The sequence below is a fragment of the Sabethes cyaneus genome, chromosome 2 (assembly GCF_943734655.1).
Source record: "Sabethes cyaneus chromosome 2, idSabCyanKW18_F2, whole genome shotgun sequence".
NCBI lineage: Eukaryota > Metazoa > Arthropoda > Insecta > Diptera > Culicidae > Sabethes > Sabethes cyaneus.
Genome location: NC_071354.1, coordinates 695,916 through 763,177, shown reverse-complemented (window position 1 = coordinate 763,177; position 67,262 = coordinate 695,916). Strand labels below are relative to the sequence as shown.

Sequence of the window (67,262 nt, the reverse complement as noted above, 5' to 3'; positions counted from 1 at the left end):
TTGAATTGAACTAAATGAATGTTTAAGTAACTTCATAATTAGAAAAAATCTGCTCTTTTTCCGTGTAGATACAGTTTCTTCTTATTTCACATCTACATTTTTATCGCTGATTGGAAATAAGCTCAGCCGAAAGCTTTTGCTCGAATATTCATTGGTTTGTTTGTATTTTGTTTTGTTCGCAATTCCAGATAGCATGTTTTTTGAACCTGCTATGTAATTGTTTATCATACTAGCTAATATAGCATAGATTATGTTTAGATATATCTCGAAATGTTGTAAATCATTTAAGCAACAATTCAAATTTTATTTTTATTTGAGTGATAACATCTTTTCGTTGAACAGCAGCGGTAACAAATAAACAATGTGGATTATTTGGTGGATTTACCGGTCTGTAATAATTGTTAAAAAGCTATTCCGTGAAGGCGCCAATTTAGCTAGTTTCTCCATGTGTTTGCTCCCACGCTACTCGATAGATTGGTACGGGGAGAAATAATTTGTGGAGAAACACGAGGAGAACTCAGTTCAGTCGCTTCGTTATGGCGGTAGTCAGTCGAACAGTGGGTAACACTGTAACAGTCGCGAAAGTCATCTCGGTGAGTGAACCGCTGAACGGAGACGGTCTCCAGTTGGATCCAGTTGTACAATTATTGGTTGATTTTATCAGTTCGACGTGTGCAATGCCTTTTAATGACGGTAGCGTAGGTTGGAAAGCTAGCAAAGCGCCGCTAGTTTATGTAATTTCTCAAGTGGCAAGTGCTTGCGCGTTCTACTGCGGATAGTGGATTGGAGGAGTCAATGAAGAACATATAATGTAGACATCCTGGACTAAAGTACTACGTTGAAGAGAAGGCAGTATGAAAATTATACTTTTCTAACGGATCTCTGCTTGATAAACCCGAAGTTGTGCATTTAATGATCAAATTAAGCTAAAATTACTTATAATTAAGTAATGGACATATTTTTTAGACATGTGTGTTCTGTATCGATTTATAGCTTTCGTGTATTGATTTAATCGTGTGCCGCCACTGTTGCGGACTGTGCGGACGTATCACGTCTCATAAATTTACCTCTTTTCTACTTCTTAACTTCAACGTTTTGTTTGTATTCATACTATACAGGAACCAGAATGAAATAAGCTCAATTTCTATATTATATTTATTTCGTCCTAAGCTGCCTAATTCACTCGCGATTTCAAAGCAATCAAGCGAATTGAATCTTCAACTCGAATCTCATATATAATGTTGAATGCAGAGGATGTTGGTATCAATTTGTGTGTAAACAACGTCAACGACATCAAATGATTTTCTACTCAAGCCAATAATAAATTTTCCAAATCTGTTAAATGGCTGATACAGGAGTGCAAACGTTTAGCCAAATACGTAAAGTGAGGAGCAAAATCTGAAAGAAGATAAAACCGTGAACGAAGTAATAGTGTAGTGTAAATTATTTACTTCTTGCAACAAACATTTGAAGCAAAACTAGTTTTCGTTGTACTCCCACCGCAATCCTCGTACTTGCTGAGCTCTTGGCAGTTTGTACTGACGATCAAGCACATAGGATTTCGCGCAAGTGGCAGTAAGTACAGCCGAAAGAAGAGCTTCTACCAACAGAGTAGCTGAGAGAGAAGGTGCAATTTTCTGGTTTTTGTGTAGTGGCTGCTTGTGGTTACCTCCTACCATCCCCTGACATTGCTATATTGATGATGGCGATTTAGCAAACGCAGTGCATATGAATACTCACGGATAGATCGAAAAGAGTAAGTGAAATGTAATGAAGACTAACATTAAAACATAACAGTGAGAGGGAAGGTGAAATAAGATGAACGTTATGCAGAAAACGTACGATGCTTTAAATCAGTTGAGTTACACAAGTTCATGCAAAATTTAAAAATAATGTAGGTAGAGATCGACTTACACCAAGTATAGTTAATCATCAAAATAGTCCGATTCGAATCATAATGTTCTCACTTTAGGATTACAAATATGTATGTATATTTTGCTTGTCTGATTATTTCCATTGATTTCAGGGGGACGGTGCCAGAAGCCTATATCAACATTTCATGATATAAATCTATTCAAAAATATTTTCAAATCTTTCATTTCGCAAATCGCTCTTTACTGTTAAACATCTTGAGTTTAACGCTCCTGATGTCATTCTAACAAACGGCATGATTCGTATGAAACTGGAAACAGGCAGAAGCTCTGAATCCAAGGCAAAACGAAGAAAAACATTAGTCTTAAAACAGGTTTTTGATGAGCAGACGGTCACTATGAAATGTTTGTTTTTGCTTCACAGTTTGTTCAAACATGTTCAATTTGCCCTGTGGCTTTTGCTGCGGTACTTAAAGCCATAATTCGAAAAGTCATCTAAGTAAATGCTGGAGTTGTTGGCTAGATGACGTCATTTATCCCGGATTTAATGAGTTTTTAGAAATAGTGTTCCTAAAATGATCGTTGGGATATTTCCGTTTATTTAAAAAATTAAAGGAAGTTGCGTGTTGTTATGAAAATGGTTGGTAAAATAATATTCGTAAATTTTTTTACATCTGAACTGATGAAATATTAGCGATACTTTGTTATAACAAAAGTTTAGACATTTTTCGAAAAACATGAAGTTGATTCGAGGCCTAATGTCTCATAATGAATATACGTTGTGTTCGTTTTGAGCTTCCGCAAAATCGGAAAAAATCGATATGAGCTACATTCCCTCGCTTAATTCGCACCTCTGAAAACATACAGAAGCATTATTTTTCAAGTGACAGCAGTAAGCAATTGTTTCTTTCTTAAACTACAGTGTAACTCATGCAACTTTTTAGAGGTTTAAGGCAATTATAAAAACCTAGCTTACGAAAAAACCCTTGATATTCGTGGAAATTAAATAAAAAGAACACTTATCCAATTTAATTCTACTATGTATATTTTATTCTTGACAGATACGTATTTCGCCTACGACTTGCAGGCTTCCTCAGTGTCTGTTTTCGAACTAAATTAGCCAAGCAATTTTACGGTTTTTATACACTCAATCGCAAAAATGAGCGTACACACATGACGAAATTATTTTTATTATCTTTTTGTGGTGCAATAATATTTATAAATTATTTTTTTTGCTGCTATCTAATATGTTACACTTTTATCTAGATTTGGATATAAATTAAGCTTCCAACAAGTTTTCAGTTAGTTTGTAAATCTAAAAACACTTTAAAATGCACTCGTTTCAGTATCGCAAAATTGAGCGTACACTTTTACGTTTACCAACATAACACCAAGATCATAACAAAATAATGTAGTATTTTTTATCAGTGCCAAATGTCAATTACCAGCAGTTAATTGGAGAGTGATTGTTTACGTTTTTATCGAAGTTGGAATTTTACTTAATCAAAATGTGGAATAAAAAGAAGGAAACGGATATAGCTACCAGAACATTAATAGTTAGTATGCCTTGTCGTGGAAAATCTCTACGGGAAATAGCAGCTGCCGTTGGGCGACCACATTCTACAGTATATACAGAAAATCATAAATAAGTGGAAATACGAGGGAACCTTGAAAACCCTGCCTGGTAGAGGACGCAAACGAATTTTGAATTCTGCTGATGAACGAGCAATAGTGTGAACGCTACAACGAGATCCTAGAACAAGTGCTCCGAAATTGGCTGCAGGGGTTGCTGACACCAAGGGAAGGCCCGTAAGTGCAGATACTATCCGGCGGGTGGCACACAAAAACAACTTGAGAGGTCGGGTTGCCCGTAAAAAGTCTTATCTCAAAGGTGAACTTGAGAAAACGATTGGAGTTTGCCCAAGCATATGTGAATAAGCCGCAGGAGTTTTGGAACAAGGTTATTTTCACTGATGAGACGAAAATTAACATGTTTGGTTCTGATGGAGGACAGATGGTCTGGATACCAACAGTAAAGCATGGGGGTGGCAGCGTTATGCTGTGGGGATTAATGGCTGCTGCTGGAACAGGAATCGTGGAATTTATAGACACCATAATGGATAAAATGGGCTATTTGAATATCCTGAAACGCAACATTCAACCTGCCGTGCAAAAATTGGATCTACCTCATGACTTCTACTTCCAACAGGATAACGATCCGAAGCATACCGCTGGCGTCATTCGTGAATGGCTACTGTACAATGTACCACATCAGCATAAAACACCTCCTCAATCACCCGATTTGAATCCTATCGATCATTTGTGGTAGGAAGTTAAGCACCGCTTGAAGAATACTAATTCAAGGAACAAGACTGAACTTAAAAAGACGATTAAAGAGATATGGGAGCATATTCCATCAACTGTGACCAAGAAACTAGTGGAATCTATGTCACGACGTTTGCAGGCTGTACTGGACGCAAAAGGTGGCCACACAAAGTATTAAGTGATTGGTTTCATCAGTATTCGACAATAAAAACACCTGATTTCCTAGAAAAATACGAACTGTACGCTCAATTTTGCCACACGTGAATTGGTGGTTTTGATTTATTTTTTTGAATAGTAAGTTATAATCGCTTTTGTTTTTTTTTCTTCATTACATGAGAGTAAATAGGATATATATCATAACTCACGGAAGGTGTTTCTTTTTATTTATCCTTGAAAAACCAGATATTACTGCTAAATCACGGGTGTACACTTAATTTTGCGATTGACTGCAGGAGCTTAAGGTTACGTGAGCTATGGGTGGGTATACACAATTAGTGTAGGTAAAAGGATACAATGTTTGCTTAAGACCAGAAGTTGTTTTGTCTGTGTGTGTTCTTGTATATCTGTGTTTTGGCACATATTTAAAAAGCCAGGAGTAACCGTTTCCAGGGTCTTTGTTTAGTAAAGTGGAGGAGCACTTCTTGTAAATCTCTAAACTTTCTGTTACATCCATCTTCCACGCAGAGCAGTTGTTTACTACTTTTGCGTTGTCATTGGTCAGCGGATGGTTGTCGTTGAAGATATGCTCAGCCACTTTTGATCTAAAATCTCTCGGCATCTCTTGATGCTTTGTTACCTCTGCCAAGTGTACTTTAGTACGTGTTTTCAGATTCCTTCTAGTCTGGCCGATGTAAACCTTTTTGCAATGTGGGCAACTGATTTCATAAATCACGGATTTCCTGTATTCTTCTATCGGGTTTTTAGTTGATCCCAACTTATTTTTGAGCTGGTTATTTCGGCTGGTGTAGACTAGGTCAATTCCAAATTTCCTCATTTTTTTACGGAGAGGACGTGTTATATTTTCGTCATATTCTACTGCCACTCTCCTAAGTTCTGGTGTTATTGGTGTTAGTGTTGTGTTGTGAGTGATTTTTTGTATGCGTCTTTTCTACTAAGACGCTCCAAAAACTTCAGCTTGATATTCGTATTAACTGAATAATATCGATATTATAAACGAATAAACCGGCATAGTATGCATTTTATTTCAATAACACTTATATTCGTTATGAGTCTAAAACAGTAGGGGGCTGAGTCGATATAGCGATCGATAAGTTTCGACAAACTAGCTATCCGAGCAAAGGTTTGGAGCAAATTGAAAGTAAAATTTGGTACCTTGATGTAACTGATTTTGATTACTCGGCGTGATTTGGTCGACCTAGTGGTTAAAATATTAAAATTGATTGCAAAAATTTCGCGCCATGAAATCAAATGGCTATCAAAAATATCCAACGGAATACTAATCTTGCTGTTACATAATATTATTGAGAAAGCTAAATTAGTTGTCATTTTGCTATCATATCATCATCAAATAATTTGAACTGACCATTTTACTAGAAAAATAATTTAAAAAATAATTAAATTGGGGTAAACAGATAATATCTCTTCTTGATAAAAAAAAATCCTGGCTATGGCTTTAGTTAGGAAACTGAATTGAAATGGTAAATGTAAATGGTGAATGGGGCAAGTGAGATCTATATTAAAATTCGAATAAAAACCTTAATATAACAGGAAATTTTGCATGTTATTAAACACCAACGTGTAGGCATCGAAAAAGCAACCAAAGACAATATTTCCACTAATGGTTCATCCAAAAATGCCGTAACAAAATCAGATCACTATCAAAGCACAACAGGCGACTTTATAATTAGTAGGAAACACATTTCGTGAGCAATTTCGCAGTAATGCAGTATTGTAACGCTATGTAGTTGAACACGTAGTTGTATCCAATTCTTGCGAGACGTAATTTATATTTATCCATTCTTTAATAGGTTAAAAATACGATTATGATCTGTTTGTTCTACCATGCCCAATACGATAGAGCTACTAGTGAAACTATCATAAGAAATCGTTACGTTACAAAAACCATAACGCATTATTGTTTAACATCTAGTTGCAGATTTGCTTAATTATATCTACTCTGTCTTCCCAGAGTCAATTGACATCGTTTATGAATCTTCAGAATTTGACCAAATAGTTTACTCTCTCATAAGCCATGTTAATGGAGTTTCTTTTTGGGTCCTCTTGGTTTAGTCTTTTCGGTTTTATTTTAAAGCTTCACCGATATAAATATTGTGTCTAAAAAATGTGTGTTCTGAAACACTTTTATTTACATTAAGGCCCAATCGCCCCGGGTGCTTTGAAGTACCGCCCTTATTTCGACTCATATATTTAATGCCGTTTGTCAAATTATACAACTAGTTTTCAGGTGTAACTTGTTAATACATTCATTATGTTTACCTAGTGTCAGAAAAACACGTTTTACGAAAGCCTACGACCAAACTATCATTTATAGAAAGGTGCGTCCAACTTGTTAAAAGATTAATTTTGGAGTTTTGAAAGCCAATTTTATAATTAAACTATAATTTTAATGCATACGTTGGAGTTGCATCTTCCGTTTCTAGAAAGGTTCAGTTAGAGAAAATTAGGTTGAAGAAAGTTATAAGTGCCATTTCCTCTTACCCCGTATTCCCCGGGGTATCTCGTTTTGCATTGCATATTTGCCTACTGCAGCAATGCAAGTTTTCTGGGCCAAAAATGAAAAGTGAAAGTCTTGCCACACTGTATAGATATTTCCCGAGTTTTAACTCATTTGAAATTCTGAATAGAAGAATCAATTCTCAGGTGTATTAACTATATGATAAACAAACACCTTTACGCGATATATAGTACAATCTACAAAAGGTTAATATTCGACCGATAAACGAACGAATAAATATCAGCTTCGAACTGAAAAACTCAATTGCTGAACAGCTGCCGGAAGTCATGCTTAACAGTGTCAAAGAACTTTGTTCAATTCATGTTTACCTTCAGACCCTCATGTCGAGTTACCGCAGACTAAAGACCTTTGGCAAATGTAGCTAGTGAGATGGAATAAAGAAGTTGTGAGCAGGTTACCGTCATTTGCGTTCGTATCGTGAGCAGTGGTCGAATATGATGCAGAGAAACATGCTCTAGGCATTTATGCGGAGATTGTTTGCATCAATTAAAAAACTACTTTACCTCGACGTGAAACTTAAAAATGCCTTAAATTATCTCTAAAAATTAGTAAAGTTTTTCAAACCTTAGAGATATACAAATTAATTCATCGTATTTTCCCGTATCCGTTCCATTTGCCTTTCGAAGCTGACGCACTTCGCTATGACCAAAGGTGAAGCTTATATAAACATAGGTAACACATGCAGCAGCAAAAAGATAGAACTTCAATTAACTCGAGTGGCTGGTTATTAAATAACATTGTGTATAGTACCGTGTCGCAAATGAAGAACACTACCGTCAGAGTCATCTACCGCGAGTCTCGAAGCCGATGCTGCAGTGAAGCAAGGGTTGGGTCTGCTGATGTTTGGCCTTGGCCATCGTAAAAATAATAACATTAATAGCATTGATGGCAGTGGTGATTGTGATGATGATGATGACGATGGTGAAGATGATGACGATTATTGTGATGATTGATGAGGATGATGCCGATGTCGATCTCACTTCGTGAAGTTTTATAAAAGGCGCATCTACGACATATGGTCCGGTCCCAAAGCACTCCACTAGTAAGTACCTATACAATGGATCGTAATGTTGGATGCTTGAAACGAACCGAATAAAGCGTCAGTCTGCATGAAAGCTGAGACTCTTGAATGAGAAGAGTGAAATTGCGTCATATCTTCAAAGTCATCAATACTGCTGGCATTCCCCCGCCTCGTCAATGTCGACGTGCAATGAGCCTACTCAATTAAAACCGCGACGACTAAGCAGTGATGCGTGAAAACTACGTAAATGTATATTGTAAATGTTAGCGTAGGTACCAGTACATGATGTTAAAATCGTTGATTCATTGCCATACAGGACACAAAACAAGTCTAGGTCAAGAGGGCGGGCATGTCATAGTGAGCTGGATTGTACTCAATGGCATCTGGCAATATGAAGACTAGGCCATTGAGTTGCCATTTTTGTGAACATTACTGCAAAAATTAGGACGATGTGGTTAATATCAAGGTTCATAACCGATTCGGTTGGTTAATATTGATAAATTGATATAATGTTCCCAAGTAATATTTCTATTGTATAATAGCTTATTAAACTATTATGCAGCATTAGAACAATTTGAACAATACAACGATTAATTCCATACTCGCAAATTATCAGTTTCCCATCTGTTGCGCAATAAAAAGCTTGCTATTATGCCGTTTTGTTCCACTGAATTGATAAATCAACAAATGCAGAATTTCCCTATCAATAATTTTATTTTTATCGTCGATCGATAATTTTTTTTAATATGACTCGAAAATTATAGAACCTTCAAAAATAATCTGGGTGTCACTTTTAGAAAATATACTAAATTTTCATAAAAAATACTAAAAAAATAAAACTAAATTTTTATACATCGCAAAATGTACATATTTAAGGAAGAAAGTTTTTCTAGCAAAAACTTTTTCATGTCCATACTGAAAAAGAGGTTTTTGTTTCCATTGCAAGTATAATATCAACGAGAAATTAAAAGTTTGTTGCTCGGAAGTACCGTTCTGATTCAAACGTAAAAACAGTTTCAAACTTCGAACACTTCAGAATAAGATGCTCATATGATATGATATCGTATGAATAAAATATTATGCTCATATGATAAAATATTATGCTTGTTGTATACCACCGGACAGGGGTCATTCTTACGACCATATACACCGTATACCGTATACAATAAGCAAGCACAATATTTTATCATAGCACTTTATTCTGAAGTGTTCGAAGTTTGAAACTGTTCTAAGTTTGAATCAGAACGGTATTTTCATTAATAAATAAAATTTCACTCTTAAAGGTTTAATTTCTGTAATTTATGTTTATTTTTTGTCATGTTAATTCTTTAATAGGTAAGGCTGTATGTCTGTAGACGGTCTTTGCTTTTGGAGCTCAGAGCCACCTGACGAATATGTTCCGAAAAGATATTCTATTGACATTTTAGCATCAATTTTACAACATTCTGACCATGTGTTCAGGAGTTATTATTTGTCAAAAGAAGAATTCAGTTATTTGCTAAAAAAAATATTTCGGGAATTTTAGTTAGTTTTACTTTTCAAAAAAAAAGGGCATCTAGAGTGAACTGACCTGTGATTGAAGCTGTGCCTAATTTACATGCTTTGTTTGAATTCTGTGTAGGGTAATTGATCTTGAATGGACCTATTTAGCGCTTTTTAACACCACCACTCGCACTCCTGCTCAATTTACTCGTCATTTATAAATAATATGTGGTGATGTTACTATTTGTTGGAAAGTACCACCTTTTTTCTACATTATCAGTACTTTAAAAATGTATAATTGATGAAACTTTTATTAAATATATCGTTTTTTGCCAAAGCCTTTTTTTGATCTTGAATGGACCCAACATGATCTTGAATTGGACCTATTTTTGATTTTGAAATGGACCTAAATTTGGATTGTTATAGTTTCTTCCATGTAAATGAACAAAATAATAACAAAGAATTTTTTTTTAATAGTACAACTATACTACTGTTATTTATTAATAGGACACATGGTTGAACAGCTTTTACCTTTCTTATACTCTGTTAGAAAGGTATGAAAGTCGGTTAAAAAATTTGAAATCAGTCACAGTCGCCGAGGGTCTTATTTTTATGTCAGCCCAACAATTGAACAATGTTTCAGTTACTTGATATGCGTTATGTATGTATCTGTGTGTGACATTTGTATATTGGGAATTTATTATTACCTGTTGTTCAGATATGGTTGAAACGATTTCTACGTCATAAAAAAATTATGTCGCCTATTAGTTTCAAAAATTTAAACCATTCATTAAAAATATGTAATATAACTTATATTAAACGTAGTTTATCAAGTACAGTGGGGTTCGAGTTTTTATTTAGTGACTACATATTTCGAAAGGTCAGACTTTTACTGACGTAGGACTACGTATTACTGCAAAGTATCTAAAGGTTTGCGACAGCCTCTGTCGAACATTTTGAATATAAAACCGTTGCAATCGTGAAAAATTCGTTAATTAGTGGTAATTATTCAATTTTTGACACATTTATATGCAATTTTTTCAGTTAAAGAATGGTCTAGATTTTGCCACGGTTTCGATTTTGGCAACATAGGCGACACGCATTTGTTGTCAAATTCGAAAGCATACTGTAAATGGTGCTTGCAAAAATTAGACTTGGTAATTCTACTAGGTTTAAAGGTAAGGTTAGATACTAGGTTTTAATTTTAAATGATAGTCGATGAAGAACTGTACCAGATAGAAAATAGGTGAACCTTCCTATTTTCTATTTGGTACAGTTGAATATTTTAGATCTCCGGGTCACTCAATTTCGGTGGACAAGGAGGTATTAATTTTCTCACAAGTCTGAGGGGAGAGGTGCTTAAAGAAAACTTTACATCCCCTAAGAAAAAAAATCAGAGGGTTTGTGTATAAGATGCGACCACGGATGACGTAGTACAACGTTAGTCGGGTTGCATGATTTTGAATATTTTACTAAACTGATTCTTAATCTATCTGTCAATCGATCAAAAGGTGATGTGAAGTCAACCTGCTTACTTATCGGCGGAATATAAGGTCTTTGCAAAATATTTTTTAAGTTTTTGTCACCCCAAGTTTTTGTCAAAGGGGGGGGCCTTTGGAAATTGGCTTGAAAAATCGGGGGGCTAAAAAAAATTTGTAGGCTATGAGTATAAAATCAATTGTCCGTGTGCTCTACAGCCTGAAAAACTCGAAAAATGAGTGTACTTAACACTTCTAGCACGAAACTGAAATGGAAATTCGAATTCGGAGTTTCCGAAAATCGTCCAAAAAAATTCTCTCGTTTTTGTCTTCTTTTCGTACATTTTTGCATGGAAAATAATAACGTATATATTAAAAACAAGAACAGATTTGGTTTTCACGTTTAAACTTTAAATAAAAATGCTTAAAACCCATGTTTTTGCTCGATTAAAAAATTTACTTTGTTCCCCCCTTCAGTGGCCCAACACCGGAAGGACAAAAGCTTTATAAAATATTTGTAATGGCCTAATTTTACTTCATTCTGAGCCTCATAATTATTTTAACTAAACTATTTAGAAAATTATCAAACACAATATTATTTTTTTAGGCATATCCAGTTCGAAAATGGTCCAGATATTGATCTAAATTTTATATTTTTTGCACTATATCATTATCCAGGCCTTTACCTAATTTCTAAATCCGCAAAGATGACGCACAGATGATTTTATTGCCAAACCGGATAGTTTTGTAGGATGGTTGGACATCACAAAGTTTTACGAGGGTGAGGAAGTTGGCGTTCTTAACCATCAGAAGTGGCTGTTTCTTTTTACTCAGACGAGTTTGATTTTGTGACTACAGGATCCGGTTGAATTTTATTGGCCTTAGGGTTTTCGGTCAGCGCGCTAAAGGTGTTTTGAAGCTTTGGTATATGCTTGATTAACGTGTTTAAACTATTTCTCATCTGAGTTTTGTCAAAACTTAAACTTACAGCAAAACTTTTTGCTGTATTTATATGGAAAATACAGGACGTTATTTGTCCAAAATTTTGATTCCAACCATTTTTACGATGTTGCCTGTAGATAGTTAAGCAGGGATAACCACTTTAAATAGAGTTTGGAATATTAGCTTCGTAACTCAATTCGAAGTTCCAATATTAGAGTTTCCTATACAATAAAGCTATATACAAATCTTCAGAATTGTATTCTCAAATAACTTGTTTCATTCTTCTGAGCATTACTTTTAATGATACAAGAATTGTCCCGTTTAGCATAATTTGGGTTTTTTTTTACATAAGGCGAACAAATTGGGAAAATTTTGCTCTACTTATATAGATTACTTATATAGATTATATAGATTACACTTTTGCTTCGTGCTAAAACAAATACGTAAAATCCAATTGAAAAATTTAAGTGTAACAGGTTTTGTGCTAAATGCCAATGACGCAAAAATAGCTCTTTTTTAAGGGACATAGTACCTTTTACACCATATTTTTTGCCTAATTTCAAATATTTTTTCTCGATAACGCGAAAGGCAAATTGAATCGGGTTTTCTGCACTCGAAACATTGCATTTTATACTAATATTTGCAATTTTGTTTTCATAAGGGAACCTCTTCCCCTTGCCCCTACGGCTCCTTGAAGATAGTCGTTCAAAAAACCTATGAATTGCGGTACCATGGGTTGGCGCTGGGGGCTTATCCGAATTGAAAAATTCCAAAACGACATGAAAGAACATTTAATTATCTCGTGTTTGATCCATCCTTTTTTAGAATCCGAACACATAACAAAATGGCGGACATTGATACATAAAAGTATGGTTTTTAAGCGAAAAAATTGACGTTAAACATTTCTAAAAAATACAAAAATTACAATATCAAGAAAAGGATGGGTCAAACACTAGATAATTTTGTTGGCTTTCAAACAAAAAAAGAATCATAAGAATTGCTTGAGCCGTTCTTGAGATATTTATGGTACCGACTTTCAAAACCTGGTTTCGAGAAAACGACGTTGAAGTTTTTACTCGTTGTTTAATCGCTCCAGACATGCGCGGTACAAATAGCTGTAACTTTGTCAATATTTGGAATTCATGCAAACGACTTCAAACACATATGGTCAAAATGTTAATCTTTCGAAATAATCAATAAAAAAATTTAGGTTTTAAAAAATTGAAAAGGTACTATGCCCCCTTAACAGAAGGCAGTTAGTATCTCTCTTATCTTTTGATCCATCTTATCTTTTAATCAATGATGGTTAAAATTTTTGTACAATACTGATTTTGTACAAATTAAGTTTATATTATTTTAAGCATAAAATGACATATGTTAGCTAACTAATTAGGAAGACTTTTTAGTTTCAAAACTAGAGACTACAATGTACAAACACTATGAAGCAACTACGAAAAAGGATGAGTGATACTTAGTTTTATCAATATAATTAAGTTTTTATTTAGGCTATAAATCAAGCCTACTTTCAATATCCCGTGCTTATAGATTAATTATAAACGGAGATACTATAGTGACAACAAGCAGTTTTATAGAATATACAACGACGTGTTCGTTGGTGGTAGGCAATGATAGCTACCGGCAGTGATGTCTCGGAGCGCAAAACTAGGTCCATTCTAAAATCAATACTAGGTCCATTCAAGATCAAAAAAGGGGGTTAACATTTTTAAGGAATTTGAAGATTTTACTGGTTTTACTGAACTTTTAAACACCTAAATTGAAATTACACATATTTTAGCATCATTTTAAGAGTATTGTTTTATTTCAAACCAGAAGGGTTCCGGGTAGTAACAGTTTGAAAATACTCTATGGTGACTGCCAAAACGCTGAAAAACAGCTACTTTTAAATACGCGGCAATAAAGTAGTTTTGGCTATAATTTTAATTTAATTTTAGTATATTTACGTTCAGAAATGATTAAAGATAAACATAAAAGCTAAATACAGTACAAAGACTTGATAATTATATCCTAAAATTCTTATTTAAAAATAGGTCCATTCAAGATCAGAATTCGACTAGGTCCATTTCAAAATCATTTACCCTAAATATGATTCCAAAAAATAGCTGGGTATAGCGTTGGACAAAAACCGATTTTTTTAAAGGTATTTCTTACCTGGCGCTTGTCTAAATAATTATGTTTCATAAAAGTCAAGTCTTGAGCTTCTTTTCTTTATGCAAAAATAGTCATTAGCTTGATCGCATCGTTTTTACGATGTCGCCCGAAAGCTGGTTAAAGAATGTACAGGCGTTGGGTAAAATATTTTTTTTATTATTATTATTATTTAATGTGGTTTTAACCAATTGATCAATCACCACTCAGAAAAATAGTTGATATAGCTGAAATTTTGACAAAATGTTAACGCCGATAATCTAGATTTACGAAAATGAATTTCTGTCGGTATGTTCCTTATAAACTCGGAAACTACTGAACCGATCGGTGTTTTGTTTGCAGGTGAGCGGTGGGGGGGCAAGGCAGCCCCTCGTAGAAATCATCTGTACTGATCTCTATTACTTTTCTTCAGTACGGTCCAAACGAGCGATAGCGAAAAGATTTTCCTTGACATGGTATTCCGCGAAACACTATATTCCGCGTTACGGTCAACCGAGTCTTTTCCAAAAGTTAGTCTGGAGCAATTTTGCGAAAACTAAGTATGCAAATCTGCTTATTTATATGAACTTTTCAAACCTACAAAGTTTTATTGAATTCAGAGAGTCGTGGCCCGCGTTTATTGATCTTTGATCTTTGATATACGATTCGCGGCACAATTTCCATTGGATAGCCATAAATCAGGTCATCATCGTAAAATCGTGCAAAAGTTCAATTGGCACCAAATATTATCCGACGTCTCTTTCTTTGACGCGTTTCATTCACGCCTTGGCTGACACTAAATAAGACACTAAATGGCACCAACGTGATCATATACTAAAAAACGAATAGCGTTGGCCCCTTGGTGAAAATGTAAATATGTGAAATTTATGTCTTAGGATAAAGTGGATATTAAATATGTAATTAAATGAATTATAATAAAACGCAAAAATAGTAGACAATTAAAAAAGTTTCCAGTTAACAAACTGTGGGTTATTGTAATGCTATTCTTTCTATTCCGTCTTATTTGTAAATAATATGAATACACTAGATCAGCGGTTCCCAAATGGGGGTTCGCGAACCCCCAGGGGTACGCCAAAACTTTAGTTCGCTTCAGAATAGTATAGGGAAATCCGTCAGGGGGTACGCGAACCGAAAAAAGGTTGGGAACCGCTGCACTAGATGACAAGTCGTATTGGAAATCAATTAGAATGAAGCTTGAATGAATGAATAGAATGAAAGTTTGTGTTACAATTTATTTGTAATGCTGAGATCGCCATAATTTCTGCAAAAAGATTGGTATGGAAAAGCAAGTTTCCAGTTGACACGCTATAGCATACATGGCATGTCAGCTCAGATGTTTTCTTGTACAAGTCACCCGTAGCTTTGCGATGTTATGCTAAAACATCGATTATTTTATGTGCAATAAATTAATATGCACCGTAACCAACTGCAAATAAACCATATAACCATGGCTTAGGATGAGCATTTGAAGTGCATTTACTGCAAAAATTCGTGGCTCGAATCGGGAAGGTAACCATAACTTCTTTTTCCTCTGGTGTCTGCGGCTTTCGTAAGATTTTCCATTCCAAGGAAGACAACTTTTAAATGCCACATTTACAACCCAGTCGTGAGCGCATGTCCGCCCAGCTAGTGGGGCAATGTGAGTTTTATTCTTGGAGCAGGTTTTTCAGGCTGACGAGTTGCAGCAGAATCTGTCAGAAAATCTGAACCACACACCAGCAGGTCGTGGGACAAATGGGTGTAGGGTTGCTATACCTTAAAAGTTAACTTAACAAAAATGATGAGATAACTGATGGAACAATGTATTGCAGTTGATATTCAAAGTGTCACTATTTACAGTGTTACTATTAGACGTCATAAAGTGCGAAGGTCATGTCACAGATTTTCTAGCTTAAGAGCTATGCAAAATAAACTAAACGGTGCGATTTGAATAAACAAAATTTGATAACTGCTTTACATTCATGCAATCTTATGAAAATATCAGAAAAAATAGAATTAGCAAACATTTTCATTTCATTTGTGTAAAGCTTCCAATAATGGTTTCATTCAGCTACTAGCGTAGATATCCAACGTAAACGTTCATTCTTAAATAATGGTAGTGCATCAACATAATTTCATGTTCCATTCTGTGAACGATGGGGTCAATCTTTTTACCATTAGACAAATGCTGCTCGGCATGATAGTATTGGACATTGTATAATCAGTCAGCAATCAACATCGAATAGACTGAAAGAGGGATCTTTTGTACTTTTCGGATATTATTTTAGGCTTTTGAATACTGCTAGATTGTACATTAGGCGTACACGTAGGCGAACTACGTATCTGTCGCAAATTAATAATAATAGTGGAATTTAATTTGGAAAAAGTTTTCTTTTCTTTAATTTCATATTTGATTAGAACCTAGTGGAAATACAAGAGTTAAGTTCTTGAATTACAGTTATTTAGCTCAATACAGAACTTGTTAAGTATTATAGTTTTGTTTAATTGTGATTCGGCCCAAGTATTACCATTGGATAATCGACATGCAATTATTTTTATTTAGAATTAGGCTTTGTATTTATTATTCTTAATTTTCTATTGTCGCTTCACAGTATCTTACTTTTGTATTGAATAATGACAATGACGCTTGATGACAGTAGTACCATTTTCAATGAGTCGAGAGCATTTTCATCTAGTATGTCTTTTCCGTATTCTTCCTCCAGATTTTAACCAACAAATGCCGACACGGTTTAGTGTATAAAGAAAAGGCATCTGACGCCTAAATTCGATGACGACAACGAAAGGACAGTGCACGTCACAAGATATAAGTGCCGTTTTGTCTTCGGCTGTCCGTACTCCATTACGCGGGTTAACATCTGAGCAACCGACCGGGTGATCCACACACCATCGAAATGTGCAGGAGATGTAGTTTTATTTCAAGGGTTGTCAGCAGCAATCATAAGCATCCGGTAGTGCCCGTGGTTTTCGTGTAGCAAAACGGTTGGACTACTTCCAAAGGTAAGAAACTTATAGTTAGGTTGTTAATTTTAATATGTACTAGCTGATTACCCGACCTTACACGGGGCCCCTTTGTCTCTCAGTCACGAAAACGAAAATTCTCATAATGCAAAAAACAAAAAAACCTTTTTTTCATTTAAATGTGTCTACTCTCTTTGTCAGTTTTCCTCATGTTGTCCCCAAGCCACTTGTAAATCTGACTTCTTCCCGGTAATACCTGTAAATCGACAAAAAACCGTTTTTGAACCTTCCCTTTGTTGACGGCCACCCTATCCCCCCTTTCGGATATCCAGCAACTTGTACAACTGTTATCGTTCCAATTGAAAGAGAAATGTACCCCTTTACCCATTTGAACCTTTCTTTCTCCTTGTAAGAGACCATCTCCCTTTTTTGTCAACACCCCTGCGCTGATTCTTTTATGCCAAAATACATGTGTTTGACAAACGACGTTTAATGAAAAACAGTCCAGAAGTACCGGAGCTATGACGAAACATACATTCATACTCAGGCTCTTCGTCCCTCTACTTGTCGATTCTTTCCCAGTCAGCTCTCTTCTGTCACGTAGCTAATCAGGCATTGGTTTGCTCTATGAAAATCACTATAACGGAAACTAAACAAAGGTCTTTTTTACCATATATTCCTATTCGGTGGAACTCCCTCTTTTCTTAAAGTTATTTGCACAACTGCAATCGGTTCAAATGCAAGAGAAACGCATCCCCTTTTACTTAGCCTCTTGTTAGGGCCGCCCTTTTGGCAACCTCCCAGTGCTGATTCCAGTGCCAAGTTTGATGAAGAACCATCCAGGCGTTTCGGACGTTGGGCCTCCCCCACTGTTCTGAACCTCCCCCCCTTTTGTCGACCCCTAAGTGCTGAGTCCTTTATGTCAAAGAACATATGTGCCAAGTTTAATGAAGAAGCGTCCAGGCGTTTCGGAGTTAGGGCCTCCCCCTGTTATATAGGGATTTCACGATACTAAAATTACACCGAAACGACCAACTTTATTAGTGTATGTTTATTGTGCCGTGTTCACCCCCCCCCCCCCTCATATCAACCCCCCATTGCTGATTCCCTTATATCAAGCATGTGTGCCAAGTTTGGTGGAGATCGGTCAAGGCGTTCTGGAGTTATGGTGGAACATACAAACAAACTCACGCTCACTTTTGTATGTATAGATTTACAATTTACTGTTTACAACTTAACTAAAGTTAATTTTTCGAAATTTTTAGTATATCACGAAAGTTGAATGAATGAATACTAGAAACTATTTTCACAATTAAATTCTACCTTTAATTTTATTCTCACAGGCATCATCAGTGTCTTCGAAAACAGACACTGTAAGTGTCTAAAATGAAATGAACGTAAATGAACGTTCATTTTGTTACTAACGTGGTACTAGCCTTGTAGCACCGTAACTACAAAAGATACAGCAACACTTTATCCAGCAAAATTATACATATGGTTATTATCTACAAATGTCCCATACATCAATTTGTCAAATTTTGCTCGGTTAGGACGCTACTGTCAAATGAATCAAAATTGAGTCAAAGTGATCGAACCATCCCTGCAAGTAACTATAAAATCATTAGGTCGTTAGGAATGTTCAACATACGAAAACGAGTGATTTTCCATACATATTTGTACCAGTAATAATGGTAAAACACATATGTCAAACACTTTATAATTACTCTCTAGATTACGTCTATAATCTACGTCTAATTTGGGAATTCCAGAATGTCCAAAACCTGAACTCGATCATATGGCTTGAGACATGCGATGGTCGCCAATTGCTATTTTGTTCAGTGTTTATGTCAGTAATATGCTGATGAAATGTCCCCTTATGGGAACCGGCTTCGGGTTCATAGTAACCTCCCAGATCCGGATGCTGATGCTGATACCCAGATCCGGATGGTACGTGCCAAGCTCGTAACTGTAGCAAAGTAATTGATTTATTAAAAAAACCGCATGTTTCAAACAGATTTAAAAATTTTGACAAAATATCTACTTGAAATTAAAGGAAAGAAGAAAACTTTTTTCAAATTAAATTCCACTATTTATACATTGTGCATTTAATTTGGAAAAAGTTTTCTTCTTTTCTTTAATTTTAGGTTTCGTATTCTACTAAGACTAAGACACTCCAAAAACTTCTATCAAAATTATCTAAAAAAAGTCATATTGTAATCACCCAAGGAACACCGGAATAATTATGAGAACATGTAACATATGGTCACCATCTTAAGGAATTATGAAAATAGAAAGGATTTTCAGGAAAATCTGTTGAAAAAATATTGAAAGATAAAGTTTCGACTTCACTAAAACTCTTCGGTGCTAAAAATATGTAGTCCTTAGAAATATTAATTTAGCATATTTCGTACTACTCAACTTTCACTAAACAAAATCAAATAATCACTTGAATCTCTCACCTATTCAGGTAAACGAAAATTGATCAAGGCTCAATGATTAGTCAAACTAAAACTTCAAGCTAAACCGAGTTCAATCGTTCCACAACGCTTATCATTTGTGATAACCAGTTGATATTCCAATATCAGCTGACGGTGAGGATGATATTTCAACTGTTGTGGTTAGATGTCGTTCTCGATAACAAAACAGTATTGAAGATAACGGTCGATTGTCCGCTGCTGTTCAAGCCATGTTTACATTCAATTGTACAATTTTTCCCTTCTTCCGCTTTTTGATTGCAATATATGTATCTCAAAGCATTTTGGGTTGAAAAGTTTACAAATTAAAGCTTTTAATGACAGGAGCTTATGAGTCGGTCAAATAATGTTCTGGGTTCTGGGGGACATGAATTTTATTTGTGAAACAGTTTATTATTAGACTTACTAACGACCTTTAAACTTTATCTGAAGGTATTCTTCACAATCAGTTTTGTTTCAGATAAGTGGGTTTATCTAAAACAATGGACACGGTAACCGCTCACCATAACCAATAACAAGGAAGTGGTGTTGCATATTTAAGCGCACCAGCGGCTATAGCGACGTGACTAGAATTTATCATATACCTATTCTTCACCGTGGTTGTTAACAGCGCGTAATGTGATTTTTAAACTGACTAGATAATCGAATTTCTTCTCGTTTTACTACTAATACGTTTAGGGCATTGTGAATAGATCAGCCGTCTGTGTTCGTACCCACTGACAAATGATACAGTCAGTTGATTAGATCAACCTTCTATCTAATTTTCTATCGAACAATTCATTGAATATGAACAGGAGGTTAACTAGAGTTCAACCAACGTGTAGATTGGTTAGACCTGGGAAAATCCAACAAGTAATGATTTGAGAAGTGGTGTGCAAAACAATATGTAATTATCTAGATATATGCAATATGATTTCAATTTGAAGCGAGCGATATATGCACATAGACGGATTCCGCGCAAACTTGTTTATGGGGTTGTCAGTACCTTCTCAGAATTCAAAGAAGCTTGGTGGATGTAAACATTTCATATAAATAAGCAACTACTCAGTGAAAACGGTTTCTTTATACCTTTGTTATAGTACCTTTATAACAAAGGTTTAGAAATTGGTCGAAAAACACGAAGTTGATCCAAGGACCGGAGGGCCGAGTCAGATATACCAATCGATAGAGCTCGTCAAACTGAGCAATGCCTCTCTCTCTCTGTGTGTGTGTGTGTGTGTGTGTGTGTGTGTGTGTGTGTGTGTGTGTGTGTGTGTGTGTGTGTGTGTGTGTGTGTGTGTGTGTGTGTGTGTGTGTGTGTGTGTGTGTGTGTGTGTGTGTGTGTGGGTGTGTGTGCAGCTAATTTTCTATCGCTCTTTTCTCGGAGATGGCTGAACCGATTTATGCGCTATTAGTCTCATTTGAAAAGTATTATTATCTAGTATATCACTATTGAATTGTTTCTTGGTTCGATGTTTCGTTTAAAAGTTATAACCAAAAATGTGAAAACTACGTGACACGATTTTCTCCGGAACCACACATTCGATTTCAATGATCTTAATACCAAATGATTAGTTCTCGAGTTATGGGGAAATTTGTATTTCATTTGTATGGAAGCCCCCTCTTTTAAAAGGGAGAGGGGTCATTATTCCCCTCCTAAAGATAGGAGGGGTCTCAATTCACCATAGAAATAAAATTGCCTACAAAAACACCCACATGCTAAACTTGGTTCCATTTGCTTAATTAGTTCTGGAGTTATGAGGAAATTTGTATTTTATTTGTATGGGAGCCCCCCTCCTGAAAAGGTAAGGGGTCCTAATTCATCATAAAAAAAATTCATGCCTCCAAAATTCCCCACATGCCAAATTTGGTTCCATTTGCTTGATTAGTTCTCGAGTTATGAGGAAATTTGTATTTCATTTGTATGGAAGCCCCCCCTCTTAAAAGGAAGAGGAGTCATTATTTCCCTCCTAAAGTAGGGAGGGGTCTCAATTCACCAGAAAAAATTCTTGTCTCCAAAAACATCCACATGCTAAATTTTGTTCCATTTGCTTGATTAGTTCTCGAGTTATGCAGAAATTTGTGTTTCATTTGTATGGGAGCCCCTTCTCTTAGTGGGGGGAGGGGTCTCTAACCATCATAAGAACCTCCCCTGACCCCAAAAGCTCCTATATGCAAATTTTCGGATCGGTTCAGTAGTTTTCGATTCTATAAGGAACATTCGGACAGACAGACAGAAATCCATTTTTATAGGTATAGATTGACAAAACACTTGACTTGGTAACAAAATTCTACCGTCACTTTTAATGACCTAATTTTTAAGTCCACGCTCAACGCAACTTGATGGAACTGGTTCACGATAATCATGTAACTGGAATTCCGGAAGTGATGAATAACATCTCGATGGATTTTCGTCGTCATATAGTTGGTTGGCAAACCTTTCCATTCGATCGTATTCCATTACGGGAAAATACCTTTGCGTGAGAGAGTATTGTCTGTACCGCCTCGGGTTGAAGATCAACCAATGACGATGGAAGCACACGTGATAACTACCTGTATATAGAAATGAGGAATCACCTTGTTGCGGAAAAAACTGTGATTTGCAAATAGACATTTTTGTTCATTATCGTTTACACTCCGGTATGTATATTGTAAATAAATGGCACTTAAATCTGCTCTAATTTGGGTGTTATTGCCAGTCATACGATTTACGCGTACTGACTATAAAAAGAAAGCAAAAAGAGAATCAAATTTTTATTCTTATTTATCAAAATTTGTTATTTTGTTCGGTTCCCTAATGCGAGAAATTTTACTTGCAAAGTCACTGTAGTTTCGTTGAGTCGGTCAGTTGAGGTCAGGGTGTACAGCTGAAATTCCGAGACACATGTTGGTCGCGAAAACATGTGTATGTACGGTGAGGCGCTGCAATACGGTAAATGTTAGCCAGGTGTGGAAATCTGCTGTTCTCAATGTGGGTACAAGTTGCACAACGTCCACTCGCAGCGGTAACACAAACTGAGTTCTGATCTAATCGGCTCAACATTCTAAGGTACATGCGCAACGGTTCTAAACTCGTTTCTCGGGCTTAGAATCTGCAAAGTATTGTATACAGCAGACGTGGCTAGGTTTCACGATTAATATAAAATGAAGCTGCTACTAATAGATTCGACAGAAAGTCATTGGATACGCCACTGAATCAATAGTCGAGTGGAAGCGATTGTAGGAGCAGAAACTACTCAAGGACGTGCCTTCTAAGTGGGCACACTACTTGTTGTATGCAATAAAACCACTACCGGTTCTATGAACACATCAGTGTTGATTCTATGTTATAGACCAGAAGAGATTTTCTAACGCCCACCAAGGACCGCATAAAATGCTACATGGGATGCTGGGTGCACGCAAGACGTTGTATGCACTTTTATGGTTTTCCGTGAAAGGTTAAACGCGCTGCCCGCGAACGGCAATTGAATCAATGATAATATGGAATGGATGTGCCATTCAGTCTTGCAATAGATGGTTAGTAAGTTTTACAGTAGAGTTTGCAATCTAGGTCTTTGATGCGATACAGGTTCCTATTTGCAGTCATTCAATGTATCCATCTTCTGAAGGGTCCTAGCTCCTAGCTTCTGACGATTGCTGGCAATATAGAATAACTTGAGTATTTCAGACATGTCAAATTAATTTACGAATCAATCCTGGACGACTTTCCTCGTTTGGCCTTAGAATCACTGGGATTGAGTGTGTTCGTTTACTCTATCAGTTATTTACTATTAAATCAATTTTAAAATGCCTAATCAGTTGAAATCAGTGTTGGGTTTTGTTCTGACTGCGATTTTTATTCGGTTCGTTCTAATTATTGTCTTATTTAACCACTTTTGAGCATAAATGGTATTTCATTATTGGGTGTATTTTGTAAATAACAGAATTTCTTTGATGTTTGCCTTTCAGTCGCGAATTTTATACTATTTAAACGCTAAGTTTGCATGCATCATCGTGCTATTTCTGATACAAGCTTCTCAAGTTAATGATTTGTTATTTCGTCACTGCAGTTCTGTGCTAAACAATAGGATACACGCGCAATCGCTCCGAGCTGTACAAGAATCGTCTCGATAAAGTACAGTCGCGTGTTATCCGCTCCTCAGCAAAAGGCTAGCAAAAGCAGTCAACCTCATTTTCTCATCAACTGATTTATGCAATTTCATTACGTATTATTCTCAATCTCGACTCGTAACAGTCTGGTGCATGTATTCCGGTTCGCCTCGATCTTCTTCAACTTTGCTCGGCAAAGCCATCCAATTGGCATGAGATGCATCAATAACTATTATCACGAATGTTAATGGACGTGTTATCCAGCTGCAATAATATCATATGAGTTTTGTTCTACAGTGTATGAGTCTATAATGACGCGAGGTTTTATAAATCATTCATTCATGCGTGGTATTGATTGTTAGCCAAGTTCTCCGCGCCTAACGTCAAATGCATTCCATTAGCCACAATATTGTGCTGATAAATTCTTTCCTTGTAAGTAATTAGTTCACAGCCCATTAAACACGTACATGTGGCACCGACGGGGAGGGTTACAATCTTTAAAATGTCATGATCACCACATTCTCCCATGGTCAGGGCTCTGATTCAGCTGAATTACCTGAGGCGTCGCCGTATCGCAACATTCTCAGAGCCACAGAATATAAATCGCCTGACGGCGGGTACGTACCTACGTCGAAGACGAGAGCCGTAAATATCATTACGTCAGAGTTCAAAGACAAAGCATCACCCTGCACAAGAATCACTGGGAGCTGTTTGTTATTTGTGCCGATGTTAAATTTACAGTAATTGATAATTGAGACCATATTGAGATCAAATTGTGTTGCGCCATTTGACTTACGATTTGTAATTTGTAGCTTTAATCCTTGCGAAAGTGCGCTGAAACTTTGTTTATCTGATTTATTATATTTCATAGACAATAGAAAACTCTATTTTACCTCTCACGATTGGTGTTTTAAAGTTCACACTTGCATTAGTAGCGATTGATACTCTAAGCAGCGATCGACGAGAGCGATACGGAGTTTCGAATAGCTATTTATTCCTATAAAAATGATTTCTGTCTGTCTGTCCGTATGTTCCTTATAGATTCGGAAACTACTAAGCCGATCGGCTTGAAAATTTGCATGCAGCGATTTTTTGGGCAGGAAAGGATGTTATGAAAGTTAGAGGCCTCCCATACAAATGAAACACAAATTTCAATATAACTCAAGAACAAATCAAGCAAATGGAACCAAATTTGGCCTGTGGGTGTTTTTGGAGGCAAGAATTTTTTATATGATGAATTAGAACCCCTCCCCTCTTTAGGAGGGGGGCTCCCAAATAAATGAAATGCAAATCACCTCATCAGGTATATCAGGTATCAGCATCTTTGGCTCGAGCAGCACGTTCCTCATAATTCGAGGTGATACAAATCACCTCATAACTAATCAAGCAAATGGAACCAAAATTGGCATGTAGGAGTTTTTAGAGGTAGGATTTTTTCTATGGTGTACTGAGACCCCTCCCCTCTCTAAGAGAGGGGACTCACATACAAATGAATTACAAATTTCCTCATAATTCGGGAACTAATCAAGCAAATGGAACCAAATTTGGCATGTGGGGGATTTTGGAGGCATGAATTTATTTTATGGTGCTTTGAGACCCCTCACCCCTGTGGTAGGGGAATAAAGACTCTCGTTCAAATAAAACCGATTTTTTGCGTAACTGAAAAACTAACCGAACTCGAGAAATTGTAGAATCTTCCATAAAACTTAGTCAATAACAAGACCACCAAAAACTATCTATAGTAACACTAGATGATTCAGGGCGAGACGACCGCAGGCAGCGAGTGTTGCCGGCAACACGCTGTCGGCAGCGCCGGCCACTGCGGGGGGCCTGCCCCCAGCAGAAATCACCACTGTCTAGGTTTATTTGTTTTCCTAGGTCTGCTGATCTCTATTCTGTTAGGTCCGAACGATCGAAAGCGAGTATGGAAAGGATCACCCCTGTGAAATGGTACATTCCACAAAAAGGTTTTCCGTGAAATGGTACATTCCGCGTAAGGTTTTTCGCGAAATGGTATTCGGCGATACAATCTCGGCGAATAGTGCTATCCGCACAATATAATACACAGAATGCACACGATGCGCACTTACACAACGATGAAAAGTTGTATTCGAACTTATTGAACATCCTGTAAGGATGAATTATGAATTCCTCAAAAACTTGCAAAACTCGAGATTGTAACAAAGGCCATCCGAGATTCACGAGTTATGTACAACACAGGTTAATTTGTGGCAATACGAATTTTTTCGGGTCAGCCCTATCGTCGGGTCTATACCTATAAAAAAGGATTTCAGTTTGTTCCTTGTCTGTCGGTATGTTCCTTATAGAATCGAAAACTACTGAACCGATCGGTGTGAAAATTCGCATGTAGGGGTGTTTGGGGCCGAGGAAGGTTCTTATGAAAGTTAGAGACCCCTCTGCCCCCTAAAAGGGGGGGGGGGTTACCATACAAATGAAACACAAATTTCTGCGTAACTGGAGAACTAATCAAGCAATTGGAACCAAAATTGGCATGTGGGTGTTTTTGGAGGCAAGAATTTTTTCTATGGTGAATTGGGGTCTCAATTCCCCTCTTTAGAAAGGGAATTATAACCCCTCTCCCTTGTAAGTGAAGGGGGGGGGGCTTCCCTACAAATGAAATACAAAGATCCTTTTATCTCGAGAACTAATCAAGCAAATGGCACCAAATTTGGCATGTGGGGGTTTTAGTAGGCAGAAATTTCTTCTATGGTGTATTATGACCCCTCCCTCTTTTACGAGGGGAGGTCCCATATAAATGAAATACAAATTTCTTCACAACTCGAGAACTAATCAAGCAAATGGGACCAAATTTGGGATGTGGGGGATTTTGGAGTCTTGAATTTATTTCATGATGGTTAGAAACCTCTCACCCCTGTGGTTGGGTGATAAGGACTCTCATAAAAATAAAACAAAATTTTTTGCGTAACTCAGATACTAATCGAACTCGAGAAATTCGACCCTCTTCCATAACACAATAGTCAATAACACCACAGACTACAAAAACTATCTATAGTAACACTAGATCATTCAGGGCGAAACGGTCACGAGTGTTGCCGGCGGAAGCGCCGGCCATTGGGAGGAAGGGGCAATCCCCCGCAGAAATCTCCACTGTCCAGTTTTATTTATTTTCGTAGGTCTACTGACCTCTATTACTTTCCTTCAGTTGGATCCGAACGAGCGACAGCGAGTAAGGAGAGGATCACCCCCACGAAATGGTCCTTTCCACGAAAAAGTTTTCCGTGAAATGGTACATTCCGCGTAAGGTTTTTCACGAAATGGTATTCGGCGAAATGTTGTACAATCACGGCGAGTATCGCTAACCGCTTTCTGGCTAAGTAATGAGGGGAATTGTTTTGTACCTTACTGTGAGAAAAAATTGCAAATTTGTATATTAAACTACCCGTCCCAGGTAACCAATAAGCATTAACATAAGCAGCAAATCAGCAAATCTGGCATTCTAAACTACACGTTGTTGTATATTAGATTTGTGACTGCATAGGTGTTGTAAATTGGTATCCAAAATTCTATTCAAATTCTTCGTGTCGGTAATTAGCAGCAAATTAGCATTGTCAGCACTATAAGAGTATGTGAAAAGCAGTATAACAAGGTTAGCAGTAAAGTAGCTGTATATTTTGCCAAAATAGCATCTAAGTAGCATTTAAGGCGATTTAAATGCTTATTGGCTTGCATTTGAATAGCATTGGTGATGCGTATTGGTTACCTGGGATGCTTTCATAGTTACGTTAATGATTCATCTAAGGTTGAACTCATCAGAATCTTGCAAAACTCGAGATTGTGATAAAGATCATCCGATATTCATGATTTATGTACAACACAGTTTAACTTGTGGCAATACGAAGTTTGTCGGGTCAGTTAGTTATCTATAAAATGAACGTTAAGGCATATGAGAATTTTGTCAACTTAAGAAACTAATTCATAAATTTGAAAAGCTGTAGCGAGTAGAGCACACTGCGTTCCAACAGAGCTATTATTTAAATTATATGTACCTACTACTGAATTGAATTATAGTCGATAACATTTGATGGTAAATTGCCGCTGCGATCTTTAAGCGGTATTGGTACAGTTCATGTTTGAAAAGAGAACCTGACAAAATGTTTTTATAATACTGTTACTGTTACTAACAATAATCGAATTGTATGGATGATTAAAGTCGTTTGAGCAATAGACGATCTTGGCGGTAATTGATGATAATAGAGGGTGATACATAACTCGCATCGTTTCACTAAGCAACTTATCGATTTTTTTAACTTATCAAACTATTATCAAATCTAACGTGACTCGGCCTTGTAGGGTTTACTTTGAATCATTCTCCCTTCGCCTTCGACGATATTTGCATTAGAAACTTCTACATGGATTTCATTGATTTAAATCAATGCGATGGTTGCATATTTTACCTATGGGCTTCATTGCCATTGCAGGTCATGCCAGCGCTGCGTTTATTCGGCCGGAAATGGTTAGCCGCGTCGGACGACCTTGTGTTTCCGTGTCTGTTCGAGATCGTGTTCCGCATCGTATGGTAAGTGATCGCCACCTACAGCAATTACCGCTATTCTACCTTCTCATTCAAATTAATAATAATGATAATTATTTTCACTGTTAAACTCACTCTCACCTTGCGTTGAAGTTCACTTTCCCATCGTATGCTTCACTAGCAGTCTCACAGGTAGCTACTTAATATTTACCATTCAATTTCATTTGTAGGCTCGGGCTGATATCATGCGTAACGTCGACGTACTGGAGCGTGACCGCGGAGTGCGATGAACAAGCTGGACTGGCTGTTCGTGTCTATTTAGTAGGAACCCTAGTGTTAATTAGTGTAAATATAATTCTATTGGTACTGCTGGTTAATCGGAGTGCCCAGGGTAGCATTACCGAGGTGCAGAAGCGCACGATGGTGGCACCACTCCTGGTGATAAAGTAAGCTTACCCGCCCAACTTAATAATAAGCTGCCAAGCTGATGCTGAGTATTTGATTTCAGAATATTGCTAATCCTGCCAGAAACTGGACTGAACATATTTGGCACAATGTGGGCCTTTTGTGGGACAATTGAGTGTAAGAGTGAAGACAAAATTACTCGTACTGTGATCGAGGGTAAGTGAGTTAGAATATCATTGACAAGCTGTGCGTTAAAATCCGTATCATTATAATCAATGCTGATAGGGTAGTATTTTTTGGACTGAAAATTTTCTTAGTCAGCACTTCAACCCACTACCTGAGGAATGTAAAACCAAATTTTCCAAAATTAATAGAGACCGCAGTACATATATGAAATGTTATTATGATAGCAATTGTGTTTCTGAAAAATTTAAAGATATAAAATTAAGATACGTAAGTCAGTTAGGTATATAAATTAAAATATTTAAACCCTCGTTTTATAACGTACACATTTTTCAATAGGGCATCTCACAAGAAAACTTTTAGCTTTTGAATAAGTTTAAGCCTATATAAGTATACTCAAACTAAAGTGTTGATAAAACTAAACATTTTTTTCTTATTAGTTACACGGAAACATAAAATCCATCGACTGTATAACTTAAAATTGGATAAATCTGTAAGCGTCTGAGTAGAATCTCAGGAATTAATGAAGAAGAAAAAAGTTCCATTCAATTTTATTCTTCACTCAGATTGAATATATTAGCTCAGAATCTTTACAATCACGTGGCAGTCGCCGAGACATTTTTAATGTAGTTAGTAGGTATATTGAATAATCCCCGTAAAATCAACGATAGGCGAAAAAGTTCACATGCGTAGCAGTATTACGATTACTTAGATAGACTTAGTCGCTCTGTTCAGTAGGGATTTATTCTACTGAAGCACCTCTATGACCTTACCGTTAGTGATGTTTTATTTATTTTCTCCACTCTCGTTTCAGCAATTGTACTATTCAACTGGGTAGTATTTGCGCTTATTATCTTTGGTTTAGCTATAGTTTTCGACCCGCTTGGATCAGCAAAATATAAAAATGGTAGAGATAGCAATGACAATGGCCCGACAGAATCAGCAATTCACCGAAAAGTTTCTAAATTGTGGTTTCGACGGTTCCGTTGGGCGTTTTGCTGTCTACGGAAAGACGAGTTTGGCCACGAAGCGTTTACTCAGGTTGCCAGTCTACTAAGTGCCCTATTTCGGGGTACAGATCTAGTTCCATCGGATATCATGGCAGGGTGTGTTTTACTACGTGTTCGGCAAAAACGAGAAACGAGAGAAATGCGGCGGATACGAATGTTGAACGATGATGGCCCAAGATATTCTACTGATATAACCAGGGTGTTCGCCACGTCCCCGTCGTGGATGACTATAAAAAATGCGCGTCACTTTTTGCGGTTCGCTTTGGCTGCCTACGGTTGGCCTATGGTTTGCTATATGCACTGCTGTACCGGACCGTATCGCTTGGTTCCAAAAATGACATGTTGCGCTTGTTTCCGGTAAGTCAATATACGCTATTGATCGATCGCAATAATATCATAATCACCGGTATTCGTAGACGAAAACCTCAAATCATCGTTGATGATAATTGTTGCCTTTGTCACGTGTCAGGCGTCCGATATACATCGCGGGTTCGAAGCGAAGACGTCCTACATGCATCTTTCAAAAATCACGTATTTGAGGTAGGTTTTTTTCTGACAAAATGTTTTATTCTCCAATCACACAAAAGAATGTCATCTAGTTTTAATACAGAAGCAACGTTTTACTGTTTCTCCGAACTATGATCGACTCCGAGGAATTTAGAATTTCTTGCTTTCGTATATTCGTTCCAGTTTTGCTCATTCATGCTTTCCGGTGCAGTGGGGTTATTTGAGTCATCTATATGAAATCAAAAAAAGGTAGATGATTGTAATAGATAAGGTATTGATAGCAAACCTTCCATAAAGTTGGAACTGGGAGGGATAACTTGTAGCTTTCCGAAATCATTTCTTGGTCCTTGATCACATTTGATGGTAGCTGCGAAGCAGGACAGCAACAGCAGACTGAATATAATTTTATTCATGTTGATGACAGTTGTGTAACCACTATGTTAGTCTAAAATTTCTAAACGTTTTTTAAAGCTTTTGACGGCTTTTTATAGTAGAAGGTTGACATTACCGGAATTCGATATTTCCTGTTTTCGCTTTTGATAAGAAGGTTGTTTTACCTGTTTGTTAATTAGAACTGATTTCACAGCTCGAATAGTAAGCGGTGTGCCGTTGTTGAAATGCACTTATTGTATTGGATTCAACTGCTGAAGCGGTACGCAAATTTAATGTAATAAATCACAGTTTTTGGTAAATAAATTGATATCCACTCTATACTTTGTATAGGATATAGGTCTATGCATTACAAGTATTTCATGTTAGTAGCTGATTTTCTGTTAGCATAGAGCTATAGAGGTTTCAATTGCTTATTTTACTCAGGGCTGTAAGACAAAATGTATACACTTAAAAGCTACATTATTTATTTTTACCGCATGGAGAACAATTTATCTTATATTTTGTAATTTAATTTCCTATGACATTATGCGTAAAAGTACGGAGAAAAAAACGTACGCTGGTTTTAAATAGTTCTCTTAGGTGGTATTTGAAGATTCAGTAGTGGACATAGCACTGCTAGCTGGACTTACGTTATTTCCATAGTTATAGTGAAAGTAAGCTCCAGTTTTTTTGTTGTATGTACTATCATGGCTGCCCATAATGGAAATTTTCTCTAGAAAACTTTCCCAATTAAACGCAGAACGTTTTTTGCGCTCGCTGTTTTTCAGATCTTTTTCGATATGTGACGTTTCAGTATACTTTTGGCTTCGATCAAAGACTAAAGTTGATGGTTCTTGAGAAACTATTCGTCTTACGGGCTCACGGCTTTCTTGATTATTCGGACAAATGAATATTGCTTCATCGTGTTCATTTAATCCAAAAGTTTCGCAATCTTGGCAATGACAATCAAGAGGTAAGGAGTATCTGAAATTCGGAGATGGATTCTTCTCGATAAGAATCTCTCCATTACAGACGCAGGAAGTTTGATGTAAGAGAGGACTTTTATTGCCATCCAGCTGAAAGGTTGTTGAATGTTGCCTGTAGCTAACAGAGGCTATAGCATGTTCTGAAAAATTGTTATTTAGATTGTTTGTATAGGTAAACTGGCTTAGCACCACCTGTAATGGAGAAAAAAAATAAACGTTAGCTCACCATTGCTGAAGCAATATGCTGTCTGTAGCCCAAGAGCGAGAATTGCAATCCACTTCATAATACACGATCTGTATGAGCACAAACCCAACCAGTGTCTTATATAGTACTTAAAATCGCATAAAATGAAATTGCAAAATTCCACGGCCTAATACTTTGCATTCTTATACTAATGAAAACGATGTTTCTCATCCTTATAGCTACCATTTTGTGTGTTGGCGGACCACAGTACCAAAAGTATTGTTATATCAATCCGAGGTAGTTTATCGATGCGGGACGTGTTCACAGATCTAGTTGCCAATGCTGAACGATTCGACGCCCCAGGAATGCCTCCGGATTCTTCCGCTCACCGTGGAATGGTTGCCGGGGTCGATTGCATGCTGAAGCGATTACGGGAAGGAAACATGCTCGATCGGGTCTTCAATACTTATCCGGAATATACGTTGGTTCTAACAGGGCACAGCTTGGGAGCAGGAGTTTCCATTCTGTTGGCAGCAAAGCTTCGTAACCGGTTTCCGGATCTGCGTGTGTATGCATTCGCTACTCCAGCTGGATTACTCAGTCGTGAAGCAGCGCGATACACGGAGGGATACGCATTTACTATTGGTGTGGGGGATGATTTTGTAATGCGATTGGGTGTTGATTCCATAGAGAATTTACGCACCAGTGTGATTGAAACTATTCGGGCTTGTAAGCTGCCGAAGGTAAACTTATTTTGTTTTTCTTATTTTTTAGTCTTTTCGTCTTTGAAAGTAATTTTCATAACCATAATTAGTTTTCTAGATATTTAGACATTATTTGAAAATGCATTTTTTCAATTTGTTAAGTTTTTTTTTCTCATATTGATTTCCTATGACGAGTATGCCACATATTGTATTCAAGCTATTACATTGAAGTAAATATTGCATACAAGCAGCCTCTAGTACTACTTTTGCATTACAGTGGCGCATTATGTTAAACGGCTTTGGATATGCACTCTTCGGTGTACCATCAAGAGATTTGGAAACCACATGGCACGATGTAACGGAAATTACGAAGAAAACTGGCCAAAGTCCACTCCTAAACGAACGTCCCATCCAAACGGTGGCTGCAGTTGTGAGTACCATATGTATGCTAGGCGTAAATAGAGATTGTCTAACCAAGATTTCGGTGTTGCTTTATGATAGGAAGGAGGAATATTATCAAGTGAAATATCCAAGCGAAGATTTGCCAAAACACGACTATTTACTGGAGGAAGAATCTTGCACATTGTAAGGCGTAAAAAGACAGAACTAGAAAAGTACGTAAAATGACATTCGTTTTTAAGTTTTTAGGTTTTTTATACAAAACGTATCACCAAAAATAAATAATAAATATGTTCTATTTCTTTTTAGAAAAACTAATACTGGCGGACCAACATTCGAAATGCGCTGGGCCACAGCAGAGGACTTTATGGAGTTGAAGGTTATGCCTCGTATGCTACTGGACCACCTGCCTGATAACGTTTTCAGAACGTTAACAAAGATCTTGGAGGAACAAAAAACTCACAACGGTTCTTTGCTCTCTCTGCAGGAAATTTAAGGAAATCCCCACATGCCAAAACCGCAACGATTGATCGAGTGATTGAGATGGTAATCAAATTATCATAAAAAGAAAATCCATGAGTGCCTTATGAAATAGTAATTCTTGCCGTCTTTAAGTTAGAATTGTATGATCGAAATATCATTCAATACCGTACAGGGTATGATTTGGTAGGTCAGGTATTAATCTCTAGTTGGGGTAAACTATCAAATAGTGTTTTGTCTTCATCGTATCTTAGAAATACTATAAGAGTGTAAAAGAGATAGAAAGTAAGTAAAGTTCAGTTAGGATGCTTCCTGTTGTTATACGGTTGCTCACTATTTACTTTAGGCTATTATTATTATTAGAAACGTTCAAGGGATTTCAATTTATTAGAAGCATTCCATAAGTTGATTGTTGAAGGTAACAAACATTCCAGTGTGAATATGAATAGCTGATATTTTATATGCGTTTAAGATATTGATGTAGTTATGAACGATTCATCAGTTGTATGAAGATGAAGCTTGTTATACTCAACAGAATCGAATAGAGCGCCTTATTGACACGAGTATAGGAATTTAAAGTAAAGGTATTTTGTTTCCATAACCTTCAAAAAGAAAGCTATAGGAGACGATTAAGCAAAAGAAAAACAAAATTGGAAACTAGTTCAGTTTTCGATAGTTTTTTGGTTGTGATATGTATTTATTATTTGTAAAGAACAACGTAAATGAATGTGGTATTTTATGTAAGCTGTATTATAAATTTAAAATAAATATCACCATCCGGGGTGACATTGTGCCACGGGGGTGAGATTGGGCCAAAAACCAAACATGTTTATTTGTGAAAATTCATTATATCTATAGAAACTGGTGACCTATATTCAAAATAATGATGAACATAACATATTTATTCATAACTGAGAATGGAACACAGATAATATTAGCAAACTATTTAGCCTAAACAGGGTTTCAAAGTTCGCGATCAAAAATACTCGGAAATAACGCTTGTAAAAAATGTCCCGCATAAACCAAGCCAAACAAGACATCGCATCAACTTGTTATTTTGAAGGTATATAAACTAATCATTTATAATGTATTGAAAGGTTATTATGCGTTGGATAAGTTTTGATTACGAAAATAATATTTTTCGAGCTTTGTACTTTTCGAGCTTCACGGGGGTGAGATTGTGCTAAGCCATAATGAACGATCCAATTTGTGGATTTCACATACACAACAAAAAATACGTCAGTATACACCAGTACACTCACATTCTTTACTAGTGAGCACAATATTTTGACAGATTAGATTACATGCTCCATTTTGTAGCAAACAGCATCATAGGTCTGCTAAATAATTTAAACTAATTTGTACTTTTTCTCTGGAAATTTCAGATGCTTTGAATAAGCACTCTAATATAAGACGAATATATTATACAGTGTATAAACTTCCCGTGTTTATGGAGGGGGAGAGAGGTGGGATGGGCCACATGTTCTGCGGCCGCGGGTTCTCGAACGAAGTCATGGTTATTTTTGTTAAATGATCAAATAGATATGCCCCCTTATGATACACGCTCTCTATATATCTTCCCCTTGTTAACCCTAGAAATGCTACTAGCTATATAAAAGCTGTCCATTACCTACGAAGTCATTTTTAGTTATTTCAGATCACCCCGGATTATTTTCGTTCATACTTTTTGTATGATGTGTTGTTTTTGGCCGACCCCCTGCCACTAGTAGTCCACTTAGTTCATAGATGGCCCCATATGAACTACTTTATACTTATATTTATGTGTATTGTTTATAAACATGCTAATGTTCACTGTTTAGGTATTTACCTTAACATTAGGTTTTTGGCACAATGGGGTGGGATTGTGCCAAAGTTCATGCACTTCTAGTAAAATTAGGTTTCGTTGTAACTAAACCATCTCTACGGTAGTTGTTAATTAAACAATTTACTAACAGGTTTGAAATCAACTTAGTTCCTAACCTAAATTGAGTGTATACTGAGCTTAAGAACCAAAAAAAAAATGCTTTTTTGGCACAATTTCGCCCCGGATGACGGTATAGTTTTTCATAATTTTTGTGTTTATGTTCATTACGTCAGCATTTATCATCAATTTTTATATGGATTGATTCAAACAATTTTTGTAATAATAGTTGGCGTAACTCCCCGCATAATCATCTAGCATAGCAACCTGCCTTTCACGGGCTTTACGCCAAGCTATGAAAATAAACAGTCGAGTCTGTTTATTCGCAAAAACTGGCGGATGCATTTTTTGAATACAATAACCAAGAAATGAATCACGAAACCCCATCGGCCCTCTTTTAAAGTTGTAACTAATAATCTCTACTAAAATGACAGATTATTTGATTGAAAAAGTATACAGTTAAGATTATATGGCCTTCTTTACCTTAGGAAATGATGCGGTGGCATAATTTCATGGACAAAAGTGTGTTATGAACTATTTATAATCATACACTGAGGAAACTTTTCGTGTAGTTTCTATGTGTCGCGCATATAGATTTTTGCAATGTGCCCAGTAAATGATCTTTATGTGCCAAACAGTTATCATTTGAGGGGATGCGAAAGAAAGGGGTGTAAGTGACAAAATTGAAAAAATCGAGATAATGGTAGGAAACGATACTTTGAGCATGGTTTTATGCATGCTAGAAAATTCACGTCAAAATTTTACCGTTTCATGACTTTTTTTAGAATCATGAAAAAAACAGCAAAATAAAAGTTTGTTTTCACTTGGAAGGAAAGGGGTGTAAATGCACTATATGAGCAATGCCATCTCAACTAACAAAACGGTTTATCTCCAATATTTTTATTGGGATGAAATTTTGCTGATATGTTGGACGCTACGCAAGGATTCATTTTCCATGAAACATAATTATTTTCGTCTGGAGTAACTTTTCAAAAAGGCGTATTTATAAGCAAGAATTTTTTTTTCAAATTATATCTTGAAAACTACTTATTTGTTAAAAATGACGTCAATGGGAAAGTTGAAGAAAATTAAGTGTATTTTCGAAAAAAATACGCTGAAAGAAAAAACTTTGCAAAATCAAAATAAAAAGCATAAAACGTGAATTATCTCACAACATGTCCCCTCAGATTCGTCTCATCTCGTCGAAAAAAATCAATTCTGTCGCCCGTAGCGGCCTGTTTCTGCTAATCAACAGAAAAACTGAACACAGACAACTAATGCACATCATCGGTAGAGCAGATAACAACACTGTGGGTCGATAGTCGAGACTATTGAACATAAATATGCTGAATGTCCGCGCGTTGCAGCAGCCTGGGCATACTTCCGGCAAAGGAGTGCTCCAATCTTCAAAAAGCAAAGTCGTGGGCTTAAACCGTCATTAGACATTACCCTTCTTTATCGACAGACTTCGCAGCCGGCTGTTTTAGAGTACAGGAAAATTACGGGGCCAGTGTAACGATCCTACTGATTCTATCAAGCAAGCACCGTCTAGCCGAGATTCGAACATGCGACGACTGGCTTGTTAGACCAACATCGTATCTCGAAGCTAAGTAGGCGGTACAATCTTCAACGGATGGCGAAGAATCGAATTCGCAGAGATTATGCAGCCAACCTTCCAGCACATAAGGACAAACAGCCGCAATATACTACTAATGATGATTATCAGTTACATAAGTTTCATAAATTTAAATCAGGGAACAATAAATATAAATGAACTAGATTTTCATATTACAATTGAAACTAATGGCACCATGTAAATAATTTTAACACAGACAAATAAACTGACATGAAACAAAAAAAAAAATCTTTATTAATGATTAGTTAAAAAGTTAAAACATGTTCTAAAATCTGGCGAAGAGCTACTAATGGGCACTCTTTCAAATTTTTTGTTTTATTCTGACAAATTTAAAAAAAAAATCCAAATTTTACTTATTTTTGTAAAATTAAAAAAGAGATCAAATTCATCGCACAACAAATTGAACAAATTAGAGTGCTCTAAGCAGGCTGCCACTATGGCCGAGAATAATTGAACAAATTACGTAATATAAACTTATTTCTTAGGTTCAGCCGTTCTGAAGTTAGGCCATTACAAATATTTTATGGAGATTTGGATTTTAAGATGTCAGGCTACTGAAGGGGATGGGGGGGGGGGGGTAGCGAGAAACAAACAACGAGATTTTTTTAATCAGGAAAATCAGGGATTACATACAATTATAATTCTAGGAAAATCGATGTCTAACGATGTTTCCATTTCCGAAAAAAGCGATTTCTTGATTACTAATATCATGAGTTATGAGTAGCGCAAAATACAGCCCACACAAGTACATTACATGTACGCTATCGCCACGCAGTGAGACACTTCTGTACTATTGTCCCTCCTATCAGCAAGGCTGCTATTACTAAAACCGTTTTCCCGAAGAAAGTAATATTTTTAGTTACTCATATCATGATATATAACGTATACGCATATACGCTAGCCCCGCAGATGACAAAATTCTGAACTATTTTTCATACCATCTTGAAGGTGACAATCACTTGTATAAACTTCTCGAAGACCACTACTTTCTAGGTAATCAGTAGCGTAAGTTACAGCGTATACTATAATATTACATATATGGTAGCGCCACGTAGTGAGGCAATTCTGCACTATTTTCTATACCATCTGCAAGGAGGCTATTACTCAAACAACTTCGTCTAAGAAAGTAATACCTCCGGTTACATGAATTATAAGCTATAGCAAATAAAACGAGTTCGCATATACACTAGCGCTGCACGTTGAGAATATTCTGAACTATTTTCAGTGTCATTTCCAAGATGACAGTCATTTGAACAACCTTCCCGAAGACTGCAACTTTCCAAATAATCAGTAGCGTAAGATACAGCCTATACAAGAATATTACATCTGCACTAGCGCCACGTAGCGAGAAAATCCTGAACTACTGCTGCCTGCCTGCTAACCTACCTTTCAATGAAGACGATTGTAATATGATTCCACGATTTGCTCTTGCACCCTTTTCACTCCAAGTAGTAATTTCCTATAATCGCTTGGAATGAAAGGGATACAAGTGCATAACTGAGAAGGAAAGGGGTGTAAGTGCAAATAACATTTTCAAAACTACCTTAAAAATCCCGAAAATCAAAGAAGTTTTCCAAGATTTCAATAGAATTTAATAAAGTAAAGCTAACACAACCATAGTGCGCCATTAGTTTTCTATTATATAATCTGACGAATTTTCTAGACCATGTTAACTTTGGATCTGATTTTCTCGAAATTTACTTTTTATCACTTACTCCCCTTTCTTTCTGACCCACTCATTTATGTGCACGCAAAAAATTTGCACATACTATTCATATGCATCTAATTTTTATGTGTATAATTGTGTGTATAAATGATTATTTGCGTATAATTTTTATGTGTATTTCTGGGAGGATTGTGATTATATGCGACACATGATATTCATATGGAATTTCATATGAAAATTTACTATTAGTTATGTGCAGAATATTTTGAGTGTATGATTTTGTAGATAGATTACAGCGACAGCGGCGTTAGTAATAATTTATACAATATGAGGCGCATCGATCGATTTCGCAGAAATAGTACATACAACAGATTATCACAGATTTCGACATTTCATATATCTGTTAGTGGTAATGAAAAATATAATTTTTGAATGTGACAAGCGCACTTGAATCGACCAGTGTCAATTATTGTTTTTAAACAGTTATAATTTGGAAACTGCTTATTGAATTGATGATGTCTCATGATGTCTGAGCACAGAATGGTGGGCAACAATCGTGAACTTTGTTTCTGTTTCAATTATTCATACTACTATTCAAACCTGCACGAAAAATGACTATTTGTAAAACTATTATCAGACACCAAATCTTGTTTCGGTATAACGGTTCAAATGCATTATCATACTACATTCATTTAATCGACATTTCCAACCGCATTAAGCTTATCCGTAGAATGATTTCTAATCCATATGTAATTACTACTCAAAGTATCTTAACAGGAAATCGCGTTATTTTAATTATTTATTGTCACTGCTAACGGAGCAATACGCAGACAATTTCACGACTATAAATATGAACGGTTAGTCATGAATAATCGCAGACGAAGCTTGAAATCGTATTAGAGAACTATAACTTTGAGCTAATTTTTAGAATGAAGGATTTTGTAGCAATAACTTTGGCTTTGATATGTGCCGTGTTTTTGGTGGTAAGTATTTGAAAACAAAAAAACATTATTTAGATTGCAATATTTCTTCTCTAATAATACCAGAGTCTTTGCCAATGTCACAACGAGCGGGATGATGATTCAAAGCCTGATCATAATTTGGAGGAACTTGAGTTGATGATGAAACAGTCTGGCGTACAGAGTCTAGATGGATTTTCACGTTTCCGAAGAGATGCTCAGCAGGTTGGGGGTTCCAATGGTCAAAATGGCGAACAGCAGGGTCCTGGTGGTAATGTTCAGCGAGGACCTCAAGGCCAGGGTCAGCACCAAGGTGGTGGTGGTGCTCCAGGACAGAACGGTCAAAACAGAAATAATTAGAGCAACTGGTTGGAAAAGAAACGAAGTATAAAGAAAATAAAAATAAATAATAAGATTTTCGCAACATTTGCCACAGTTTTAACATTATGGCGAATCCCTATTTGAGAAACGCTGGTACATACGATGACATTCTCAATCCAAACCAATTACCACACCACAATAGATACCACAATAGATCTAACTAATGATCGCAGTGATTCAAGGCTCCTACAAAAAAAACAAATTTAAAATTACTGTTCTAACGTGCAAGGGATGAAATAGTAAGTGTCTGTTTGTCAGTGGTCATAGTAAATTATATTCAATAGTTGCACAATATCGTCAATGTTTGCAGTCTATTTTCTTTGGCGGCCATAACATCAAAATTCCAATCCAATGTAAAGAAAAGATCAGGGAATTCTCTTTCTTCCGTTCGAGTCTATACGACGAATATCATTTATGACGTGCGAGGTGTGGTTCCAAACGTGGGTAGTAGGCAGAGGTAGGCTCCTCCTCTCATGGTTATTTAAGTGAGAGATCAGACAGATTTAAGTGAAAAAAGGCTTGCGGATGTGATCAAATAAATAGGAAAGATGGTTTAAAATTTGGTCGCATGAGGGTTTTTGAAAATGATGTCAATATTTGAGAATCGATTATGTTAAACTAAAACTGTGTCATGACTTTATAAGGTTTATTGTAACAGTAACGTTCATAGTGGCGAATTCGTGGAACCATAGCAATAAGTAAACAATGGGCGATAAAAGCTGAAGAGTCGTTCGTTCGAAAAACTTCGAAGTCTGCAGCTTGGAGAATATGTTTAGTGGTAAGGGAAGACGGTGGTAGTGCGCGGGCATGTAAATATTATTGTTTGTCGGTGGTTTTTAATGATCGCATTCAGCAGATGGCAAACGATGGGAATTCCAGTCTGGCATCGCATGAATTCGCGGTCGAGTAAATATCGTTTAGATGGAAAATTTTTGTTGAAAGGATTATGATATATTGCGATTTTTGTGACGATGGATAATCGCTAAATAGGATAATAAAATTTCATAATGCTCTGAGGTGAACATATTAGGTAGGTATAATCACAATTCTGAATTATTTTTAAATAATTTTTGATTTTATTGTTTGTATTTTGCAGTAATATTTTTATTTACCACTAGTTTCATTTTACGAAAACATTTTTGTCTAACAACATTTTTTGTTTTTTTATCACTTTGAGCAGATCTATCAACACATAAATATTCAAAATAACAATACTGTCAAATTATTTCACTCATTCCTGGTACGATCAACAAAACTCGACGATCCAACATAAGACTTCAGATTTGATGGTACCAGTGAAATCATTCTCAGGAAAGGAAGGAAATCCAAATTCATCAGCTGATAAGAACAAAGATGATTGTGATGACGATGATCGGAAGCTATGCATGCTTTGACAACGCAGTCGCGTTTTGCAAAGAAATCCACATGGCAGCTATTTGTTACTGTATGACCGTTCAGAATATGGTTCGCGGTGAATTAACTTTGCTTGAATACTAATATTTATTTCTTCTCTCTGTAGTGATTTTGTCGTTTAGTATAGTAGCACCACCTTTGACCACGCTGACAGTCGTAAGTAAACCGAGTTGATAAAGTATTTAAATGAATTGAACCGCCGGATCGCCAAATCAGTTGGCCGCGTGTTGTGCCGCGGAGAGGATCCACGTCTACAGAGAGTCGGCTATGAGAGTAAACATTGGATGAACATTTTAGCAGTTTGAGTGTAATTGCTGTAGCGGTGTAAAATTTGCAAAAAGCTGTCTTACTTCGGAAGTGATTATCAATAGTGGTGATTTAGTGGCAAACTTGGTCTGGTTGCAGGGAAAACCGAGGCATTTTAGTAAAAGTGTGAACACTACTGTCAGTGATGAAGTCATTATTTATATTTGCGACGGTTATGGTCGCTGGAGGTACGAACTCATATGCATATATACTACGGTCCATAAAAGTTTATTTAATAAATATTTCTCTATTCAAATGCACGGACAATAACTTTCAAGTTGTGAATTCAATTCTTCATATATTCTTAGTAAAAACAGTAATACAGTTTGAATTCTACAGCATACCGGTGAAATTGTGTGTAACTAAAATAACATGTGATAATTTACCAGGTGGATGTAGAAGAGGCCAGATTGCTTCCAATTACCGTTTTAGAAGAGCTTTTTTGAAATTTTGTCGATCGAGAATAGTCTTGCGTGGAAGTTTTCTTATGATTTGGAAAAAGAAAAGTTTTTACTATCCAGACAAATCTAAAAAGTTGTCATCATTGATTGCCATTCACGTAAGTGATAATTATATTTGTAGTATTTTGGTTTCTTCCATAACTAACGAAATATGCCATACGTATTTAAATACGTATGCTTTCATATAAATTAAAACATCTGCTATCACTTTAAGCAAAGTTTTTGGAGCGTCTTAGTAGGTTCTGAATGGTTTCGAGTAGCTGCAACTGACATGTAGAAACTATGACAACATATGCTGGTTTTTTATATGCACGTGTAAAGTGCAAGTTAAGTGTGTTTACCGATTAGAAACCAATTATCAAGAAAAAAGTTATGGGCTTAAACGTCTTTCTAAGATTTGACCCTTCTTTATCGACAGACTTCGCAGCCGGCTGTTAGAGTACAGGACAATTACGCGGCTAGTGCAATGATCCTACTGGCTCTTTCTAACAAGCAGCGCCTAGCCGAGATTCGAACATATGGTAACTGGTTAAAGTTTAACGTTTATGCTGCAGTTTTTTATGCAAAATGTTTATTTGCTGACCATCTTGTTTGAATATTTGAGTTAGTGGCATGTATATGTGTTGTGGCCATTTGGAGTGCTATGATAATATCAATATGTTCTGATCTCATTTAAAAACCAAGTGCTTTGCAATAATTGAGTGGTGATACAAATTACTCTAGTACATGGGCGTAGCGACGGGGTGGGGGGGGGGGGGGGGGTGGGGGTTATGGTTTGGTGGTTCAAACCCTCCAAACACTTTCAAGCTTGAAATTTAACAGCCATCAGACAACATCACTTCCAATTGCAAATTGTCACTCGCCAATGAAGCAATGAAGCTTCGGTTTCAACTGAAGCAACACCGCTTCGCTTCAAAGCTGGCTTCAATCTGCGTCAGTAAAACAGGTTTCACGTCAGCATGACGATCGGTTTTAAAGTTTCATTTTCACTTTCCTATCAAACATTCAGTAGAAGGTCAGTAGCTTTTAACGCAAATGAATTGAATTTGAGTAACGTTTCCTACAATATAACGCATTTAATATTTAACCTAGTCAACATCGACAAATCGTGTTCATGCCTGACTTTCAGTTGTCGTCACTTGAAACAGTCACCAACTTCAGTTGGCGCTTGATTGAAACATTCTGTTCAACAAATGAGACCAGTCTCTTCATGTATGATGCGAAGGTAAGAGAAAGTCAGCATCTTTTATTGGTTTCGACTATGCCGGGCCCTGGTTTAGAACACAAGAAAATTTGCGGGGCTGGTTGTACGATCTTCGTCGTCGTCGTCAGCGGCTTAGAGCCGGAGTGGTTCGTGCTGTTTTAAGCTTCATTCAACTCGATCTTGAGTTATTCGTCGCCCATTTCCCAGGAGTTTCTGAAGTTGTAGTCCACCGTTCACAAGGGCGCGTACGTCCTCAGTGCGCATTGTCAAATCCCTAAAAACTATCGGTCCAGAAGGGGGTTTACACATTGTCAGCTTCGTACCGCGGCTTATGCCCCTTGATCTTGCCGTTTTACTAAGTATGCTTGGTGTCCTGCTTGAATACGTTGCTGCAAATCCTCATTTCTGTTGCTGTCCGTGGCCACCAGCGATCCCACATACATGAGCTCATCTACCACTTCTGGTTCGTCGCTGCCAACAAATGCCGTCCGTGAAAAGCGCAGGTTGCTCTCGTTTGAGCCTCTACTATACATGTATTTGGTCTTCGACGCATTTATTTTAAACCCAATCCTTCTTTCAACCTAGCGCAAATGGCCTCCGCCGTTACAAAGTTTCTGGTTTTAATATCAAAACGCGTAGCCTGCGTAGTTTGCTACATTTACTGAAAATCGAACTTCTTTTTTCGATATCCGCTTGTCGAATTACCCCCTCAGGAGCGATCTTGAAAAGCATGCAAAATTGTTAGCTTGTTTCGATCCTGGCCGCGTCTCGAAGAGGCTCGATCCTATGGACTTTTACAGTCTCTCCCAGCCGAGATTCGAACACACAACGTACTTCGATGCCAACTAAGAGGCAAAAGTTTAACATTTGTCTGATTTGATCTCAATTCGATTTTTTGTCAAATGAAGAACACTCAATTTCAACCTAAATAGCTTTTAACTGAAAATAATTTTCCATTTCTTGAATAAACTGCTTAAGGTTAGGCTATATCTGATTTTTTTTGTAAACAACCCCCCCCCCCCCCCCCCAAGCAACTTTTCTGGGTACGCCCCTGCTCTAGTACTTAGCGTTGCGCTTGAGCCAAACGTGTTGCGTTCGATCCAAGTAAAATAAAGTTTCCTTACCAACGTTTTAGATTTAAGTTTGGTTCAGTTGCCAAAGATCAAATAAAGGTGAGCATAAAACGTTTAAAATTTTTGCATTATCAAGAAAAACATTATCATTATCATACATAGTCTCACGTCGTCATTCACCTCTTTGTTAAGATAAATCTTGAAACTTGGAGGTGGTCACTATTTGTTAGCTGTACTGTTGATAAATCTGAAATTGAGGTTTTTAGTTCGCTTTTCGATTGCATACTAATATAATATGTAAATTTTTTATTTCTATCAATAAAACTTCTAGCTTTCAAGAGACGTGCTGTGAATGTTAACTTGTAAGAGTAGTTGAGAAACACCGTTAGATAGGGATAATGACATGTCTGAAAATGTTTAAATTTATATAAGCTGGAAATTTTCGGAGCTTGCAATAAATCTGGACGAACTTTTAAAAATATATCTCGCTAGCGTCACTATTTAGCTAGACGTTAAGAAAATGTTCGTTAAAATGCGTTTATGTCGCCATAATAATCGAAAGAGAACGACGCCAAAGATAGTCTCTCAATGTTAGATAGGTCCTTTTGAAAAGTTACGCGAGATATGCATGATTGATGTATTTTACATCAATATTCGTTGTCATAATTTTATAATATTTAAGTTGCTATCGACTGTTACGTGTTGTTTAGATATTGATTTCTAGGCACATCAGTCATATATTTATAAATATTTATACCTATTTATATTCATTTTTTATATTTTTAGTAGAATAATACTCATAGTTCTATGTAACTATGTTGATTTAAGTAAGTAGTACCTGTTCTGTACCTATATACCATTTTTTGCCAGAAAATTGGATAATTTGTTGCATTTTACTTGTATTACTCATGCATTTATTCATCAACCACTTTCTAGAATGTCTAATTATGGTGGTGTCGAAGCTCGCTTTCAAGGTTAAGACTAAAAGTGAAAACGAATACTAATTACTAGAGTAACATTCTGATTTGCCTTGACCGGTACACAAAAACGCATTACAAAAATGCGCAAGTTTCTGCTGCTCCTCTCCAGAGGGTTGTTCAAACAGGCTGCTGCTGGCCCAAGTGTGGCGGCATTGCTTGGTGTTAGAGGTCAAGTTCACGACTCAGCAATTGCCTCCAATCGGGCAAGTGCTTGTTGATTGTGGTGTCTTCCCTGCGTTCTCTACTTCGTTTAATCTACGATTTTCACAAGAGCTCAAGTTGCGCTTTTATGATTACATGCGCTGTGAGTGTAGACAGTGATGTTCATCTGGGTCAACGTATATGTAATTCACAAGACTTTGGCTTATCACCTTATCACTTACCAGTTGGCATGGTTTTCTGTTTTCGATGAATTGTCGCTGTAGCATCGTTCGTTTGTACACAAAGTTATTGCAAGCAAGAATACTGCCATCTAGCAATACAAAATCTATCGACCTGTGATGATCAATTAGAACATGTGAACTGAGATTTTTTCTTCTTCATATTTCCATTTTCAGCATTCGCGCTTCAAGATGGACAAGTATGTGAACCGGGAAGTAACTTTATGGTGGACTGTAATGTTTGTAGGTGTTCTACTGATGGTAAACTGATGTCATGCACTAGAAAGTTTTGTGTTCCAGAAGAACAAGGAGATGATCCAAAGGCACAACCGACAGTGGCCTCAGCAGGTGATACCGGTGAAAAGGAAGAGGAACACCTGCAAACCAACGGTCAAGTGTGCACACCCAATGAAGTGAAGATGGAGGTAGATTTATTTATATATTCAATTGGTGCAGCCAATCAAACAATTTCATTTCATTTCAGGATTGCAATCGCTGTAAGTGCGCCGCCAATGGAATTGGATGGTTTTGCACTCGTAAAGCTTGCAAACCAAGGGAAAAGCGCGATGTCTCTGTTCAACGGTCAACGCAAAGTTGCACTCCTGGGACTTCTTTCAAAAGCACAGATGGTTGTAACGATTGTTTCTGTACTGAAACAGGAATCGCCGCATGTACGATGAAATTCTGTTTTCCCAAAGTCAAGCGCGCAGTTTCCGTTCGACGAAAACGAGCTGTTGAGAAGAAATGTGTTCCAGGAAGCTCGTTTAAGAGTGCCGACGGATGTAATGATTGTTTTTGTACCGAAACAGGAGTCGCTGCCTGTACCCTGAGATTCTGCTTTTCTAACATCGACCAGGGAATTTCCAATCGACAAAAGCGAGATGTTGAGAAGAAATGTGTTCCAGGAAGTTCGTTCAAAAGTGCTGATGGTTGTAATGATTGTTTCTGCACCGAAACAGGAATTGCTGCTTGTACGTTAAGGTTCTGCATTCCAGCGAGCAAACAAGATGTTTCTGCTCGAAGAAAACGAGATGTTGGAAATATGTGTGTTCCGGGAACTTCCTTCAAAAGTGAAGACGGGTGTAACGACTGTTTCTGTACGAAAAATGGAGAAGCGGCTTGCACCGAAAAGCTTTGCTTGCCAAGTAAATTCAAGCGATCGAATGATGAGATACCTCGATCATTGATTCCGCCATGGTCGCCAGATTTTTCATGTGCACCATCCTCGAATTTTAAATATCAGTGCAACATGTGTCGTTGTGATAACACAGGAAAGTCAGCAGCGTGTACGTACAGAGCTTGTATCCCTGGTGAATATTAATGTGCAAACGTTGAGTCTATATTTGAATAATACTGCTCTTTTGAGGTGCATAGTACTGTTAATTTTGTATTAAGCGATCAAAATAAATTCGAATTATTTTTAGCGATTCGTTCTATTAGCTTCATTGAATTGAAAATGTGATTTTTCAGCTGGAAGTATCATAACAAATAGCTTACAATGAGCATACATATTTGGCACGCATGAAGGTACGCGAAATCCGAATCCAACTTGCAATGTTTTACCCTCCCTGTCCCAAGGATATTTGGGTAGTTTACAATTTTTGGTCACGTGAAAAAGTTACTAATAAGTAATTCGTAACTATATAAGTGTTGCAACAATATTTTTATTACGTCTTAAGATAGAAATATCCACACGGAAAGAAATCCGATTCCGATACCATGAAAAAAATTATACAATCATAAAGTTGGAAATGCTGTGAAATCCTGACTAAACCAACACATCATGAAATCATGAACACAAATTCATGATCTTGTGTTATATTTGTACCGCAACAAGTTCTGATATCATGATTTTTATTCAAGGTGTATTTTTATAACAGACTAGCTGACCCGACGAACCTCGTATTGTTCCAAATTATACAGGGTTGACATACATCGTGAATCTCGAATGACCTTTGTCACAATTTTGAGTTCTGCAAGTTTCTGAGGAGTTTAACCTTGGATGATTCATTTTGGCAGTCACGTAACTATGAAACCTTGGGTAGCTTAATATACAAATTAGCAATTTTTCCTCACAGTAAAGTAGATAACAACTCCCCCCATTGCTTAGCGCTAAAGCGGATAGCATTGATATATTCGCCGTGATTGCATACCATTTCACCGAATATTATTTCGCGAAAGACCGTACGCGAAATGTACCATTTCACGGAAAACCTTCTCGTAGAAAGTACCATTTCGTAGGGGTGATCCTCTCCTTGCTCGCTATCACTCGTTCGGACCCAACTGAAGGAAAGTAATACGAAATTTGGTTCCATTTGCTTGAATAATTCTCGAGTTATTCAGAAATTTGGGTTTCATTTGTATGAGAGCCCCCCTCCCCTCCTATAGGGGGAGGAGTCATAACTTGCCATAGAAAAAAATCCTGCCTTCAAAAATCCCCACATGCCAAATTTAGTTTCATTTGCTTGATTAGTTCTCGAGATATGAGGAAATTGTATTTAATTTGTATGGGAGCCCTCCTCCCTTTTAGGGGGAAGGGGTCTCTAACTATCATAAGTACCTTCCTCGGCCCTGTCGTGATCCGAGGGAGTTTTGCTGCCATCCTTTATCCTGGCTAGCGCCGCTCTCTACTCCTGCTGCTGTTCGGGGTGAACAGCCGAGTACCGCACCGCCAGTGTGGATCCACCTCCTTCGATTGAGCAGTGATCTTACCCTCCAAAGGGGCCACTGGTTTCGCTGCCTGCTGCTGCCTCTGCGTCTGCTGTTGGTCCATGCGGGTGAGATCCTTCCTCTCTGAAATCCGCCACAAGAATCTGTTCGGCCGGCTTCTGCTTATATAGAATCGCTCGGCATCGGCAGCATATTTTCCAATTAACGAGCAGTTGCCGTATTGGACTACATTTTGCATTGGCATGCATTGGCAGCATTATCAGAACATACCAATGGAACAGGATTATTAATATTCTATGCCTTTTTAATGGAATTCATGTATATTTATTTATAATTATTTATTATGTTATCCTTATCTCCCACAGGCCCCAAAACCCCTGCATGCAATTGCAATTTTCACGCCGATCCGTTCAGCAGTTTCCGAGTCTATAAGGAACATACAGACGGACAGACAGACAGATAGAAGTTCATTTTTATAGGTATAGATAGATAGATAGATAAGCAAGCATTACTTTGAATTTTCACTACTGAAAATCACTACTGAATTTCCGTGCATATTCAAATTCCATAACAATTTAATCGGTTGATTTGAGCATCGGAAGTCGTGGATCACCTGTGCTACCATGGGACAAAGAGTTGTTGTTGAGAGAAAGCTAGCTTTCTATTACTTATAGTCAATATGGGACAAAGCTAATATCCTTCAAATAGTGAAGAGCTGTCTTGTTAAGTTTTACCCACTATCAAAGCAATTTAAAGAAGCCTAATATAATGTTTTATAGTAAAGCGATAAGGATAACAATTCAATTGATTTTTGGTATTTATTTTTGTTTATCCTGTTCGATACTACATTACTCATAAAGCATGTATTTAGACAGGATAACTTGCAACAGCTGGTAGATATAAAATAACTGTGAACGTCAACTCCACGAGGCAAACAACCGGTTGTAAAATCTGTCGATAAGGAAGGGTAAGTCTTAAAGACGTTTACATTATTTTTTGCATCGAGCAACATTAAAATCACAGCTTGAAAGTATAAGCCGAAAGTACACAGCTTGAAAGTATAAGATCATTCATGTATTACGAGTGAATTTACGACGTACAACGCGGTACTAATCACCACTTCGGTAAATGGGTTTCGTAATATGTGTTTGGTCCTTAAATAAGGCAGACCTCGACATGGAATATCAACTGCATAAATAACATAAAAATATAAATCCTTAATTTTCATTACTGGGCTTATAAATTACTGTTTCTACAATTACAAGTCGGATTAACCTTTACATATTCAAGTTGAAAGAAACTCATTCCAATTATTTAATTCATTCAATTTCAAAAAAATATTGCTTATTGCTAGTTATCCCGTTGCGAACTGTTGCAAGTTACCCCGTTTGACATGCAATATATTTGGCAGAGTTTTGCAAAGCAATGCTAATTTAATCCTGCTGGTGCACTCCTTAGCAAACTCACTCACAAAATATTAGCGGCTAATTAACTTGCCAAGCGGTAACTGTTCTTATCATGATGTGCTTTGTGCATGAGAAACGCATTCATGAATAGTTCCAGCATTTCTATCTAGGATTGCACCTACAGCTTTATCAACCATAAATTACTACGTGCCTATTTCGAGGGCGCCGGTAGAAGGTTGAATCCGTAATCGCTTTTTCGTTTGAATTTCACTGCTTCCACTCACTGCTATTTGTTAGGACATTCATCCTAAGGCGTTACATAGGGTGGCGAAAATCATCGCGACAACAAAAACAGCTGTTTTTTCATCGAATATGAGAATGGAGTAATGAAGTCGTGTTTTGAGAGGCGGAAAAGCGCGGGAAACTATTATTGGGTCCAGTGAGCTCTCGAAAACTCTCATGGCTCTCTTACATACGTCTGCTTGCACTTCCTTCTTATGAATCGTTCTGTCATAGTTACACAGCGTTCGCCTCTAACAGTCTGGTTGCAGCATCCCCAAAGAAAGGAAAATCAGTCCTGTATTGACTACCGCCGTAGCTGGATGCAGGTTTGTGCGGCAGTATTTTATCGACCTTAATAGTGGAAAACCAGTGTAGTCAATGTGGCTAGTGTTTGGTTTTAACCAATTCATGTTCGCTCAGCTGGATACGTCCTGTTTTCTGCATGTGCTTTCCGCAGACGTTACTCGCTATAAATTTGGGCATTAACGCTGAACCGGATCCGGATAAAATGTTTACCACTAACAGTGCTTCCTACATAATCGAAAACGGAAATAAATAAATCTTGTGAATATACAATTAGCAGCTAACATATAGAGTTGCTAATTTGGAGTTTGAATGACAACCAATATAATCCATAAAACGAATGTGTTGTGTAACTACACCAAATTGGATTGAAGATTTCTATAACTAACAGCAGTTGCAAATGTTTTGAGTGAAATTCCTAGACACTGCAAGTTTGAAATAAATAGAACGCTGGCTTGTGCTTTAAATTCATTTGTTTTGTGAAAGCGTGTTACATGAGATTAGTAGTATAGCAGGTATGGTTTTCTTTTATTTTTTTGGAGATTGTGTTATACCAAATAATGGTAATGCGTAATGAAAGCCCTGAAAGAGTGCACCATCTTAGAGCATATTTTTCAATGTTTCGGAAAAGAAGATGATAATACGTTTGATGACAAATCTGTATCTATATAGAAAAATGCGACTCTGAATATCAAGTGTCGTTTACCCGTTGATGGTACTGAGCGCGGTGGTAACAATTTGTTTGATACCAGTGAGGATTGAATTGTGTTCTTTCGCTTCACTTCTGCTTTTTTACTGTGTAAAGTATAGTAAACGGACATTTACGGCGATTTGTCGCAGCAAAAGACTGTAAGTATAATGCTTATTTTTTTTCTCATTTCTTAACAATTCGTTTCTTTATTTTTTAAATACTCCAAAAAAGTGAACGTGTAATATAAATTGTATGCATACGTATAAAATACAAAACTGTATTTAATAACTTTTCATACAAAACATAAGCATTTTAATCAAAATATAACATTCGGTTCGAGCTGTTATAGAAACCCCAGCGAATAAATCCAATATAAAGATTCTATTGAAACACTGTCTTGAGGTTTCTGTAGGAAATACAAAACCGTTATGTTTGCTCTGATAGGCTATTTTGATTATCCTCAATGTTATTCGGTTATTATAACATTGATTTATGTATAAGGTATCACGGAGTTAATGGGGATACGGGGTAAATTGGAATGGGCAAGGTTCGATGTTGGCATGCCTTAATTTTGGCAACACGAAATATGTCGCTTCCAAAAATATGCTTAAGCATCAGTCAATTTTTGCATACATGTTCAAAATGACCCAAAATGATTACATTAGTATGTACATGAAAAAAGTTTGTAATTGTAGAATGTTTCGAAAGGTAATATTTACCTAGGACTACGTCTTACCGCAGGGTGTCAAAAAGTTGCTTGTGTCGTGTCGGCCCAATCTCTCGTCGAGCTTTTTGAGTATAAAATTGTTGCAATCGTAGAAAAATCGTTGATTAATTATATTTTTATTAATTTTTTTCATTTTTGGCACGATTTCGATTTTAGTATCATATGCGACACGCATTTGTTGCCAAATTCGAAATCCTACTGTATTTCAAAACAAAACTACGTATACACCTTTACACGTTTTCTTTGTGTTCTACCAAGCATTATTCAATTCAATTGCATTCAATTCAATTCAATTGCATGATATTAATATCACTGAAACATTAAAATAGGGGTTCGCCTATGGCGGGTCTTCATCTAGTTTCCCGATATAGAGAGAAAAAAACTACTACTTGGCATTAATATTTATGGACTGTCTTTTCGTTATAGACGAGAAGATAATGTAAGACAACTACTATTTCTCACTACTTTTTCAAAAAATAAAAGTATCTTTGGTTTTCATACCGGCTTTGATTATCATTATCATAAAAATCTGATAATCACTCTGAGTAAATACTTGAAATCAAGAGTAGAATCAAGCCATCCGATGTCAAATGACTTTAGCATAGGTTTATTCTCAGGCCCCTCATTTACCTTTCCTTCGTGCTGAATTCTATGCTAGCCGCTGAAGCTTCTTAACAGTGCAAAAATCCCTCCGATAGTTAAGTGGTCAGAGGAACGAATGAGTCCTCGCCAGGGACGGCTATAATATGGGATAGTACTGGCAGCGATGAACAAGTAGATCAAGCTTTGAAGGAAGGGTAAACTCCAATACTCACAAGTATGCATAAAATTTAATAAGCATATCGTCAACTCAATAGCGATTATTGCAAAAAGAAATGCAGTGCGGGTCATACAGCAAACACCCAGGCGATATTACAATAGATCAACGATACTGGTCGCAGTGATGAGTCCACAAATGGAGAAAAAAAATACTTGAAATTTTGAGCTGTGATTCAAAATATTTCGAAATTTTTTGTGGAGTATGAATAGCTCGTGCTACTCGACTCAATGAATACATAAATAGATTTTTGTAAATGATTGCTGTCTATCCATGATAGACGAAAGGAATCTTGCATATGACAATGTGAAGTTTCCTTATGACGAACTCCTGCTGGAACATGAAAATTTGTTTCTCTAAGAAATGTAAGTTCCCAATTTTTATTTGTCTGAATGTGTGAACATGATACAGGCAAGATGTGTCAGATTCTTAAATTCTTTAATAAATTCGAAATAAAGTATGGATTGTGTTTATATGTGACGAAGGGGGTCCGTCACCCTACCACAAAACCAAATTGTACAAATAGTAAGGACAAAACCAAAAGTGTAAAAAAATAAATCCATTAACGGTTATAAAGGAGCAAGTAGTTTTCTCACATTCTGGCGACACATAAACAATATCAAATATCAATTGAATCTAGGAAGACATAGTCGATATAATTTAGCTAATCTGCATTTGGAAGTTAAACCGTAACAAGTATTATGCTTGTTATAGCGTAACTCTTCCATAAGATATTAAAGTATTTTCTCTATTGAATTGAACTTTTGTAGTTTTTCTATTGTTCGCGTCAGTGTTGCAAGAATAGTCGCGAACGTCGCCAGAGTATATCGAATCCATTAACTTTATTGTGGTAATAGTTACAAATTCCTACAGGAATGAATGTAATCGTTAATGGCATGACTACTATTGGTAACTCAGCTATTCTTAAACTGTTATCTATTTCTGGCAATTTTCAGGTATCACTCACAAGCTCAATTTATATTTCTAGCACCGAATGCAGCTTTAGCTAATTTAGCCTCGTAGGCACTACAGTTTAAGGATTTACCGTAACCAAGCACTAGATTTTAAGCATATGATATTTACAAGCTTTCACTAGATTAAGGCATTCGTTGGGTTTAATCACTCAACTAGAATTAGGTACTCTTCGATAGATTTAAGCACTTGGATTTCACCATTCGCTAACTGTAAGTTAGCTTGATTTAAGCATTAATCCTTAAGATACTTTTCAAATTAATAATAGGCACTTTCTTCTCCTGAACTGGCTTTTATCTCTTTAGATTTATAGTACATAATAGATATTTTTTTATGTTTATATACTTCTTCAATTTATCATTATATTTATTTACTTTATCACGAATACAATTTCGATGACAGCGATGACAAGTACAGATGACAGCCGCCGATGTTTAGCTCCTCTCGTGTCAGCGAAGATGGTATGCAAGGGTTTGCCGAAATCGACGGGCGTAACGACACGTCAGACAAACTAAACACCATTATACAAGTGATTGGCCATTTGCCGCGACACGTTCTCAGTCAGGTATGATATGGTTTATGAAACCAATAACATTTCCGGGATTAGCAGACCAAATCGTATCGAGTGATAAACAGCCCTTATCGAGAAATTTAGTTCTGCTCGTATATAACGCACTACAACTGCATAGCAGAAGTTCCGAAGTTTCAGGATAATTTTACTACCATTCTCATTAATATTATCTTGTGATCATAATCGTATTTTCGAGTCAATGAAAATTAAATTGCGTCTCGCGTCGCGAGGGTTGGACACAGCTTGGATATGTATAGGACTGCATTGTATAACAACACTACCTACCACATAGCTGCACATGAGTTGTGTTTTGTATAAATTACAGTTAATGTCACCCGTTGTACAATAATTGTACTTTAATTTCTTTGCGGCATTTTTGTATGAACTCCTTCTAGAAGCATTGTCTTTGGATGCTTTTTTCAGTGCTTCAACGTAGCTGTTTAATAAGCATTCATAATTTTTTGTTGCTTATTTTATATTTGCTAATAAAATCTTGCCACTTGCCCTGGTAAATGAGGAAAACGGAACCTAAGATTTTGTGATTCTCATTTTATGTAAACCGATAGTCTTTTTTTTGTAATGAAATCATCTAAGTGATGATACAAAAGAGTTTCTGTGTAAAACAATTTTAAAATATTGATAGATGATGAAACAGGTGAATTAACTTTGACTATGCAATTTTAGGTCCCACTTGCTCAGAGTTCTTACCTAGCATTTTTGATATTCTATATGTTTTGATAAGTTTCCTTTTATTGATTTGTCGTTTGAAGAGTATAAAAAGAAATATGCAATGTAACAACCATTTTTTTATTTAGATTAGATTTTTTATTTAGATCATATTATGTTCGAACTAATCTAAAACAGACACTGATGAAGCCTGCAAGTCGTAGGCAATTACGTATCTGTCGTGAATAAAAATAATAGTGAAATTCAATCGCGAAAAAAGTTTTCTTTAATATCAATTTTTTTTGTATTCCACTAAGAGGCTCCAAAAGCTTCAGTAGTTTATTATAGTTTAAAAGAAGTAATGGAGAAGTAACAAAAATTTCACTTGAAATATGGCTATACAGGAACTGATCACTTTAAAAACCTCGTTAGAATCTGAAAGGGACTGGATTGAAGTGGGCACTCTGGCGTTACATCCCGCGCGCTTCGTTACGCATGCTTTACACATTCTGGTATTTGTGCACTATTCTCGTTGACTGTTCCGTGTTGCGATTCAGTGCGGCTGGTTTTGGTAGACTTTGGAACATTGCAAGCATGCCCACGAAAATATATATTACGCTAGCTGTCTAATTTACAGGATGTTGCCAAAATGTCTATCGTTGTTTTTCCATCCATGTTTGCTGCCGCTGCTGTTGCTCGCACTCGGCCAGAGTCCTCTTGGCTACTTGCTGAAATGTGCGGTATCTTTTCGCTATCCATGATGCATCTATAGCGAGACACACAGCTACAACTGGAAGAACAGCGTAAAAAGTTTTAATTTTTTATGCATTTTTGTTATTCGTTTCGGAAAGCCAATTTCATTCCGCGTCCTTGCATTTCTCCTCACTTGTTCTGCTTTGTTGTCTTATGGGAGTTTAAATCAGATTTTTCCATTGCTTTGCCTTTGCATGCGTTGTCACTCTTTGCATAGAAAAAGCATGGTGAACCTTACTTTGCGAGGAATGTGTGCCAAATATCGGAAGATTTATTTCATGACCTTCTCTAACCAGGTTCAAAAATGCTTCATAGAATTTCAAAAATTTCATAGAATTGGCTTTAAATACAAATACACAAATTTTAAATATTCATGATTAAACCTGTTCAAGTTTTCTGGATTTGTTTTTTTTTCGTATTGATTTATGTCTTTAGAGTCGCAACATAGGTACTAGGTCCATCGAATAGGTGGGCCACCGCGATATTTCAGTTTCAGGAATTCGTGTAATGTATATACAAATACTGTAAATCTTATCTCTGCGACAATTATCTTTTCATAAAATTGTGAGTTTTGATTATGCTACAAAACACGTGTTTTGAGCTTAGTGGCCAAAACCTTATACAAACAGATTTTCTAGTGCAGTGAAATAATATTGAAGAAGTGATTCAGAAAATGAAATGAAAATGAATTCGTCAAGGTATAAATGACTTGTAACAATGTTGGTTAGTTGGTTAGGTTTTTAAATATGGGGCGACGAAATGTTACAAAAGCGCTTGACAGCAAGATCGGGTCACTTATGCAGCTATGGTGGGTCTTCGCAAATTTAGAGCGCAATGTTTGCCAGAAAACGCCAATGATGTGAAATATGACGAAATAAAGCAAAGCTTATATGAAAAAATCTCGATTGTAGATCAAACTTCGGAAGGGACAACCCTTGCATTTATATTAAAGTCAAAAAAGTTGTGAGTAAAAAAGGAATTTTTCCGTTTAATCCTATTTATACAACATATTGACGAAATATTCACACGCCGAAACATTTAAATGTCTTTACGTAAATTATTTTTCATGCAATCAGTTTGGGATTTTTAGGAATACCCCGAAGCACACCGCCAAAGATGGTTCTTCTTACCACTCGCCGTTCGAAAACTCGGAGTGCTCGCAGGTCCTCTTCTAGCAGTGTCCACATTTCATGCCAGTAGAGGACAACCGGTATAAATAACGAAATAAACATTTATATTACGGAAGATATACAGTCAGTCCACAATCATGGGTCACACACAATTATGGGTGTGCACTTTGTACGGAGGCTCAAGTCATTCAACCGCAAATGTTTGTGGAGTTCATAGTAGAAAATTCCTGTGAGATTCGAATGGGTCCGACAATCCACCCGAAATCTCACACGGCACATGATCCTATTCATCGTAACCACAATAAATCTAGTTAGCTTACCCGGGGGCTCCGTAGCCGCAAGGTTATCGAGTCTGCTTTGACAAGCGAGTGGTCGTGGGTTCGAATCTTAGTAGAATCAAGCCATTCGTGACTCTAGCATGGGTTTATTCTCAGGCCCCTCCATTTACCCTTCCTTCATGCTGAATTCTATATTTACCCTCTGACGCCTCTTGACAGTGCAAATGTCCCTCCTATAGTTAAGTGTACTGGTCAGAGGTACGAATGAGTCCCCTCGCCAGGGGACGGCTATAATATGGGATAGTATACTGGCAGCGAGGAATATGCGGGTAAAGTAGATCAAGCTTTGAAGGAAGGGTAAACCCCAATACACACAAGCACGCATAAAACGCTTATTCAATAGCGTTTATAGCTAAAAGAAATGCAGTGCAGGTCATACAGCAAACACCCGGGCATTATTACAATAGATCAACTACTGGTCGCAGTAATGAGTCCACACATGGAAAAAAAAGCTTACCCGGAAAGCCGTTTTCGTCCAAAATTTTCCAAAATTTTCCAATGAACAGGGAATGCGCCGGGTCTCGGAATTCGCGGCACTTTTGGAAGATTTGCCGCATGGTGAAAATCTGTTGTAGACCGACCCTCCATGAAGCCTTCCTGATAACTTTCCACGAATCTATTAGCTATTACCGATAGTCGACGGAAGGTGACTTGGCAAAATACTTTGTAGACGGCATTTAGGATAGTGATCGCTCGTTAGTTCTCACAATCCAACTTATCGCCTTTCATGTAGACAGGGCAAATAACCCCGTTTTGCCACTCCTCCGGTAGTCGTTCTGTATCCAAATCTTGATAGGTTCCGCTCCAATGCCATCTTTTACTGCTGCGTTGTTGTCCTTCAGCCGCTAGATGTTCGATAATATCTGAAAAGTATTAACCATCTATCAGAACGTGATCGATTTGTGATTCCGTCTGGTTGGATGATCTCCAGGTATAGCAATGATGGAGGTTATGCTGAAAAAAGGTACTACGTATAGTTTTTGGAGACGGCGTATCCAATCACCGGTTTGAATTCCTCCTCATGACCCACCTGCTGGCTTGCAAAACCTGCTCGCTGTATAGCCGGAGGACGAACGTAGCTCGAAAGAGCCCTCCTTCCCTACCAGTATTCGACCTTGGTTTCCGTCGGGGTTGGTTACCCGATCTCCACCGAGGATGCTCGTATCTCGGGTGGTACCACGAGGAGGTAGGGTGGGGATAGGAGTTGCTGGATAAGAGGCTATGGACAGGCAGGTTTTTTTTATGCCTAGCGCGTAGATCACATATGGTACAAGTTATCCAGCCATTTACAAACCTAAATTGGTATGCATGCTTGTGCTCGTGTTAGTACTATCTCCAGTTATGGCTGTCCCTGGCGGGGATGGGATTCCCCTTTGACCAGTACAGTAACTATAAAAGTGAGCTTTTCGTCACCGAGTCAAGGGCTTACACCACGATAAGATGGAATTTAGCATGAAGGAATGAACATGAGGGAACCGAAAAATTAACCCATGTACCTCGCGGCAACGAGCTCCCGACAATGACTTATTATTGATATTTTTTCATAGTCACTTTAACAGCTTGGGTCGTTCGTGACGTCTGCGGGGCTAGGATTCGAACCCGAGTCCTCGGCGTGAGAGGCGTGAATGCTAACCACTACAGCAGAATTAACCCCCTTATTGATTATTCCCATACGAATCCATAATTTGAATTAAAGTTTTTATGTATATCATGGAATGATTTTTTCGAGTGCTTTGATAATTTTGCGTAAAATAGGTTCCATAGTTGTTAGTGGATAATCAAGACTGTTTTTTTTTTGATAATCAAGTCAATCTCTAATGTCTTTTCTTATTTCTCGTAAATTTCCTTAATTTGTCGCTGGTTCATCATCTCTGCGGTAATATTGAGCAGATGTTAGTTTTGTTAGGAATGTTCAGCAGCTAAGAGATTCTCAACTGCACCGAAAGCGAGATGCACTTGATTCAATTACGAAACTGTCCAGCATCAGCCATAATTTTTCATTTTTTCGCTCTGTAGTAAACACGAGGTGACGGTTATATCTGCATCGCTGTTTGCTTCTTCCAAGGCAGACAAATAGGTAAAGTGCTCCACCAGACTGTGATGCTATGCACTTAATCTTTTTAGTCAGAAAGCAATCGTTTTTCAGCATGATGAATTAAAAAGAGGCAGTCAAAATTTGAATTAATTAAACGATTCTTTGCTAGTGCTATGACAAAGATGTGGAAAAAGTCTTAGTGAAGCAATGCAAATATATGTTATACTACTGCAAGGAAAGTATTTTTTAGTATTCAACAATACCTGTTCGAGTTTATTCTTGTACCTGGTCCAAATATATTACCATTGTTATCATAGTTTGCTGCGCTATTGCAATCGTAAGAAAAACGATGTACAATCATAATACAAACTTACAATGATGATGGTTGAAGAAAAATAAAAACCTCTCTTTAATGTAGATCGACAGATACTTCTTTAATCGCATTTCATTCCACTTCATGTTAATCATGATTCCTCTCCAGGGCTTGTTTCACCCAAGAGAGTTTTTTTTCCTCAGTTTCACTACACTATAAATCGTTACGGGTATCACCCTAGATGGTACACCGAGGACAGATAATCATCAACCTGGTCGTTCATCCAGTGGCATAATTATCGACAATTTTCCGCTTTACGAGGTAAATACTTACTCTTATTCAATCGAAACAATCGCGGTTTCGTTACTTATCTGTAACTCGATTTCTTGTTATACGTGTTTGCCAAGTTTTTGTATATTTTGCAGAGATAAGACAAGAGATTTTTTTAAACCTGCAAAAAATTAAGCGATTTAAAAGTTTTACTTAAAATTGAATTTGAATCGTGAAAATCGAATCTGTTCTTGCTTTTAATATACACGTTATTATTTTCCATGCGAATACCTCCAAAAAAAGAGACAAAATTTAAATAATTTTTTACCGCTTTTTGGCCATTACATTACATTGCTTGAATTTCCACTCCTGTATCGTGCTGGAAGCACTCATTTTTCGAGTTCTGTAGGCTTTAGAGTCCACAGCCAATTGATTTTATCAAAAAATATTGACTCATGTATGCATTTTCTCAGTACGGAGATATGATGCTGGTCTTACAAGGCAATCGTCGTATGTTCGAATCTTGGCTGGACAATGATGCTTTCGAGTTAGTAGGATCATGCCCCGTAATTGTCTTATACTCTAATAAGCGGCTGCGAAGTCTGTAGATAAACAAGGGCCAAGTCTTAAAGACGTTTATACCTAAAGCTTTGCTTTTTATTTATGCATTTGCGCAAATGACACAGCCAATTATAAAACGATTCACTCGGGGAACCTTAAAAAATAAATTTATTAACTTACTCTTACACTTTTGTGTACACTCGTGTTTTACTAAGGAATAGCGATCAACTAACACCGCTAATTATAGATCAAAGCTTTCAAATATGAACCGTAATTTTCACCTGGGGATTGCTTAGCCACCCTAGCCCCTCTCTAGTTCCGACAATGTGCATATTTTAATCTCACAGTGATCACGCAAAAAATGACACTCGATTTAATATTTTTCATTTTATTCACCTGCAATACCAGGGGATTGAGTTATCTACAACATGTTTGTAGGTGAAAGAAAATCTTTTTCAGCTTTTGTATTTCACACAGATCGTGTTAGCACCCTTCCCATTCAAGATGTTTACAACAGCTTGTCATTGAAAGTACTATCAGCATCATCATCGTCATCATTCTCCGCAACGTCGTAACTAAATAGATTCGTCTGAATAGTATTATGGGTATACACTTGAAAAGATGAATGAATCATTACGAGTTTTGGTGACAGAGGATCTCAGCTTATAGTTGGTGCATGTAAAATTAAAAACCATTTTTAAAAGATACGTAAATGTTTACATAATATAGAACATAGATAGCAAAAAGCGTGGAAGAGACACTAACGATGTCCTTTTCAATCATTTTGCTTTATTAATAATTCTGTATAATGGGATGTTATATTATCTTCTGGAGTACTACAATATTTATTTATTCGTTACAGCGTCCTAATCCTTCTAAATATTAGTCTCAATAAATATAAGGATTTTTTACCTACCAGTGCGAACCAACTTTCCTCATTACAACTAAATGTTTTCGTTTATAATAAAAGGGCATCAACAACTTGAATCATATCTATTACTTGGACAGTCCAGCGTAGGTTTCATTCCTGTACAAATTTTCATATTTAATCATTGACAGAATCTTTTAGTGCTAATCGCTTAGCATAATGAAACCATTTCTAGAGCACTTGATACTTCTTCGCCCAGGTGCTTCGTAAATTTTTCTTACATTATGAATGAAACCAGTGTAAAATGCAAACAAGGTCTATAATTAGAATTAATGCATTCATATACTTATAGGCGAGTGTCCTTCTTGCATCTTGTAGTCATTAACCACGGTGTTAGTTCAAATCCCCAACGGCAAGGAGAAGGGTTAAAAGATAGCTTTGACTTGTATAGAACTCACCGAAGCGAATGATGACACGTTGTAAGCTTTCTGGTTGATTACTGACGAGATTCAATGGCATACTAACGCTTGGTAGTATTTCCAAGCTGTTGTGGTTGAATTGATAGTAAGCCAGTACAAATAATTAGCTGCGAATTTATTCATGATATCCTGAAGGCACCACAATGCTTGATATATTCAGGGTCTTCAATTATCCGATAGGCATCTACATTGAGATAAACTGTATTTTTAAGCGGAACTTCTGCTTTATATTTCTCACCGGATGTAGAGCGACAAATTGGCAATCATACATATTTCATATCACGTTTATCCGTTGTTTAATACAGTAGACAGCAAGGCCAAACGCACAGCGAATTAGTTTTTTTTTTATCATTTATCAGTCGTTTTGTTTTTAGTGTTGCAATGACAATGCATGAAACAGCAAATTATTAGGTCAATGTTTTTATTTTTGCATTTCTCTAGCATTTTTTATTATTGCCAGCTGCAGACGATTTATTCCAATTTTTTTCCCAGTTTGGTTAGCATAGTAAAACTCTCTAGCAATAATTACGGACATCAACGAAACTGCAATAGGGCATGGCATTTAAAACCACATTTCATTATTTTTATGTACTTTTTCACTACTCTTCCGTTCCATATTCTATTACATGCACTGACGAATGCCATAAAGAGAGGCACTGGAAGCTGTTACACTAATGTTAGTGCACAGAATCAAAACTTAAATACAGTCTGCTTTGTTGTTATTTTTGTGGTTAGTGCAATATAAAGCCGGGTATTAATTCAACGAGTAAATTTATTTTGCCGTTTGACGTTGCAATCATTGTAGTGATTTGATTGATGAATTGTAGTGATCCTTCATGTTTATAAATTTAGAGGAAGTGGCTTGCAATTGAGTTTATAAAAAATAAAAATATTGTTCGAAACCACATAACTTTTTTTCATAAACATACTGAGGGCATCGTTTTTCGTCATTTAAAGCATGTATGCAGAAACTGATTAATATATAAGCATAGTTTTGGACGTGAAATATGTTGTGTTGCCAAAAACGAATAGGGGAATTGTGTATAACGTGCCCCCCCTGGCCAATGTGCCCCCCCCCCCCCCCCTTCGTTTTTCGTTAAACAAGCGAAATCAAAATGCAAAACCACCCAGAAACCATAGTATTTGATGGAACTAGCCTACTATGCAAGTATGACAGTTTTCACATGCTGTAAAAACAAAACAAAAATAAATTTGTTTTTGAGCAGCTTCCGATGTAACTTTTGGCGTCATTTCCATAAGCTATTTTCTTGTCAAAATCTGTAAATAACCGGTTGTTGCGATTCGATTGCGTAAAGTGAACTTCAAAAAGACATCCCTGCCAAAAATAATGGTATGAAACGCTTGATTTGCTTTAGCATATAATATTTTTTCAAATAAGTAAAAGCAGGCCAATATGCCCCACTTGCGGTGGTGCAATTTGCCCCCCTTGCAAATGTGGTTATAAACATAGGTAAACAGATCTAAGTTGAAGCCAATTGCCATTATTTTATTTAATTAGTATTGTAGAGCAACCGTGGTGGGAATAATTTATTACCAACGTCCAAATTCTAGGTAATTCAACTACCCGGTACAAAACGCCACAGCTGCAGTATAATGTCACCATGCAGAAAAGAAAAAGTGCACCAGAAGGCCGAAACAAGGTTTATTTTACATAAAATAACGATATTTTGCAAAACAAAGGAAACTTTTTTACTTTCTGCAAAATAGAGTTGGTCTGTCACTGGTAGAAATACTCAAATTACCGCATTGGGCATATTGTACCGCAGGTGGGGCATTTTACCCCGCGCAGACGAGAAACACAACATTTAGGTGCTTTTTTTAAATAATTCCTAGCATGTTTATTCCACAATACTAAATGAAATAAACAATTGCAATTGGTTGTCAGCTTAAATACCAACATATACACGTAGTTGTATCGTTAATTTGGGGAAGTATAACGGAGAATAAATGGATATTCTTAGGGGGGCACATTATACACATTTCCCCTAATTTTGTTGCCAAAATCGAACCATGCCAAATTCGAAATCCAACTGTAAACTAATCTTGATAATCAAGAACTACGTTGGAAAATAAACCAAGTTTTTTTTGTGTTCATTTTTATGTGTTGTTTGTAGAAATTTCATGATTATCGTTTCGGTCTGACTTTGTTAAGTTTTTAATGGGGACGCAGGTAATTTGTAGTACGGTGGAGGAGAGTTCAGTCCCACCTTTACATTTTATTGTAATAAAAAGCGCATATTGGGTTATGTAACTATCGGGAGCGGTTAAAAGACGAATTATTTTTAGAGAACAACATGAGCAGGTTGTTGAAATTTTGTATAAAAAGGAAACGGTCTTTTTTATCCTGCGTTGGGGGTGGTAAGTCCCCGACTATTATTTTGATCTATTGTGGTGGGTCCTCTTTTATTTTATGCCACGTCGTATCAGTGAGCTATCAAAGTTTGATCAACTACCTCTACAACTGTGGGCATTTATCCCAATCAGGTGATGCATTCCGTATGAAATTTATCATTTGATTGGGAGCCGGAGCAGCATTCCAAATATCACACGGCTTACAATTAGCCCTTTATCAAGATATCTAGGGTATGTTGCTGCTTCGTCGTTATTGCCTATTCCCGTCCTATCCAACACAAATTATTAAAAATATCAGCATTTTTATGACACATAATGCAAAACTAGTTATTCCTTAATATTTTAATTTGTTGCCTATCATACGCGATCAATCAAAGTGACCTGAGATCTATTTAAATGCTTTTCATCATTAAAGAAGTTCTACCAGCCAAATTTCCTACGTTTCTTCGTGCGACGAAGAAGAACATGTCGACTAATCGTTTTAATTTCCGTCGTTCATAAATGAAAATAATTCACGCAAGGCATTGTCGTTATTCTACAGCCAGGAAAACTTGCCTGACCTGCAGAAATTTTGCAGAATAACATTTGTCATGCCGTCCTACACAAACACATGCGCGTTAGCTTCGTAAACATTGTTATGGTTTTTAGTTCGGACGATGAAACATTTTAATTGACGAACTTCAAAACGGTACGACGAATTTCAGAAATAAAGTCAGTTGCGTAATTTCAATAATAAGCTTTAATAATCGCTTTTCAGTGATTTCAAAGTTCACAGATTAGTAGGTAAGTGTGATTTAGTCAAATCAGCACAAGAACTTTTGGAGTATTCATTAAACCCATCCAACAAATGATGAAAATTAGAATGGCTTTACTTATTACGACGGGAATTAGAAATAAACCCTATGTCGTTTTTGATATAGTGCAACACAGTCACACAACAAATGGTCGGGACTTTCTATTTCATGACTTTAAAAGCGATTGTTTCATTAAGTTTACCAATGTGTTTCAGGTGATACTTACACGAACAATGTCCTGTTAACAAGCCAGTGTATGCATTCGAATCGGATTTTGAAAGGTTTAATAGTGTTTGTATTTGAAGAGCATTTGGCTTTATAAAATGTTTTGATTGCCGGGCGTTCGAGGGGATATTCCAGTTAGACTTTAGACTGTACCTTTAGTTTTTCCCAGTTCCAAAGTTCTATTAAAGTGCCTTTAAAGGCACAGGAAGACAATCCAAAAAGGGTTCGGGTCCTATGAATTGCATGGATGAACCTTTCTTTGCCAATTGATTACTAGTTTCGTTTCATTTGATTTCGCAATGACCAGGAACCCCCCAGTAAACCATTTGGTTTGTATATCTCGATTGCAACTGAGGTATACGAAATCATATCTGAACGAAAAAGTTATATTTCACGCCATATAAGAACAAAGTGGAGGCGAGATACGTGCGAAAATTTTGACAACTATTTGTAATTCTATTTTGCGCAGTTTTTATAACACGCAACTAAATACTCCTGAATATATGATTAAGATATAATCAAATATTGCAATTATCTATCCTGCTTTATAATTCACAGTCATGAATTGTAGATGAAGACACGCACGACTGCAAAACAACTTATTGTTCACTTCGATTTCACATACTCTAATCATTATACAATTCCAATTCGAAATTGACATGAAAACGATTTAATGTGAACTTTCTATTACGATTTTGTGTTATCTGGGCCAATTATAGAGGTCGACAATATTGCGACAGGAAAGTTTTTCCAGCAGTTGTCTGCATTCCCAAGAAAACGTGTAATGCTGTTGTTGTTTTTCTATTAGCGATACTTTATACGCTTTAGAAGTGCATTCGTCTCGAATGAATGTTATTACTATTCGGTCGACAGTACTCCCGAGAAAGCTCACAGAGCAAGAGACCGTGGATCTTAGATCACCGGGTCGGCTTGCACTGGGTAATCGGAGGGGCTACGCGGACATAAAGGTGCAACCACTATTGGATTCCTAGGTCGTTCGGGTTTTGGTTTATTGAAAATCAGGTGTGTGTGTGGGCGTGTATGATGTATTTGGCAACTGGGGTGGGGTTCACTTCACGGTACGTACCGGACACTAAACGGGTTCTTCGGGGGGTTCGCTGCTGGTGGGTCTCGTCGTTGAAACGGGGTTACGCTGCTTATGCAGTTTGTTGATTGCTGCTGCTGTAGTTTGCTGGCGTCCCAGCAAACGCAATGGCGGATCGGAGTGGGTGGCTTGGCGGGAAACGGATTCGGCGTCTTCCTTCGTTGGCGAGATCGGTGGGCCCCGGACGAGACCGTATTGGCTTCACCGAGAAGGGTCCCTCCTTAGTGCTTAGAGCCTGTGGCCCGAGGGTTTAATGGGGTCGTCGGTACCCGGTCTCTTTGACGGTTAGGCGTAGGCGGAATTCACCGCCTAGGCCGATTCGTGTGAAGTGAGGGATCGACGACGGATTAACAAAACCAAGAAAAACACCAAAAAGGTTCTAACAGGACATTGTAAAATTAATAGGCCACATATGGCACGGGTTACCTGAACAAATCTTTTGGTTCCACACTCCTTTGTCTTTAATTTGACTTCTTTGTTCTCCACTCACTTGTTTCACTCACCCTAATGCAGGGTTAGATTTTCGTGCAGTTACAGTGAGAGTCCCCATGTTTGCCTTACTTACTAACAATTTATGTGTTTTGTGTTTCCTACTAAACTAATTAACATTAATATTTATATTTTTATTACTAATCCTACTAACACATTACTAACAATGAAACACAATAGTTGTTAAATAAATAGCACATTAAAAAAAACTAAAAACAATTTTGTAACAACGGTTACAATGTAATTGGCTGTGTTAATCGATACAGTACTGTCGAATGTTATTTCTTCAATGGCAACATAAATGACATGACAAAGCTATGCTAAAATATAAAAACTGCTTTTGTCTGATTCCATTCACACGTGCTTCGGAAAGCAGCATTTCCGTCATAAACAGAGGCATCAGTCCGTTAGGTAAAAATAAAACCTTGGAACAATTTCACTTTCCATCATAAAGCAATTATGGACTTTTCCGTTCTGGTTTGTAGCGGAAAAGTTGCTCCTTTCACCTCGATTGAGCAATAACTGGCATGGCGACAGGTCAGAATACGTAGTGCTTTTTGTTTTACTTGAGCTGAATTCAAAATTGGTGCATATTTTTGTTGCCAATATCGAGGTACTGGCCCTTATGTTCATCGTTAACTGGAAATCGGCCAAGCGCGTGCAAGTTGAACCTAGGCCAGCACTACCGACAGTGGAAATAGTAGCTCAGAGTGTACGTAGGGGAGAGGGTTGTATCGACATAATTTAGAATAGTGCTAATATTTTCTTGACTTTGACTAAAGTACAATTATATGTTTTTA

General features: G+C 37.0%; 3 protein-coding genes across 15 annotated transcripts; all 3 read left to right on the top strand.

Moving 5' to 3' along the window:
• The first annotated feature begins 553 nt into the window (after positions 1 to 553).
• LOC128738967 (diacylglycerol lipase-beta-like) lies at positions 554 to 34,051 on the top strand. Of its 11 annotated transcripts, none has more exons than XM_053834486.1 (12): positions 554 to 593; positions 1,252 to 1,756; positions 16,704 to 16,998; positions 27,962 to 28,059; positions 28,245 to 28,460; positions 28,523 to 28,635; positions 29,417 to 29,969; positions 30,029 to 30,152; positions 31,901 to 32,404; positions 32,643 to 32,795; positions 32,867 to 32,979; positions 33,074 to 34,051. In XM_053834486.1, exons 4-12 carry the CDS (start codon positions 27,965 to 27,967, stop codon positions 33,258 to 33,260), a joined length of 2,058 nt encoding a protein of 685 aa, XP_053690461.1. In that variant the 5' UTR covers positions 554 to 593; positions 1,252 to 1,756; positions 16,704 to 16,998; positions 27,962 to 27,964; the 3' UTR covers positions 33,261 to 34,051. The 11 variants fall into 11 exon arrangements, with proteins under 11 accessions (XP_053690461.1, XP_053690458.1, XP_053690460.1 ...); XM_053834483.1 differs by having other exon boundaries at positions 586 to 698; positions 1,171 to 1,756; XM_053834485.1 differs by having other exon boundaries at positions 586 to 811; positions 1,356 to 1,756.
• A 5,304-nt stretch (positions 34,052 to 39,355) lies between these two features.
• Positions 39,356 to 39,841, top strand: LOC128738188 (uncharacterized). The gene is made up of 2 exons (XM_053833124.1): positions 39,356 to 39,450; positions 39,514 to 39,841. Exons 1-2 carry the CDS (start codon positions 39,397 to 39,399, stop codon positions 39,784 to 39,786), a joined length of 327 nt encoding a protein of 108 aa, XP_053689099.1. The 5' UTR covers positions 39,356 to 39,396; the 3' UTR covers positions 39,787 to 39,841.
• Positions 39,842 to 40,152: 311 nt separating this feature from the next.
• On the top strand, positions 40,153 to 47,075 carry LOC128734042 (uncharacterized). 3 transcript variants are annotated; one of them, XM_053828021.1, is made up of 5 exons: positions 40,153 to 40,837; positions 40,988 to 41,714; positions 45,802 to 46,049; positions 46,109 to 46,990; positions 47,049 to 47,075. In XM_053828021.1, the coding sequence occupies exons 2-4, from the start codon at positions 41,672 to 41,674 to the stop codon at positions 46,943 to 46,945; spliced, it is 1,128 nt and encodes a 375-aa protein (XP_053683996.1). In that variant the 5' UTR covers positions 40,153 to 40,837; positions 40,988 to 41,671; the 3' UTR covers positions 46,946 to 46,990; positions 47,049 to 47,075. The 3 variants fall into 3 exon arrangements, with proteins under 3 accessions (XP_053683996.1, XP_053683994.1, XP_053683993.1); XM_053828019.1 differs by lacking the exon at positions 47,049 to 47,075 and having other exon boundaries at positions 41,082 to 41,714; positions 46,109 to 47,033; XM_053828018.1 differs by lacking the exon at positions 47,049 to 47,075 and having other exon boundaries at positions 46,109 to 47,033.
• The last annotated feature ends 20,187 nt before the right edge of the window (positions 47,076 to 67,262 follow it).

What these genes read in the sequence shown, in the direction of transcription:
- LOC128738967 (XM_053834486.1), top strand. Translation starts at nt 27,965, where the DNA reads ATGCCAGCGCTGCGTTTATTCGGCCGGAAATGGTTAGCCGCGTCGGAC. An exon ending in TACTCGTACTGTGATCGAGG is followed by an intron (nt 28,636 to 29,416) that starts GTAAGTGAGTTA and finishes CTCTCGTTTCAG; the next exon opens with CAATTGTACTATTCAACTGG. An exon ending in AAAAAGACAGAACTAGAAAA is followed by an intron (nt 32,980 to 33,073) that starts GTACGTAAAATG and finishes ATTTCTTTTTAG; the next exon opens with AAAAACTAATACTGGCGGAC.
- LOC128738188 (XM_053833124.1), top strand. Translation starts at nt 39,397, where the DNA reads ATGAAGGATTTTGTAGCAATAACTTTGGCTTTGATATGTGCCGTGTTT. An exon ending in TATGTGCCGTGTTTTTGGTG is followed by an intron (nt 39,451 to 39,513) that starts GTAAGTATTTGA and finishes TAATAATACCAG; the next exon opens with AGTCTTTGCCAATGTCACAA.
- LOC128734042 (XM_053828021.1), top strand. Translation starts at nt 41,672, where the DNA reads ATGAAGTCATTATTTATATTTGCGACGGTTATGGTCGCTGGAG. An exon ending in GACGGTTATGGTCGCTGGAG is followed by an intron (nt 41,715 to 45,801) that starts GTACGAACTCAT and finishes TTCCATTTTCAG; the next exon opens with CATTCGCGCTTCAAGATGGA. An exon ending in CCAATGAAGTGAAGATGGAG is followed by an intron (nt 46,050 to 46,108) that starts GTAGATTTATTT and finishes ATTTCATTTCAG; the next exon opens with GATTGCAATCGCTGTAAGTG.